Source organism: Taudactylus pleione, unplaced genomic scaffold (genome assembly GCF_031769625.1).
Source record: "Taudactylus pleione unplaced genomic scaffold, aTauple2 ptg000092l, whole genome shotgun sequence".
NCBI lineage: Eukaryota > Metazoa > Chordata > Amphibia > Anura > Myobatrachidae > Taudactylus > Taudactylus pleione.
Genome location: NW_028284494.1, coordinates 15,630,750 through 15,702,838, shown reverse-complemented (window position 1 = coordinate 15,702,838; position 72,089 = coordinate 15,630,750).

The window sequence follows — 72,089 nt, the reverse complement described above, 5'->3', positions numbered from 1 at the left end:
GTAGGAACACGTCTTTAGGACTAGGTAGTCTCTGCAAAATGAACTATACTAATAGATTGTTCTCTTTGTCCTTTATACAGTTCATCATCGGACAGTTTGTGGACATACATTGTCCTGATGAAAGAATTCACCCTATGCCCTTCAGTAGAATATTTTATATAATGGCAGAGATGATATTCCTACCTGTTATGGTTATAAAATGTTTCATTGAGTTACATTTTAATTATACTCATTGGTCATCCTTCACGTACGAGCCAGAGCATTAAGTTATATACAATGTAGCGGAGCTCCTATCAATAATCCTTGGGACGTCTAAGTTACTTGTATCTTGTCCCCTTAGTAACCAAATACAGTGTGATGCTGTAATGGCCTCATAATCTCTTTAGCATACTCCCATGTAAAAGGTAGCCAGCGGTTTCTCTGTTTCACTCAGCGGTAAGTTCAGCTACTACCTATATAAATTTATACTCCTCCCCCAACTCTTCTATTTAGGTTGTAGATTGTTATTTAGCTTATACAATCCCGATCCTCTAGCATTAACAGTTAATAACCCTCAAGATAGGAGGGGTTATATTGTGATCCTGCAGGGTATAAATATGCTACGTGCAAATGCAATGTATTCTGATCCCTCCGGACCCACTTATGCTCAATACTGAAATAGTTGCTCTATGATAGACTATGGCTTCTGGTCACGTAATAGCCCTTGATGCTGTAGAACGATCGTGCCTCTCTAGCCAGTGCCAGTGCTAAGTGTGGGTACTGAGGAGCTCTTAACCGCAGAGCTGCTGTCAGTCTAGGTGTGGGTATTCAGGAGCTCTTATATCACAGCTGCTGTCAATGGGGGTGCATGGCTGCTGTGGCTGCCATGCTAAGGCTTGCCTCTCATCTGACAGTCACCGGCTGCCCTCCTGTCCTCTCCTGATGCTCACTAAGCTTCGCCTTTCTAGCCAACTCCTACGGGCTATTGCCATGGCAACCTGGGCGGAAACCTCCAGGTCTGCAACCTCTGAGCCAGCGGAGTGCTCCGACCTTATCCGCCTCCGGAGCTCATGTTTTACACACTCATCACTGCCAGAGCCTCTGCACCGGAGACCCCTGGGCCAGCGGAGCGCTCCGAGCTCGTCCGCTCTTGACGTGCACGATGGACTCAGCCACCAGGAAGCTCTAGGTAAGCCCACACTGGCTTCAGTGCCAGAAACTCTCGGCTGCTGCCGTTAACCCTGCTACTCTAGCAGTGCCGGACAGCCTCAGCCTGAGCACTCATGGGGTAACTGCATTCTGCCTTCCAGAGCTAGCGCAGTGCCATACATACCCCTACACTGCCACTGAGTGACCATTCTTGTACTGCCCGCGGCACGAGGACCTTCCCTGCTCCAGTCTATAGTCTACAGTTAGCCTAAGCTAGTGCTATTTCTGGCACTTTCTAAAATGCGTCGTGCCGCTGCTACTGGCCTTTACCTTGAACCCATAAGTTTACATATATAGCATTACACAGAAACTACATTGTCTAATTTATAATATATATATATATATACACTATCCTACCTCTATATATATTATGTACTAATTTCACATTCCTAGCCTACATACTGAATAAGGCTACAATTTGAAAGACGGCGGGTGTGTCCTACCCCTGAGAGAGGACAGAGGGCATTTCCTTACGGAGCGTCCATACTGTGCTATAGTAAAGGGCGGTGAGTCCTACGCAGCGCAGGTTGTGCCGTTATAGAGGGGGGGGGCGTTTTAGTCGTCCCCCACTTTTTTAAGAGAGTCAATTGGCGAGAGCTGGTTCTTGGTAGCGTAATTACTTTGCCACCCTTATTGAATAAAAATTTGGTAATTACAATTAAGAGATAATGCTGAATTTTAATCCAATGCAGTGGTGTCATTGTCGTTATATTTAGTGTTACGTTAGCTTAATGGTTCGTATCCAAGGGTTAATTGCAATAAATGAATGGACGCCTTATACATTTTATAAACTCTGCTCTGGTAAAACTGTACATTTGTGCTGTAATGTATTACAGACACAGTGTAGCTCATTATTTTTGTCTCTTCATGACGAGAGGTTGATTGCTGCTTATGAGCAGAACAGTTTTTGCATCTTTGAACTGCAGTGTCTTCATTGTAAGTAACTAAGTGAATATACTGTATAAATTAGTTTCATTTTGATTTTATTAGGACTGTCTCTTTTTTTATCATATTGGATTAAATCTATTTTTCATGTAACTTTAATACAGGTTAGGTGGCTTAATTTATTTATTTTTCCCGCCATTTTTTTTCTACCAAGGTGAACCTGAGGAGTATATTTTACTAAAGTGCTGTTTTTTAGAAATGGAGTTGTTGCCCATAGCAGCCAATCAGATTCTAGTTATTATCTCCTAGAAGATGTTAGATAAATGATAATTAGAATTTGGTTGGTTGCTATGGGCAACAGCTCCATTTCTAAAAACCCACACTTTTGTAAATATACCCCTGAGACTCCATCCAGACTGCCTCATTTTCTGACTTATTCCACTGGTAAAAAAAATTGAAAAAAACACTGAAGCAAGATGGACCAAAACAAGTTAGTGTAGAGTATAACCGCTTATGTACAAGATGGGCACGCTATAATCTCTAAAGAAGCAAAATTAAATATTGTAACGAACAAAGGGGCTCTATATGTTATTCTAAAAAATAAGTGGACACAATTAGTTATAGTATTATGTAAATTAATAGGCGGGCTATCTCTATCTCATACTTACCGACATTCTTGGGCAACTTTCTGGGAGCAGCTAGAGGGGACTTGCTTCTCTCCTCTTTGGGGAGGCGGACAATAGATGTAATTAGGCCCTGCCCCTTTACAGAACCCCCCATGATTTGCTGGTCCCTTATAAGGGGGCGGGGCTAATTGATTATATTTGCGCCATTTAGCCCCGCCCCTTCCCTTTGGACCCAAAAATTCCATGTGAAATCTCCCCATTTTGCCCACTTCACTAGGAAGTGGGCGGGATGCAAGAGATATACCTACTCTTCCGGGGATGCGGGGAGTTACCCGAATAATCGGGAGCCTCCTGCAACTCCCGGGAGAGTAGGCATGTATGCTCTAACTATAATATCTGGGGGAGGGAAATTATTTACTATCTTCTCCTGAAACCCACAGGAATCCAATACTACTTGGCATTGGGCCGAGCATTCCTAGGTAGCAGGCTCCTCCTAATAGACTGGGTACCAATACTGAGTAGGGAAGCACATTAGTGAAAGGGAGACTGGGCTTTTTGATTTTAAAATTTATTTTTTATTTTTAATATATGCTGACAGGCAAGATAGCTGAAACTTCCTGCAGTTTGAACTATCTTGTTTGTCACGACCATCTTTTTTCCTGGAGGTTTTCAAGTGTGTGTTCCCGAGGTTTGTGAAACCACAGATTACTATATATCCAGTGATTTGTATTTCTTTTTTTTTTTTTTTAACATGTAAAAAAATCAGAAGGACCTGATTCATCACGGATCGCAACTGCAACAGCGTACGCAGATCGGCTGATGGTGCGTACTGCACGTGCATGAGTTAGCATTGCGATCGCACTACGATCACTTACGCGGACACAAAGCCATCGCAGACCAAGCGAAGGGACGTCAGCATTTGGGAGTGGTTGGAGAAACGCAGGCGTGCCTGTCCATTTGAATGCCGTGGCATGGCCGCGCATAAATCAGCCACTGCAATGGCATACACAGCTTGAGTACTCACTGCGTGCGATGAGCTTAGCAATTTCTGAGTAAGGTCAGGGCTGTAATGTTGTAATTGTGCGTGAGGGTCTGATGTTACTCAATGTTCCAGATGACTCCGCAGACTGCAAGGTATTACGGATGTGAGATAGCGGTAGTGGGCGTCTCTATGCTGGCTGTGCGACGGCTTTGCAATTGCATTCATTAGCATAATTTTGCAGCAGAGCTGCTTGCGTAATCGCAGCCGCAATCGCAATAGCGAACCGTGATGATTCAATCCCTATGTCTGGTTTGAAAATGGCATTTTTGCTGTGATTTTCCGTCAGTTTTGAATTTAATTGAACCATTGGCTTAAAAAAAAAATGCAGCAACGCAGCAATTTGACCAGATCTTAATAATTCTCTCCCCGAATGTTTAGACGTGTTGTATTTTGCAGTGTAATTTACATGCGTCATCGTATATAATCTTGTGCTGTCCCTGTCATAGACAATTATTTCAACCGTTATCTATCTGCCTAAAGATGTCTGAAAGAAAGAGAAACAGAATACAATATAAACCAAACAATAACTTCTTAGGTACTCACTGCAGAGGACGATCACAGCTGCATAGGTCTTGGATCTTATTAGTGTTATTTATTTTGAAATGCTTTGTGGTGTTAATATGGATTGTCCTTGATACTAAGAAAACCTGAAATGACTATTAGGAGAACACTCACTTAATAATTTCACTTTTAGTAGACTGATTTTGTCAGAGGAATGTGCTAATACCCTACATACGTCTACATTTCTGATGCCTTTAATTTTCTGATTCACTTGGTTTAAACAATACCTTACCTTATTGGACATAGGGCCTGATTCATTACCGATCGCAATGGAGATTACGCACTCCACCGACCAATTGTTGCGATCTGCGCATGCGTATCAGACGGTGATCACATTGACGGCGCAGACCCATCACAGAGTGATTGACAGGAAGTGAGCATTTGGGGGAGGTGACGGGAGGGTAGCCGGCGAAATGCAGGCGTGCCAGTGCGTTTCAACGCCGTTATAGGGGCGTGCATAAATTAGCCACTTGGGCTTTTACTGCGTGCGCTGAGGTTAGCAATTCCTGAGTAAGGTCAAACTTTGTGCAAGTGGGCGTGAGGCTCTGATTGTACTCGATGTTACCGATGGTTTTGCAGACTTTCTAAGTACTATCGATGTGTGTAAGGTGAAATGGGCGATTGCAATCATTAGCATATTTTTGCAGTGAGACTGCGTTCGATTACGTAGCTGCAATCGCAGTAGCGATCCTTACTGAATCAGGCCCATAGCCCCTACAAAGACAGCAATGCTACACTGATAAATCATTGTTCCCCGACTTTTGTACTATAGTCTTTGCTACCTGAAACATATTAACCTATTTTTCATGTGGTTACATTATTTAGCAAATGTTCCTTAGGAAGGAAGGGAAATGTAAAACTTTATATACTAATGCTGGGTACACACTAGGATGAAGGATCAGTCAGCAGACCGCTCCGCCGTCCGAGCGGCTGATTGGTAAGCTATATACACTTACCAATCGGCAGCTCGATGTGTCTGGCCTGACATCACAACTGAATAGGCATTTAAATTTGCCTGCCCAGTTGTGATTTCAGTGTCGGCGGTCCCTGCAGCCAGTGTTTAGGTGGTTGGAGGGTCGCCCATACACACATGGAACAACATATCTTTCAGATGGAATGGGATTGAAATGCCGGCGGCTGTTTAGTCGCCGGTTCAAATCCCGACAGCGGATGCCTGACAGAGGCAGGTAAGTACCCTAACCTCCACTGTCCCCCCCCCTAACCCTACCTTAGTGGTGCCTAACCCTAACCTCCCCCCTAGTGCCTAACCCTAACCTACCCCTGGGGGTGCCTAACCCTATCCCCTCCCTTACTGCTCCCTAAACCTAACCCTCCCGGGGGGTGCCTAACCCTAACATCTCCCTGGGGGTGCCCAACCCTCCCCCTAGGGATGCCTTACCCTAATCTCCCCCCCAAACCTAACCCTAACCCCGCTAGACTCCCTAATCCTAACCCTCCCCCCCGCGGCTAACGCTAAGGGCGCCCCAGACTTATTTTCGTTTGGGATGTCGTCCTCTGCATTCAAGATACGCAGCGTTATTTCTACGCTATCATAAATCCCTAGCTGGCGTTCCGCAGTTGGGATTGTGACATGACTACATGGCACTGATTTTAATTAGTATTGGTCCTTGCATTGCAGTACACACATGTAATGGGCACTATTACAGGTAAGTCCTAGATAAATTTATATAATGTGTCAGTATTAGGGATGTTAGGGACCCACCTAATGAGGTCACCGTGAAGTGGTAGGTAGGCAAACATCTTTGGCCAAACATGTACTAAGAACCTCTATATAACACCATGATAATTGATAGTTTATTATATATTTTTTATATATATATTTCTTAGTACTTAGAGTGTGCATCAGCTTCCCCCCTTTTTCCTACAATGACTACATCCCCTTTCGGATATATCAGGCCTCAGCTGTGTTTCACGGGGTGACGTCATATGTTTGTGAATTGCATCGTTCACAGACATATCGAGGATACACACTCGGCAATGTACTCGTTATATATCGTTTGTCAATCGAACAAACAATATATATCGACAAGTGTGAACCCAGCATTAGGATACAATACGCAATCTTTTGATACAGTTAGCTGCAAGTACACTATGTTATGTCTTGTAAATTTCATACACAGTATGTGAAGTAATAATTGGGTATCATTATTATCCTTTATTTATATGGCGCCACAAGGGTTCTGCAGTGCCTTACAATGTACATAAACAAATGAGCACCCAAGAAAACAGTTATTGAGAATTCAAACAATGCAGGACAGGGACATGATTAATACATTTCTGCATAACACTTAAATAAGCAGCATGGCGTCAGCAGCCAAGGGTTAGGTGCTGTTGTAAATTAAAGTATAATTAAGTGAAGGAGAAGCACATGAGAGAAGAGGGCCCTGCTCGTGAGCGCTTACATTCTAAGGGGAGGGGGCAGACCAACAGGGGTGGCACAGATGGGCTGGATACAAGGGTCACAGTAATAGAACATCCATGGAAAGGTTAGTCTAAACTTAAGAGGAAAAGACAAGGGCCCTCATTCAGAGCCGCTCGCTATTTGCGGTCATTCGTTTTCTAAAAAGGGGTGGCTATTCAAATGAACCGTTCGCACTTTGCGGTCTGTTCACGCCTCTAAGTCTGAACGAGCGAGCAAAACATGCGAATGTAAATTTGGTAAATACACCCCCTGGCCGCTCGCACCATACGTCATGTCCGCTATTTATTAGATTAATCGAGTACATCGACCAGCGTATGAACTGCTCGCTATTCTTGTGGTTGGTTTTTTCAACCACTATTTTGCGAGCAGTTCTGAGTTAAAAAAAACCCAGTGACGTGGTCAATGACGCTGCTGGATTAATTATGCACTCCCTTAAAACGCCCGTTTTGACCTTTAAGCACGCCTGCGATCTGATCTCCACTCCCCGTTTTCAAGCACCTTCCCCTGTTACCACCCACATACGCCTCATTCTGTCACTCAAATTAGCAGGCATTCGCTATTTTGCGAGCACATGAATTTCGACCGCACTGACTGGTTCGCGCATGCGTATAACGATCCGTATGCATGCGCAGTTGGGCAAACATCGCTCGGAGCAAACGAGCTGCCGCTTATGAGTGGCTCTGAATCAGGCCCAATGATTTCAGCAAAATTGCACCAAGCCTCATGATTTGGGGCCACCACCAAGGTCCATTTGAGGGGTCATTTTGCTGCGTCGTTCAGTATGGCATAGTTGGAGTGGATAAGCAGATTGCATAGGGAGAACAGGAGGGATTCGGGGAGCATTGGGGATGCAGGTTCAGTCACAATCCATAGGAATGGTGGAAATGTGGTGGTAGATAAAAAAAAGTCCTTAATAGCAGGAATTGGTGATTTGTTAATTTCTCCTTCTGTTCTCCTCCTGTATAACTCCTGAATAACTCCGGCTTCAATTTAAATATTCTATTTACACTTTAAACTAAGCACTTAAAATCTAAGCACTGTGGCTGGAGCAGCCTTGGCTATGGCAGCCTAATAGTAACAGGGTATCATGGGAGCACTATAGTTAAATATTATATTGATATTTCATGTAATAGGATAAAATATTGTAATAAAATAGGCCACATGCTCAATCCACCAATAAAGTGGAGACGTTAACCGTAGCAAACAATCAGCTTCCGCCATTTTATAGGCTGTGCTAGATAAATGATAGCTTGAAGCTGGTTGGATGATATGGCCAGCTTCTCCACTGTATATATCTCTATGCTTTGATACATCTCCCCATGACACACCGTATTTACAGAATGACTTCTGGGCTGTCACATAATAACGACTATATTGGGATTAGAGATGCACGGGTTCGGTTTTATTCGGTTCTTATCTCCAAATAATCGCAAGTTCGGATTAGTTCGGAATTCTCTTATTGGCTACCCAAAACACGTGACAGCCGGATAGCCAATATGATGCCGTTTTTAAGATCAGAATATATCAGAGTAAATCCGAGTAAAACCGAACCGCACATCTCTAATTGGGATGCATGCTGTTAGAACTCACAAGGTGTTACGGTATGCTGCTATACCTTAAGGGGTAATGTCTAAAGTCCAGAAGAGTGGAGAGATGGGGTCAGGTTGTTGCGGTAGTTAGATACCGATGGTGTGGCCAATGGTCTTAGTTGAGGTTGGTGAGCCGATGGTGTGGCTACTGTGCTGATGGTGCGGCCTTTGGGCCGATGATTTGATTAGTGGACCGATGGTAGAGTCAATAGTCTTAGCTGCGGCTGGTGAGCCGATGGTGCGGCCTCTGGGTCGATAATATAGTTAGTGGACCAATGGTATGGCCAATGGGCTGATAGTGCGGCCTCGGGACCGATGATGCGGTCAGTGGACTGATGGTGCAGCTAATTTAGCCGATGATGCAGGCTCTAGGCCAATGATGCGGCCAGTCGACCGATGGTGCGGTTAACCTAGGTGATGATGCAGCCTTTAGGCCGATGTTGTGGTCAGTGGACCGATGGTGCAGATAACTTGCCGATGATGCTGTCAAAAGGTAGTTGGAGCAGCTAACAGGCTGATGATGCTGGGGAGCGATGGGAGCTGCGGCTAGCTGACCCGAAGACAGCACAAATAATGTAGGAGTTTGTGGAATTCCCCAGCAAGCCCGGAACTAGAAGCTGAGGAGAAAGCAGTAGAGGCAGCCGATGTCCCTGTAACGTTTTGCTGCCAGCGGAATCCAGCTGGTGCTGCGAGGATGACAGGAGAATTCGAGGCAGCACGAGGATGACAGGAGCGGAGGATGACCAGGAGCAGTCGGGCGTTAGGAGAAGCCACGGAGTCCCTGTAGCAGGTAAGAAATGCTGACCATGCAGCTGCCGAAGGAGAGACAAATCCAATATAGTCGACACAGGTGCAATAGTTCAGTGAGGTTAAATAGACTGAAGCATTAATCAAGCAGCACTAGTGGAGCAACAACACTTTCTGAGGCGTGTCGATCACCTAGCAACAGGAACAACAGGAGTAACCCCGTCCTGCCTGGGAAAGCTGTCAGAATTGGTCAAGTCGTGACCTCGACTTGTAACACAAGGTTGCTCAGTAATGTATGAGAGCTATCATTCCTGTCATGTATTGGCTCATATGATGAACTCACCGCATCCGGTATACTAGGTAAGACCAGGTCTTCCCTTTATACAATCAGCTGATCAGCTCAGCCAATTACACCTTCTCACTATGGCAGATGGGCTATTTAAAATTGCTCATCTGGAAGTCCTGTGTCAGATCTTTGTCTTACCTTCCTAAGCTGCTGAGTATCTGACTACATTGGATACCTCACACTCCTGTGTGCTCTTCTCCAGTGTTCTATACCTCTCTGTGAGGGAGATGTATCAAGTCTTGGAGAGATAAAGTGGAGCAGTCGCGCATAGCAATCAATCAGTGTCTAACTGTTATCTATCTAGCATAGTCTTTGAATTCATAGATATACACTGATTGGTTGCTTTTGGCAACTACTCAACCTTATCTTTCTCCAAGGCTTGATACATCTCCCCTTGGAAGAGATGTACTAAAGAGGAAAATGCAGTTAAACCCCTGAAAAGCAGTTTTTGGGGGTTTTATCGCATTCCCCATATGTACAAAGCCCATCGCTTCGTCCTGGTGGGTAACGCCACCCTTAGGTGGCGTTAGCCAATAAAAGCCTATGGGCTTCTTATCGGGATGCTCCCCCAGTGGCCCGTATCCTTTTGCACATGCGCAGAAGGACGCCAGATGGACCTCTGAGTGTAAAACATGGAAGTTCCTCTGTCCAGAGCCATTGCAATGGACAGCTCTTATCGGGAGAGCTGTCCTTGCGATATTCTAGGTACATGCAGCAGTAATCAACCGCTGTATGTACCCGAAGGGAGGCAGGATGTACCGCATCACTAATGCGATGCTTAGTACATCCTGCTCCTTGTATGTTGTACTAAAGAGTTCTTCTCACATCCCTGTGTATCGTACTCCAGTGCTCTGTATATCACTCTGGGCCTGATTCAGAGCCGGACGCTAATCTGTGTTCGCCCGCAGTGCATGCGAGCATAAATATGGTAAACAATGCCCTCGCTCGTGACTAGGCAGCCGTCCCATATTCTCCCTACTCCTCTTCTAAATAGCGAGCGACAGAATTAGCGAGCGGACCACTCGGTTTTTTTTTTCTTTTATGGTTGCGCTCGCACATTATTTTCCTGCAGTAAACCTGACATTTTTCAATTGGCTTCTGATTTATTCCAAAGCATCCGTTAATCGATTGATGTCAATCATTTAATTCATTTGCTTTAGTGATGTCCAAATGTTGGTTCTCGCCTTTTTTTCAACTGTCAATAAACTTTATTGTTTTTATTTTATTTGTTTTTTTCAAAGTTGCAAAGGTTGAGCCGTACATTTTGTTTTTTTTCCTGTTTTGTTTATGTGCAAAGATTGTTTTCTTGTTACTAAGTGAACTTTGCAAATAGCTATGTATTTTAATCTATGGGTATTTGTTTGCCCTTAACTTTACTTTTGCACCTAACCGCATGAAGCCAATCATAACTCGCAATATTAAGAATTATTATTGACACATGACTCATGCATTAACCAATTGAAGTTAGCATATGTGTTTTATGAAAGTTAATTAGCCAATCTTATTTGTTTTTAACCTGTAATAATAGTGGTTTATGTAAAAATCTTCATTGCCATCATGAGAGCGGCTGTATTCACACGCTGTGAGTTGGCCATTTTGACCAAAACTATGGACCGCCCCTTGGGCACTCCAGCCCACCCCATCCCAAACCGCATTAAATGGCTTGCGTACGCGGAGGTGCGTCAACACCTACGGGTGTTGGGGTTCCGCCAGACCATTGGGCAATTAGAAAGGCGCTTGTCCGACTTACGCCGCCGTTCACTTGCCCTGCTGGCATATCTGCGGTTGCGTATTAGGATGCATAAGTTTTTTGTATTAATGGTTCAATGTGTCTTCAAAATGTACATTCATATTGGACTTTCATATTCTAAATATGACTTAATGTTTTTTGCATGTAGTCTACAGTATGGGCCCAATGTAAATTGCTTATTTTGTTTTTTAATTTTCATGTTTATTTTTTGGTTATTGTTGTTTATAATTGCACATTTTAAATCAAATCCGTATATTCTTTTTTTTTTATTCTAATATGATATGGATAAGTTCTTACTGCTAAATGTACAAAACAATTTTAAATGCAAAATTTAATTATAAATATGCTTCACTTAGATCAACAGCAGATACGGAGAGCAAGGAGAAGGGCTGGCCGGCCACAGCCACAGGCACCCATTCCCCAAAGCCTCTCCCCTGCCCACTCCTCCCAAATTTCCCCTCCCGCCCCTGCCCACTCCTCCCAAATCTCCCCTCCCTCCCCTGCCCACTCCTCCCAATTTACCCCTCCCATCCCTGACCAACCATCCCAAATTATCCCTCTCACCCCTGACCATCCCTCCCAAATTACCCCTCCCTCCCCTGCCCACTCCTACCAAATTTCCCCTCCCTCCCCTGCCCACTTCTCACAAATTACCCCTTCCACCCCTGACCAACCCTCCAAAATTACCCCTCCCTCCCTCCAACATTCACCAATGTACTGGCCTACACCTCCATCTGTGGAGGATTTTGGGCGGTTTGCTCCTTTTGGCTGATTTTGGAGGTATGTTTTTTTAGAATATTAAAATATATTTTTTTATTTTGGTTATTTCAGTTGGACCCTATGCCTACACTGTTTTAAACTGTAAACAAATGTAATGCAAATATAGAAGTCCCCCTTATTTTTTTGGGGTGGTTTGCCCATACTTGATTTGTAACCATGTTTTATTTAAAGTAAATATGTGTAAAATTGTTAACATGGAGCCACTTTCCCTAATGTTTGTTTTATTTTGTGGTGCCTAAACCCAAGTCATTTGTCTAGTCTTCATAATGCTTCCAATATCAGCATCCTCATTATTTGGTCTCCATGTATTTTACACTTCCATTTTTTTTTTTTGTGGATGTATTTTGTTTTTTGTTTTTCGTCTGGCCTTCACAAAATTGTCCCTTAAACATTTTTTAGGGACAAACTATATTACTTCCGTGTCCAAAGTAGACTACTTTGAGTTGGCCCATGCCACAGGCCAACACACGGCTTGTATGGCTGGGCCTGTTTGTGTCATTTTCCCAAATTGACACTTGAATTACTCTTCGTTTATAAACAACCTAGAGTGGCCTACCCACTCTTACATGGTCCTTTATCATGAGGACATGTCTTTTTAGTTAGGCTAATGGCTTAATATCATGCAATGTAATGTTTGGAAGGGATGCACCAAATGCAGAATAGTAGCCTCACCTGCAAAATTATTACACGATTGCCTAAGTATGTCAACATCTATGTACTGTTTTTTTCATTGATGTTTTTAGCCACAAACCTATTTGCATTCCTACATGTTTATGATTTTTCATTTTATTTTGGATTCTCCTGTTAATCTAAGTATATTATAATGATTGTCAACATGTTTTTTGCTTTTCACTCTATCAACAGATCCCCGGATGTTGTCTGCACAGATTGTGCAGGAGCTTCAATCTGCCCGGCCCCATTTAAGCCACATGGACGCCTGTTTGGTGAATATTGTAGCATTATTGCAGCCAAAATAGTTTTTTATTTATTTTGAATATTTAAGCATTTGTTACATTTTGCTATTAAACATTTTTGGTTTACAACTGACTCCTTCACAGATTACCACATTACAAACCAAGGTGGAACAATCTATTGGTATGTGTTACATGGTTTTAGAATACTTTAGAAAATGTTATGTGTTGAAATAGCCAAAAGTGTCATTTCAATGGGTATCATGGCCAACACATTTCTTCTGGCGTAAGAATAAAGTAAGAACTTTTAGTTTAAGCAGGTTTTTTTTTAGTGGCAAATAACATCTGTACACTACACATCAGTTTAGTTTAAAAAAAGATAATCAGCAGGTTAGCCCTACTACCCCTATGTAGTATATGTACACAGGGCTGCCATCAGTAATTGTGGGGCCCAGTACTGACAAGATGGGCAGGGCCCCACCCCCTCAACATCCCTCCAACCCTCTTCCCCAGTCCCCCCTACACAAGTCCCCTTCCTCCGCCTCCCCTCACAACCTCCCTTCCCCCACCCCAACCCCCCTATCTTCTTCCTTCCACAAACCCCTTCCTTCACAAGGGACCCTAAAGTCTAACATTAAAATCATAGTGTCATCAATCATTAGAAAATACATGTGTTAATGCAAATAATATGGGTGGAGTGCTGGTATCTTCTCCTGTGTATATCTATCTATATATATATATATATATATATATATACCTTCAAAATAATAGGACCCGGTGCTTTTCATTCATTTATTACATTTTTATTGATAACAAAAGAAGTGTACTACTGTGTGTCTTACCTTATCCACTCTGTTAAGATGATCCCTTTTGCTGGCAGACTGTGACACAGAGGAGCTGTACTGCACAGCACGTTTCTCCTCCTCAGACAATCCTCCATGTGCCCCCTCTTCCCTGCAGCGTTTGTGCTGGCTGGCCACTCACTGAAAGCCTGCAAAGCCTCAGGCTATAACCACGCATTCTATTGGATGGCCGCCGACATCCCAGCAGTGCTCTGTGGCGCCATCTGTATGACGGCAGTCAGTGCAGTGGCTGCTAGTGTAAGCTGGTGCGCTGCGGATCGTCAATAAAGATGATTTGCTCTGTGGCGGGTGGCAGGGGGCCATCTCAGAGAGGGAGGCCGGGGGGAACTTGCTCCCAGAGTACCCCCTTTATCCGGCCCTGCAGCTGGGTGATAAGTGACCCTCTAGTGGCGGGGGCCCGGCCGGGGAGACAGCACTGCCTGTGGGCGGCCGCAGTATAATGGTAGGAGTGGGCCCACTGGCTGTCAGTTGCCACTGTCTTCCACTGTGGGCCCGGGAGGTAGTGGCAGGCAGAAGGGCAGGCCCTGCAAAGTGTTCGGGCCCGGGACTGCTGATGGCGGCCCTGCATGTACATAACGCATTTGTCAAGCATTGTGTGTTTTTCCAAAAAAAAACTCAAAACCAGAGTTTTTTTTTTTTTTTTTTTTAGAACATGCTTAAAATGGATCACCTACAAAACACATTCCCACACACACACACACTAAGGAAATGTATATGTCTGTTTGTTTTTTTTCCAAGTTTTTATTGAAAATAACCAGTAATGTTCCTTGGCTTTAGCTTGCAAACAAAAACTAACACACTGCAGAATAATACAATTTATTGGGCACAACACCACAAAACACATTTTCGTATATAAAACAAAAAAAATCAGGAACTGGTAGAAGATGGAGCATGACAACATGTTGGGGCAATCCATTCCAAGAGGAGATTTTTCCATGCCCAAAACACAAGGGGCCAAATGTAGTGGGGTGAGAGTTTAGAAAATGTGAGAGTTTAGCAGTAAACTCTCACATTGGTTGAGTTTTATCTTCAAAATGGGAAAACATCCGTATGAGATTTTAAATCGTGAGAGTTTTTTAAGTCTAAAAAAACATGCAAGTTCGCTCTGTTACTTTGTTTTTGGACTCTATTACATTGGCAAAGTTTAAAAAGTTTCAGAAACTCTCACTTACATTTAGCCCCAGGTTTGAGATAATATGTGTTTTTTGTTTTTTTTTGGGTTGAAGCCAGGTTGTTGATATGTAATAATAAAAAAAAAAGATGGTAAACACCACCGCAGAAAAAAATTCAAACAAGGGCAATCTACTCAACATAAATGGCCTAAAACTGACATACATATTTAAACATATACTGCAGACCAATAAGAAATTACCTGAAATAACGCACAAGCACAGAATCACGGATGGCCCCCTGGACACTCCCACACCACCTACCTCAGGGGGGCCATCCTTCGGCAAGGCATCTCCTGGCTGCATTGGGACACGACTCGTTATGGCAATGTTATGAAAGATCCCACACAGGACCACTATTTTAGAAACCATGACCGGCGAATACATTAATTCGCCACCAGTGCGGTGGAGGCATCTAAATCTGCCTTTTAAAAGGCCAATACAGCGCTCCACCAATTGCCTGGTGGCAGTAAACGTGGCATTATATTGAGTTTGTGGCCCTGGTGTGGGGGCCAAATAAGGAGTCAGCAGCCAGGGCATGCAAGGATAACCACTGTCTCCTGCCAAAAAGAAAAGGTTATTAAAAATTAATAAACCAAACATTGTAGCAAACATGGACATCAAGCTCATTTGACCTACACCAAAAAAAAAAAAAACTTACCCAGAAGCCACACATCACCAGCTTGAAGATTGTCCAAATTTTGGCCAAAGCCCTGATTGCCGAATGTCAAAGGCATCATGTGCATTCCCCGGAAACTTGGCATTCAGGGACAGGATCTGGAGGGAGGCATCACATACCAGCATTACATTCAAAGAATGAGAGTGTTTACTTTTCCTAAAAATAGCCTCCTGCACTGCAGGAAGCTGAAGTGGTATGTGAGTACCATCCACAATCCCTATGATATGTGGAAAGCCTGCAATTTCAAGAAACTGCTGCTTTACCACAGCAAGTGAACATCCATCCAATGGCATACTGATAAAATTAGGGATTTGCTTAACAAAAAGCACCCATCAGGCGCCTCAGGATCCGGGAAAAGGAGGCCTGGGAATTTCCAGCCACAACACCCACTGTGGTCTGGAAGGACCCTGAGGTGCAGAAATGTAACACCAACAAAAACTGCGTGAGTGGTGAAATTGCTGTAGGAATGTCTATTTGACTTTCAAGATCACTCTCTATTAATGAGAGAGTGTCTAGGATAATGTTGGGTGGTAGGTGGTACCACCTTAACACCACATCATCAGGCATTCCAAAAAGGGTGACATGTGTTCTATATATCTGGGGCCTTGCATGCCTCCGATGCCTATGCCTATGCCTAGGAGGATGTACAGGTAGGTCTGGGTGTGAAAGCATGGACACTATGAGCTCACCAACAACTCTCTGAAATGTAAGCAAACAGTTGTAAATTTGAAACCAATAAACTTCACTATTTTACAGGGTTAGGAAGGGACATCTTGGGCAATTCCTACATGTTTGGCGGCAAAAAACTAAATATTAAATAAACAATCCAAAAAAATAAAAAAACCCGAACACAACAATTTGTAAATCCATTTTTAACTTTAAAACATGTCCTTTGAAATATGGTCAAATTTAACATACTTTAGTTAACTACACATGGCTGCAACCCATACAGATTGGTCAACATTAAAAAATGGACGCACAAGGCAGGCTAAAGCCACCTCAACACAAGAAAAGCATGCACTAAGATGTACTTACATGGGTAATCAAAAAGTAAAGGAGCTAAAGGGGAAGGGCTGGAAAATGAAGGTAGAAACCCAAACCACTACAAGAATGTGAAAATTAAAAACGGGGTCAACCACAGTGATCACCCATGTCTGGTAAGCTTTAGGGGTGGGCCTAGAAACCTTACCAAAATACACACATTAATTTAGGCACAAACAAGATTAAACATCTCCCCTTTATGCACATATGATTTTGATTACGGGGTAAATCAGCCATGTACGCAATACTTACCCATAACTGATAGTGCCGTTATGGGCCCATATTCAATTTGACTGTGAAAAGTCAGTGCAGGACTGCGTTCTCAAATGTATCATGCGCACATGCTTATCCCTGTATACAAATTAAAATGGTGGAAAACAAGACCCGCCGAAACTGAACGTACAAAAAATAACGCAAAATTGAATAAGGACCCATGGTGTCAAAAACAACCATATGTGTAAAGCCTGTACATTACAATACCAGGACAAATTGTCCTTAAGGAATTTTCAACACAATAACATGCATGAGACATATGTACTTACAGCGGCAAAACAAAAATCAAAAGACCAAAGGGAAAGACCCGACAAAGGTTTTAGAAATGCAAAAACCACAACTAGAATGTAAAAAACATACAAAAAAACATTAGAAAACATGGCCTGCTAATAAAGAAATATAAAAAATTTTAACAAACAAAACAAGGCAACCTAAGGCCACTTCTACACAAGAACAGCATGCACTACACAGATGTACTTACCTTCCAAAAATACTAACAATATATTGTGCTAACACGAACTCCAAAATTCTGTAACCAATCAACAAGAATAACGCACATCTAATGGGTGAAACACCAGAACCTTAAATAGGGTGTTTGGTCCCGCCAAAATCAGGAGTAAGAAAAAAAAAAACGCGCGGCTCACAGCGCATGATGCGGATGCAGGGTGCGGACGGAACTAAAAATACGGGACGACCAGCACTATTATTCATGCTTCGAGGAGTACTGACAACATGGACTCTGAGGAGCAGCCAAACGTAAACCCACCACCAAGTGAGTTAAGACGACAATGTTTGCACTTTACGCCTACAAAAAAATGATACTCTGAATTCTGCTGTGTAGCCCCTCAACCTGAACCTGAAAATGTTGAGGAGGCTGGGCCAAGCCAGCAAAGGCAATGCAGGAGGCAGCCACAATTCATAAGGAAGGAGATGGAGGTTATGTCCACATGTGCATGGACCAAATTGTACATGCACCCAGAAATATGGGGGAAGCACAGAGGGATAAGATTTGGGACGCAATAGCCAGTGCTGTAAATGTCAAGGGGGCCACCTACCGAACTATGAATGATGTTAAAAGATGGTACGTAACTGAACTAAACAATATATTTTCTTTCTGAAAAAAAAAAAACATTAATGATTTTTAAAAATTAAACAGATGGAGCGATTTCAAGAACCGGCTGAAGAGGAAGCTGGCAGATAGGGATAGGCATGCCAGGGGGACAGGTGCTGGGCCCACCCCATTGTCACTGGAATTTACTTATTTAGAAGAGCTGGCTCAGGAGTGTGTGCAGGAAGAGGAGGTGTTTGGCGTGTCCAATATGGACACAGACATGCCAGACTTTGCGGCTCCACATGCTGAAGAAGGTATGTTTTTTTATTTTTAAAACTGTAAAAAAAAAACATGACCCACACAATATAATTGTCATTTTGTTCTTTATAGATGCAGAGGAGGAAGAGCCTGCTCCTGAAGTGAGGTATGGCCGCAGCACATCTGGAGGCTCTTCAGGGGCGGAACCAATGGATCTATCTGGGACCCTGTTGAGCACACTCCTGGGGCACCTTCCTCACAGGTCGTGGCCCTCCTCACGGAGTTGATCTCCCAAACTCAGCAGAACAATAATGTCCTGCTGAGGATGGAGGCCACTCTGCTGCGGGTGGCGGAGGCCCTGGAGTCATCAGCTGTGGCCCTTACCAGGATCGCTGCTGCCCAGGAGCAGGAGCAGGCCAACCGCCTTGCAATGTTGGAGCCACCCTCCCTTCCTGTTACTCCATCTAGGCCCACCACCTCTGGCAGCCCATAAGCCAGTCGCCAAATTATGCCTATCTGTATGCTTAGGCCAGAGCCAATTCCATCTGGCTCTGGCCAGCCAGTCATCGTGTAACACGACAGTCGACTGGTGCCAAGCTTGCTCAGAGGTCGAAGCGGCCCAAAAGAAAAAAATAGCACTGGCTAACTCGTCCATAATCCATTGCTGTGCTGGCCCCATATTTCTGGCTACCCAAACCTACATCTCCTTCCTCCTGATTTTATTATTTGTAATGTTTGTACTTTGTATTTTTCTTTGGTTTTTGGAACAAAAACAAAATACCCATGTTGTGAAATTGATTTACTTTTATTTTGTAAATAAAGAAAAATATTTAATAATACAAACATGTTGGTATACATTTCATTTACAACTGTATAAATGTTAATCCAAAAAAACAGCTTTATTAATCCCAGGGAAATGGAAAATTTATTTTAAAAATATAAGCCAGAATAATTAATTAAAACAACATTGAAAAAAAGCTAAATTTTTTACACAAAACCAGCACATTCGCACATGCAAACGCACCAGAGCAATTGAACAGCCAATTAACCATGTTATTAGCAACAAGCTTGCCGATTATTAGGTGATTGTATTGTGCCTTAGAAATTGCAACATCACTAGTAACATCGAATCCCTTAGGTAGCTACAAAACCACTATCACCCTTGTGAGAGCCCATACCCTACCACAAACTGAACGAGAGGCCAACTTGAAACCTGCTCACAGAGTGACATATCACTACTTCCGCTCTTCAATGTCGCTCGCAGCAGATAACACTGCACAACAATGAAAATGTTTCCATTGTGAAAATAGTTACTTCTAATTGATTTGCGCATGCAAAGAATGAATATGACATTTAAAAGTCTCAGTTAGCTCTGAGTTCCGAGATATAGCCCATTTATGACGATGTGGGGGAATTCCTAGTGAAGTGGGCAGAATGGAGAGAATCTTACCAGCAATCTGCGTTCCACGCAGAGGGGGCAGGGCCTAATGACCCAATTAAATGAATCAGTTATTTGTCCCCTCCCCTATTCAAATATATTCGATTCACGGGATTACCCACACAAGATAACTGTGCTGCACTGAGTGACAAGCATAGTGAGCGATTCCACCAAGACATTTCAGCAATGGAACAAAGATATCAGGGTAGGTGATCACTACTGTTGGACAGTGACAAGAGATGGCCCAGAAGAGGAGTACAAGCAACAAGCAAAGAGAAAGCACCCCCATGAATAGGCCACTATATTAGATAGTACTTTCCTATGTTGTATGTTTGTTTCGTATGCTGTATGTTTGTTTCGTTTTGTGTTCTTATTTGTGATTGATTGAATTAAAACAACTGTTATTTATTTTCTATCAAGAAAATATCAGATTATTTTAAAATAGCTTTTCACTATGACTATATTACTAATGTACATACAGTATAGTGCAAGTAGTGTAGCTCAAAAAATAGAGCTAGTAAAAACATTCTGAAATCATTTTAGTTTTTCTTGACCTCAAATTGGTAATGTATGACTATTTTTAGAAAGGAAACAAATTAAAAGTATTAATTTGTTGTACAGTGTAATTGATGTACGCCCCAAAAACGCCGTGGTACACCTGCGTTTTTACATCTCCACCCCCGTCACCACCCACAAATGGACCATCCTGTCAATCAAGTTTCAGAGATCACTTCCTGTTCGCTGTCCGTACGAGTGAACGAAAAGTGAACGCAAATATACGGCCGCACGTGCGCATACCAGACCACACGCATGTGCGGTAGGAAATCATTGACAGCGTATGAGCGAACGGATGCTTGTGTCCGGCTCTGAATCAGACCCTCTGTGTCTTAAATCTCACTCCAGTGTGTTGGGTTTCAGAGTCCTATTCCACCCCACCCCCCCTTCCACCTTTCCAATTGTGGCGGTACAGTCACACTTGTCTGGCACGCGTGCATGCAGCATCTAAACAGTGTGGGGGAGAGCCTGGAATAGCCCTGCAGCTCTTGGAGCTCTGGGCAGACCCCCAGAGGGATGGGAAACGTGGGTGTGATGCGAGGCCATGCCCTGAAATTTATGCTCATATTGAGTGCACGCCTACGCATGAACAAGGTCCCGAAATGTTGGGAGGTATGCTAATCCAACACCTGTGTATTTGCTCAAGAATTCCTGCAGTACCTCCATGTATTGCTCTCCAGCATTCCAAGTTACACCAATGTGCAGTGCTCCAGTATCCTGTGCTGCTTCACCAGCCTGTCCATCCACTCCCTAGTACCTCAAACCTCTCAGTGCCTCCTTTCAAATCTCACTAAAGTCACTTATGGTGCTTGCCAGGGGTGTGTGTATGTGTGTGCCCACATATTAGGGAATATAGATTCAGGGTTATAACTAGCGCTGTGTGAGCGGTGCCACCGCATAGAGTGCTCTGTAGGCGGCACCTCTGCCCCATGGCCTGGCCTGGAATGGCACCCTGCAGCCACTATAGCTGCGGCAGTGCCTCCAAGAGCCTTCTGTAGACTCTCCAGGCATGTAACATGTCTTCTGTGCAGCAGATCGTAGAGTCCTCAGGTGCTGGCGGTCCGCCCCCGAATGAATGACGTTATGTCGTTGCACAGAAGGGCCAGAACAGGGTGCACTGCCTCCTTGCTACAGCACTGGGGCAGGGACTGAGGTGACATGGGCTGCTGACAGCTCTGTCAGGCCCAGGTAGGGAGGGGGCATGGCCAACCCGGGGAGGTGTGGGCAGACCCCCTCAATACTAAAAAACATAATAAATTTGCAAATGCCACACGGGGGGGGGGGCGCTGGTGTCCAGGAGTTGGGGCGCACATAACGCAGGAAGAGAGAGGACTGACAGCTGCTGCAGCAGCTTCTCTCCCTAGCCCAGCGCACAGTGTGACAGCAGGGTGTGTGCTGGGGAGTGAGGCAGCTGCAGCAGCAGTCAGTCCTCTCTCTCCCTGCCCAAAGTAAAGTATCAGCGGCGGGGGGCGTCTGGGCTGCAGGACCCGGGCCCCGGCTGGTCCCCACCAACAGACCCGGACACAGCTAAATAGTACCCGCTCTCCCCCCCTGGTGGAAGGGACCATGTTGGGGGGGTCTGCATTCATCCCACAGACTCAAGGATATCACTTGTATACATCTATTCAAATGAAGTTTTAAAATGGTAAAAAATCCATTCCTACCTACATTTCTGTGTCTTTAAAATGGAATAAACGTAACCCCCTTTTTTCTCTAAAGGGACACCAGGTTACTAACTCCCATGTAGTCTAATATGTACCTGCCCTTAACTCCAGTTAAGTGGTGTACAGATGTGTCCTCTTACATCCTTGCCAATCACGCTACAAACATGCGCACGCATTGCGCCCTGCAAGTACCTGCAGCAGCGTACAGTACGCGATGGAGCACACTGCGATCGCACAATGCAATCCTATAGAGTCACGGGTGCGAAAGCAGCGCGCGTATCCGATTGCAGGCGCACGCCTCATGCCATGCGTGCCGCAACTTTCCGTGTAGGCAGCAAAGGTGCAAGAGGACATACAGTATCTGTACCTGTTTATATCAGTGCCTCCATCCGAGCCAGTCTATCAATTGTACTTAGTATTATCTGGGCCTGCTTGGGTAGACCCAAACTAATTCAAATGGTAAATTATCTTCCCACAATAGTATATAAATAGGTTAGATATACCTCCTGCATTTCCTCGTAGTAACCTGTCGTAGCTGATATTTCACCCGCTCTTCTTCAGGTTAGTAATTACACAGTACAGATACAAATATAGATTTATACTTTTTTGTTCTTTATATCTTATAAGTCATAAATTGTCACATAACATTTACCCCAACAGCATTCAATGTAATAATCTAAGATACAAACAATATTTAACATACAATAAATCACTAAAGGTAAGGTTAACTATACTCTCTAATGAGGATATATACTATTTTCCTATTATGGGCCTCATTTACTAACGAGTTTTATCATCAAAACGAGTGATAAATGTCACTGCGTATGATAATGGTGCTCCAGCCAATCAGCTCTCAACTGACAACTGTTAGAAAAATGACATTTGGGAGCTGATTGGCTGGAGCACCATTATCATACACAGTGACATTTATCACTCGTTTTGGTGATCAAACTCGTTAGTAAATGGGGGCCTATGTCTTTTAACTATAATGTAATACAATTTATTGCAACAAATCCAAGGGAGCATTTAGGTGACTCATATAATTTGTGAACACTTTTCCTCCCTATAATGTAAAGTCAACTGGGTTCATTTTCCCTTTGTGGCATGCGGTGCTCCTAATTGAGGAAAATAATATTTATGTTCTCCTTATTCTCCTTTGTTGCATCTGATTTGTTATCTGAATCCCTGCTTGGCTTATGCCAGTTTTAGGAATATTTCCCTATGCAATATGGTTGCTGTTACTCCATATTTAAACACAGTAGGGGGTAAATTTACTAATATGGGAGTTCTATTTAAGAAGTGATGTTGCCCATAGCAACCAATCAGATTCTACTTCTCATTTATCTAGCACCTTCTAGAAGATAATACCTGGAATCTGATTGGTTGCTATGGGCGACATCACTTCTTAATAAAACTCCCGTCTAAGTAAATTTACCCCTAGGTCTCTATCCTTTTGTATTCCAAACTCAATGCTGATCCTCCTTTATTAGTTAACTGTGGAGTTATTAAGACAAAAATAAAGCCTGCCGGTACTTCTTTGTGGGTAAGGCTGATGTCTGTGGCTCCAAGTACAGTAGTCTATTTAGCTGGTAGGATATTAATTTCATACAATATGTCTGCACTATGTTTTGATAGCATGTCACAGTCTCTTATAGGATCAGATAACAAGATGCAAAGGTTACTTATACTTCGTTTCTGCAGTAAATATGAGAGTTACAATTTACTCAGCTATTAAGTTGCTCACTGAGGAACCGAGCTGTTGTCTAACTCCTCTCATTGACTGGCAGCTATAGGCATTGGGTGTGCAACTGACCTCTCTTTGACGGTGCTCACCACAGATGACGGTTAGTGCAGCGTCAGGCAAACCTGAACATTCAGTGTATATATGCCGACCTCCTGTCAGTGTATATGCCCGCCTCCTGTCAGTGTATATGCCCCCGCCTCCTGTCAGTGTATATATGCCCGCCTCCTGTCAGTGTATATATGCCGACCTCCTGTCAGTGTATATGCCCGCCTCCTGTCAGTGTATATGCCTGCCTCCTGTCAGTGTATATATGCCGACCTCCTGTCAGTGTATATGCCCCCGCCTCCTGTCAGTGTATATATGCCGGCCTCCTGCCAGTGTATATGCCCGCCTCCTGTCAGTGTATATATGCCCGCCTCCTGTCAGTGTATATATGCCGACCTCCTGTCAGTGTATATGCCCGCCTCCTGTCAGTGTATATGCCCGCCTCTTGTCAGTGTATATATGCCCGCCTCCTGTCAGTGTATATGCCCGCCTCCTGTCAGTGTATATATGCCCGCCTCCGGTCAGTGTATATGCCCGCCTCCTGTCAGTGTATATATGCCCGCCTCCGGTCAGTGTATATGCCCGCCTCCTGTCAGTTGCTGGGGCCCTTCTGAATAGACTCCAGTCAGCTACCCAGCACCACCGCTGACAGTCTGCTCTGCGCTGAGACAGACCTTCACTGCTGCCGCTCGCAACCCCTTCTCTGTCATGGTGAGTGCCACTGCTCAAAGCTCTAACTGTGACAGGCTCCCGGCTCTCTCTCTGGCTCCACCCCCTGCGCCTGGCAGCCTGTCCATAGTGCAGCAGCTGCACAGGATACAGGTGGTGAGCACTCGAGGAAGGGATATCCAGGGTAACTCTATTGGCAGTACCTTTTATCCCTCTGCCTGTCCCTGCCCTACTTTCCCTGACATGAACCCAATCACTCCCAGCTATATCACTCCGGCCCCTCCTCTATCCTATACACTGAGAAAGAAGTGCCTCATACATGACTTATGTAAACATATCTCACTGTACATTTTCACATATATGTAAAATATCTATAGCTGTTCCTACACATTTACCATATTATAACAGACATTTATTAGTACAATACTTTTAACCCTTAACCAGGGTTACATAAATACTGAAGATTTTCTCTTAGATCAAGCCAAGTTCTCTTCACGAAGAAATGCATATAAGCTGTTTTTAAGTTAATGCAATCCGCCCATTAGACTCCTCATTTCTGTTCCCGTTACACTTCTAGCAGCTGAAACGATTGTAATCTCAGCAACACAGTATAGACACTAATCACATGACCACTCTGCCTAAAGCTCAATTGTTAGTTCATTACCTTCACTACGCCATCCCATTCATCCTGTGCCCACTTTCTGCGATAAGATCTCAGCCGAGTGGACCAAAGATTCACCATCTTTCTCAATATATGTCCTTTGCTTTTGCTACTTGCATGGAGAGAATATATTCTTAAAAGCAACATATTTAAAGCAAGTTACTGCTGGATGAACTACGTATCCCAAAATATACCTTAGAACGGACATTGCTTGTAATGGGAATATTCAGCAATACATCTATTACAAGGAGTTTAAAATCACATAAAAACACATACCAACATTTACATAGCAGCATTATGCTAATATTCACTTAATCCATATGTTTATATTGCGATATTTGTGATATCATATGCTCTGATGCTATGGATTTTCGGTTTCAGTTTTGTTACTATTATATTCTATTCTAATAGTTTTTATGTTTCTTGTGTATTTCATTTAGTATATATATATATATATATATATATAAATATATTGGGTATATATAAATATATACAGTATATATAGTTGGGTACGGGAACCCAGCGATCGGGATGCCAGTGGTCAGAGTACCGACAGTCAGAATCCTGATGCCTGAGGGTAAGTACCCAACCCTTAACCCTCCCCCAACCTGCCTAACCCACCTTTCCCGCAGCCTAATTCTACCCTCCCCCTCTACAGCCCAACCCTAACCCTCTCCTTAACAACCCCTCTAGTGCCTAACCCTAACCCCTAAATAATGTATATATATATATACAGTGCATCCGGAAGGTATTCACTACATTTCTCTTTTTCCACATTTTATGTTACAGCCTTATTCAAAAATGGAATAAATTAATTTTTGTCCTCAAAATTCTACACACAATACCCCATAATGACAACGTGTAAAAAAATTTTTGCGATTTTAGCAAATTTAATAAGAAATAAATAAAAAATAAATCACATATACATAAGTATGCACAACCTTTGCTCAATACTTTGTTGATGCACCTTTGGCAGCAAATACAGCCTCAAGTCTTTTTGAATATGATGCCACAAGCTTGGCACACCTATCTTTGGGCAGTTTTGCCCATTCCTCTTTGCAGCACCTTTCAAGCTCCATCAGGTTGGTTGGGAAGCGTCAGTGCACATCCATTTTCAGATCTCTCCAGAGATGTTCAACCGGATTCAAGTCTGGGCTCTGGCTGGGCCACTCAAGGACATTCACAGAGTTGTCCTGAAGCCACTCCTTTGATATCTTAGCTGTGGGCTTAGTGTCGTTGTCCTGCTGAAGGATGAACTGTCACCCCAGTCTGAGGTCAAGAGCGCTCTGGAGCAGGTTTTCATCCAGGATGTCTCTGTACATTGCTGTATTCATCTTTACCTCTATCCTGACTAGTTGCCCAGTTCCTGCTGCTGAAAAACATTCCCACAACATGATGCTGCCACCACCATGCTTCACTGTAGGGATTGCATTGGCCTGGTGATGAGCTGTGCCTGGTTTCCTCCAAACATAATGCCTGGCATTCACACCAAAGAGTTCAATCTTTGTCTCATCATGGTCTGAGAGTCCTTCAGGTGCATTTTGGCAAACTCCAGGGGGGCTGCCATGTGCTTTTTACTTAGCAGTGTCTTCCATCTGGCCACTCTACCATACAGGCCTAATTGGTGGATTGCTGCAGAGATGGTTGTCCTTCTGGAAGGTTCTCCTCACTCCACAGAGGAATGCTGTAGCTCTGACAGAGTGACTATCGGGTTCTTGGTCACCTCCCTGACTAGGACCCTTCTACCCCGATTGCTCAGTTTAGACGGCCGGCCAACTCTAGAAAGAGTCCTGATGGTTCCAAACTTCTTCCATTTATGGATGATGGAGGCCACTGTGCTCATTGGGACCTTCAAAGCACCAGATATTTTTCTGTACCCTTCCCCAGATTTGTGTCTCAAGACAATCCTGTCTCGGAGGTCTACAGACAATTCCTTGGACTTCATGCTTGGTTTGTGCTCTGACATGCACTGTAAAGTGTGGGACCTTATATAGACAGGTGTATGCCTTTCAAAATCATGTCCAATCAACTGAATTTACCACAGGTGGACTCCAATTAAGCTGTAGGAACATCTCAAGGATGATCAGTGGAAACAGGATGCACCTAAGCTCACTTTTGAGCTTCATGGCAAAGGCCGTGAATACTTATGTACATGTGATTTCTTAGTGTTTCTTTTTTCATTAAATTTGCAAAAATCTCTAAAAAAAACTTTTTACACGTAGTCATTATGGCTGTGACATAACAAAATGTGGAAAAAGTTAAGCGTAGTGAATACTTTCCGGATGCACTGTGCATATATATATTATTCTCAAGATAATTACTTAATACCCCTCTTGAGGTGAGGGGGTATATTTACTAAAAGTCAATTTTATTCAATTTTATTCAAAAGTCAAATTTATTCAATTGACCTTTAGAGAACCCAATAAGGAGGTTTAATAATTTGAGTTTTCAAATTGCTGATTGTGGGATAGGATGACTACATCCATGATGCTTGGTCCTTCCCCACCCCCTCCTAGATCACCTCAAATAGTTATATCTTCATGGAATGTAAGCGGACTGAATTCACTGGTAAAAAGGAAAAAAGTCATACAACATATTAAACGTTCAGGATCTGATATTATATTCCTCCAGGAAACTTGATGGAAGCAGGGTGATAATATGACATTACGGGATAGAAGGATAGGGGACTGTCTGTTTGCATCACATCATACAAAATCAAGAGGGGTGGTCATAATTTTGGCCAAGCATATTTTCTAGACAATATTGGGCACAATTATTGATCCTCAAGGTAGATTTATCTTGTTGGATATTCAAATCTACGATACAAGATATACACTTTTTAATATTTAAGGTCCTAGTAATGCTCAAGCAATGTTCTACTCACAGATTACACAAATTATATTAGGTAAAGACACTCCTGATTTAATATTGGGTGGAGACTGTAATGCTGTGACTAATCCATATTTGGATAGATCGAACATGGCAAAACTAACCCATATAACTTTTAGGAATCAAATTCAACGATTAATGGTGGAATTAGGAGTGGTGGATATATGGAGACTTCTGCACAAAAAAAGATAGAACATATACTTTTCACTCAGGGGTTCACCATTCTTTTTCATGTATTGATTATATTTTTGTAGCAGAGCACTTGGTACCTCACGTTTTATCTAGTAGTATGCTTGACATATTAATTTCTGTTCACGCAATGGTGTCAATGTCAATATATTTTATGAGCACAGATAAAAGGGTCAGAACTTGGAGATTCCCAAAACACTTGTCAAACTCAGAAAAATGTCATCAGGATATTAGGGAGAAGTGGACAAAATATGCTGAGAATAACAATGAGCACAGGAATAACCCGGTATTATTTTGGGAAGCGCCAAAAACAGTAATGAGAGATGATTACAGCAATACAATGTAGAAGGAATAAAGAATAATATAATTCTTTGAGAGGGGGTTGTCTCCTCTTGCTAGGAATACATGATAAGGCCATGGCTGAATTATATGAATAATACTAACAAACCAATCAATTATTAGAGAGGTATTTGCTATCACAAGCCAGAAAAAATCTTGATTTTGGCAAGAACAAATTTTTTAGATGGGCAGACCACTCAGGTTCATTGCTGGCAAAAATATCTAAGCATGGTTAGGCGGAAAAATCATGTCCTTGCTATTAGAGGAGACAGCTCAGACTCACTCTTTACAAAGTCTTCAGATAGCATAAAAAATTCCAAAATAATTTTTTGGATATATATAAAGCCCAGACGGATAACCCAGACTTAATAGCAAGCCTATAAGGATGAGGCTGAAATGCCTAAACTATCTTCCCCACAACGCGAACTGTTAGAGGCATATATAACAGAGGAAGAGATTAGTCAGGCCATTACAGAGATGCCCCTACATAATCCCCAGGCCCTGACGGTTTTTCAATTGAATATTACAAGACACTCCAGAATGAGGTGGTTTTGACATTAACAGAATTGTGTCGTTTGATACACAGACAACGCCCAGTATAGCCATCATTTAATTCGGCCTATACTACCTTAATTCCTAAACAGGGAAAAGACCCCCAGATACCCTCATCCTATCACCCAATAACACAACTGAATGTAGATTTTAAAATATTAGCAAAGATAATGGCAACCCACTTACAGAGCATTATGTCAACATTGTTGTCGGAACATCAGTTAGGGTTTGTTAGGGGTCGCCACTCTGTGAAAGGTATAAGATCAGCGATAGCGGCAGTAACGGTATCATCGTTAATGCCTTCTCCAAATCAAACAAATATGTTACTTAGTTTAGACGCTCAAAAAGCATTTGATACAGTAACTTGCCAATATTTATATAAAGTTTTGAACCGACGAGGCTTTGGGGAAGATTATAGGGCAATGACGACCTTCTTTTATAACTCTCCGATTACCAAGTTAGTGGTTAATGGGCTACAAGGTGAAGCAATCGAAATGCATCGTGGAACGAGGCAGGGATGTTCTTTGTCTCCGCTTCTCTTTAACTTAGTTCTAGACCCGATGTTACGGGTTATACAATCATGGAAAGAAGTTGAAGGGATTCGTATCGGCAATCAGACCATCAAAATCTCTGCATTTGCAGATGATATATTATTATACTTATCAAATCCAAAGGATAGTTTAGGCCCTCTTATGCAAAAAATCAGACAATTTGGTAAAGCATCGGGCTTTGAAGTAAACTTTGAAAAGGCTGCTGCCCTATTACTCAAGCAGGGGTGTATAAGACCTTCATGGTCACGTGAAATGGAATTGAGGTGGGTGAAACATTCAATACCATATTCAGGTATTCAGTTACCAAAAGATAAAAAACATCTGTATAAATATAATATTTCTTCAGCAATTCAGAGCCTTAAAGTAGAATTGGAAAGCTGGAAACACCTTAAATTATCGTACATGGGTAGAGCCAATTTAATATGAATGTTGTCCTTTCCAAGACTGATTTATCCATGACAAACTCTCCCTCTGCTGCTGTCTGCTGAAGATATTTTGGAAATTAATAAGTTATTCCGAATTTTACTTTTGGCATAATAAAAAAATCTCAAATTAGCATGATTAAACTACAGCAAAAGAAGACTCATGGGGGAATTAATTACCCAAATATGGGGCCTCATTTACTAACGAGTTTTATCACCAAAACAAGTGATAAATGTCACTGTGTGTGATAAATGGTGCTCCAGCCAATCAGCTCCCAACTGTCATTATTCTAACAGTCTACAGTTGGGAGCTGATTGGCTGGAGCACCATTTATCACACACAGTGACATTTATCACTCGTTTTGGTGATAAAACTCGTTATTAAATGGGGGCCATGGTGTGGTATAACCAGGCGGCCCGCCTTAGACATTTAAGGTATTGAATTCAACATTCCCATGTTTATACAAATACAACTGTGTAAAAGGGATTTCTGGCGGAAACACATCTTGTTGCATTTTTACATCAACATGATGCAGAAATTAATTTAATCACACTTAATAACCCAATACTTAGGTCAATTAGGAAATGATGGTTCATTCTATGTAAAAGGTTTAAAATGAACCCTTATATATCTAAATTTTTGTTCTTCTTACAAAACCCAAGCTTTCAAAATGGAGTGGCAGAATACCCTTTCAATCAGTGATATACAGAAGGAATTCGAGGAGAGGGACAGCTGATGAATAAATCTATGGGTAAACCACTTAGCTATGCACAGGCTAGCATAGATTATAGAATTATCACTTCACATAATCTTGCTTTTATGCAGGCTCAACATTATGTCAGCTCAATAGCATGTCGATTAATGATGGTGGATCTGGCTAACCCGTTGAATCGGTATGCAGTTGGGAAGCCGGCGGACCTAATCCCGTCAGCCAGCTTCCCGACTGCTTAATCCCGGTGAGGGTTAAATGACAGGCATCTAAATCTAGACGCCTGTCATTTTACCGATGCCGGGAGACCGGCGCCCGGCATCCCAATCGAAAGGACGCTGGGCGCCGAGCGCAGATAGCTGCAGGGGGGGAGGGTTAGGTTTAGGGTTCCTGGGGGGGGACTTAGGGTTAGGCACCCCCTGGGAGGTTAGGTTTAGGCGGCGGGAAAGGGGAAATTAGGTTTAGGCACTTAGAGGGAGGATTAGGATTAGGCACTGAGGGGAAGGTTAGGGTTAGGCACCCCTAAGGGAGGGTTAGGGGGTAGAATTAGGTTAGACAATACTTACCTTGGACGATCGAGATTTCCTCCTCTGCCGGGATGCCGCTGTCGGGATTCCAACCACCGGGCATCGGTCCGGCTGTAAATCATACCGATTCCGTTGAATCAGCTTTTGCAGAGACCGGTCCTGCCTAGAAAGGTAATAGCCACTCACTATAATGTGTTACATTTATCACTAGATTACTCAAAGATATCTACAGGTATAATGAAGTGGCTAGAGAATTTTCCAGGACTCACAATTGAAAAATTCCTCACGCCTTATTCCGGCAATTACATATACAGAAATGTTTTATAACTTATTTCACAGAACATATATATGCCCAAAAAGGCGTTTCTTTATGGGTTTATCAGAGGATCACAAGTGGCCAAAATATAAGGCTCCTATGGCCGGTCTATATCACTGTCTGTGGCAGTGCCTTTATATTAAAAAATAATTTTATGAGGTTTGGCAATTTACAGTCCGACATTTAGTTAGCCCCTTTCCTTTATCCCCGGAATGGGCCATCCTTAGGATATTGCCGGAAGGATTTAGTATCCATAAAGGACTGAAAAAAATGATTATTAGCTGTATCCTCAGCAGCTTGTCAGAGTATGCTACAAATGTGGATACACAACTTACCCCCAATGATGCCCTTATTTAGGGCAAAAATTATTTTATATCTTCCGAATGGAATTGGTGGAGGCATCAATACAAAAAGAAAAATGAGTTTGACACATGGGAACTTTTTATTGGAATCTTGTCCAGAAATATTAAAAATACAAATTCGTAATATGCTTCGTAAAAATGCTTCCTGTCAATGCAATGGTTTGAAACTCGGATGCTTTTAAGGGAGGATCCGATAGAATTAGTTGAATGGTGGTAAATAAAGAGGGTCCTGCAAGCGCGTATCTGATGAACAAGGATTGGTAAAACTGTTTAGTAATTGATAGGTGAATACTGTACAATCATAAACGTTGTAACAAGACTGGAAAATATGAATACGAAATGTACAATAGAAATGGTAAAGACTTAAAAAAAATGAATGTATATGTTCCAATATGAGTATATATTTAAAATAAAGCATATATATAATATATATATATATATATATATATATATATTTACCTTTCAGGTGGCCACACACATGACGATCTGCACACGATCAGCCAATGTGAACAATTTGTGTACGATTTCCCTTTAAACTCTCCCCGGCAGCTCTGCACACGATCTCCACACGATCTGCACACGATTTGGTGTCCAATCTTCATACAATCTCTCCTGCATCCAGACTTTCACAGTGCATCGCCTCCTAGATTGTCAGATCTGCCCTACTGCACGGCAGATCTGACGATGCGATGTACGACCAGCGGGGACTCACGATTTACTCAGGATTTGGTAATATTTTATACAATCTGTCGTTCCGATGTGTCGGAATCGGCCAGATCGGGTAAAATATCGCTATGTGTGTGGCCAGCATTAGTAAATATATCCCCAGTACTCCTGTGTGTTAGTATGTATTATTTCCAAGTGCTGACGCTGCAGCAGCCATAGAAATTTAAATCTGGAAATAATGTGCTGTAATGTTTGCTGAAACTATTTCCTCATAGATGTACATTGGTAGGACTATAAAAAGATAACAACTCACCGTTAAGATTTATGTCATGATCACTGTGATTACTGGCCAGTCCAAAAGTGAAGACTAACATTTGTACATCAGACATGCACTATTAATTATCAGAGAACAACAATGGAATTAGTTCCAACAAAGTTTTTATGACTGTAATAAAATATTGCGCATCTTCATAGAATCTATCCCTGGCTATATACTGGGCTGGGTTTTTTTGTTGTTGTATTTGCTACAAGTTTATTTTTTAATCAAATTGTTCACATCCACCTGTTTAATGGACCGTAAAATGGAATTATAAACACTCAAAATTCTTATATTTCCATCCGCAAGAACTTAATACTATTATGTTATTTTTCTTTATTGCAAAAATAAAGGGAAATATATGAATCATCCAATTTCTGGAATGCAGTACACAGTAAATGGAAACAGACAGGAGTTAGCGAAGCCAAGTACATCAATACACAATGAGTAATGTGTTTCTTTCAGAAGTTGCTCAAACTTTCATTTGTGCAGGAAATAGTATGATAGGGATTGAGCTAAATAGGCACTTACGGGCATATGTATCAACCTGTTTTTTACATCAAATGATGCAGAAACTGCAGTTTCTGCATCATTTTATCTATTGTAGTTATGTACTAAAAGCACAATGCAGGAGATTTCACAGAAATCTCTGGCAAAGTGCTAATTATCACTTCAGGTCGTAGTCCCCATTATTATCAATCGGGACTTTGATCTGACCCTCCTATGTACTGAACTCCAAAAAGCAAAGCTTTTCGGAGTTTAGCCCCGGTAGTTTACACCCATCTTCTGATGGACTATAAACTACTCTGTGCAGCACAGTTGGTGTAATGGTTAGCATTACTGCCTCACAGCACTGAGGTCTTGGGTTCGATTCCCACTACGGCCTGAACTGTGTGGCGTTTGTATATTCTCCCTGTGTGTGGGTTTCTTCCGGGTACTCCGGTTTCCTATCACACTCCAAGAATATACTGGTAGGTTAATTGGCTCCCAACAAAATGAACCCTATTGTGTATGTGTGTGTACATCTCTCCCCGGCCAGCTCCAGAAGCTAACACTCTGCAAATGCGCAGTGTCAGCTTCCCCCGGAGAAGTCTTTTACTTCTTTGAACGACTTCTACAATTTGCTGGGGCTGTAACTCGCAGGGACAGCGGTTACTGCAACCACTGTCCGTGCAAGTTCCCCTTTGTACATATTTGGATATTTTAATTAAAAATAAAAATATTCCCGGCTATATGGATACATAATAATCATGTCTGGTCCGCGATTATTAGTACATAGAGCCCTTAAGCTGGTCGGTTCATTGAGTAATCATTAAAGCAATGGACATTGTGTAACTGAATTCTATTTTATTAGTAGATCACCATGCATGTTCCTCGTGTCATAGATTTGAAAAACATCATCTGTGTCTTTCACTTGACACAGATGATAGAGTGGGTCCCAATTGTGTACAACCTAATAACCCCTTGTTTAGTGTTATGTGCAATGGGTGATTTATCAAAATGGTTCTCCACTTTTATTCACCTGATGTTACATGCTCTGCTAAAGCTAATTCAAATTGCTCTATCTTTATTGATTCAGGCAAAATTGTTTATACTTATATAGTAAATCCTTTGATATTATTGAAATGTGGTCTGTGGATGGAGAAGCAACCAATTCAATGCCATAGCTGAACTGGGTCTTATCCAGATGTAACATCTATTGCAAAGATGATGGGAACGCGGTAATTGAATGAAGGTGCCTCGAAAAAGACTTTACAGTCGAAACGCGTTGGTGGGTGTGCCATGATAGGATCTAGCAACTTGCCTAGCAGACGGAGCGTGAGACGTGGCTTGTGTGATCCGGACTCTACCCACTTCTCATGATCTTTCTTCTGGTCGTCAGACTTCGATCTGCTCATTTAATTTTGTATATGATATGCTGACATACAGTTTTTTAAAACTTTTTTTTTAAGTTGATTTATATTTTAAAAAGTTTTGTCTATGACAATGTCATAATACTATGCCCAGGACAATAAACCTACTTCCAGAAGTCAATTTTGCTGAAACAGAAATTCTTGAAAAAGGGGATAAAAGAAGCAAAAAGAAAAGCTGACGTTTTATATACAATGCTCACAAAACGTCTGGATAATGTAAGTGCAATGCTACGAGGGGACTAAAGCTGAGCGCACACTGGTAAACATCAGAACGATGTAATGTATGATGGAAACGATTACAAGTTCCGTCCTTCATTACACTGCATGGCGCATCAAACCTGATGACGTCGCATGCAACCGTGGGAGTGCGCATATCGTGCATACACACTGCACGATATGCACGATTTGCCATTCCGTTTTGGCCAAATCGGCTAAATCAGAAAGACATCGCTCCAGTGTGTACCCAGCTTAAAATCGCCAGAAGAATACAGCTAAGAACAGCAAAGATTGTTACATTTGTTGTAAAACCAGGTGTTTGGAGGACTCTTTACAATGGTCACAAGATACTGATATGTGTATGCTAGATGTTATTAGTAGACACAATACTTTGGCAGACATGTCTGGAGGATAGACTTAACCAGGAACTACTGTTCATTGCAGTGCTCAGTGATTGTACAGATACCGGTGATGGTGCGGAGCGTACAGCGGACCAGCCGGTCATGTATGTAGGCTGGATCACAGAACAAATGCAATTATCTGCAGGGTCCCTGGGGAGATGAGTAGTACATGCGCGTGTACCACTGTGGCGTTCAAACACAGACTAACTTATGGCGGCCATCTTTGTTAGGGACAAATGCTTCAGGTATGAAACAACGTGGAGGAAGCTCAGTAGGGCAATCCGTATACCAACAGTACCAGCATTTGTTGAAAGCTTTTGAATACTTTTGTTCCTATTATTTTAGATTTAAAAGAGTTTTCTAGTATACAATCAGGTATATTAAGCACCATTAAACAATACATATTTTGCAAATGAATTTATAGCAACTAGTTATCAACGAGTTTTACCATTCACAATGAGTGCTAAAAGTAGTTGCGTATGATAATGGTGCTCCAGCCAATCAGCTCCCAACTGTCATCTGTTTGAAAAATGACAGTTGGGAGCTGATTGGCTGGAGCACCATTTGTCATACGCAATGAGTTTTATCACTCGTTGTGAATGGTAAAACTCATTGGTAAATGAGGCCCTACATGCCTCTATGACAATACTTCCTAGAGAGTAGATTGACTGCATCTTGTTATTTGCCCGAGTCCCACATCCCTGAGAATCAGAAAGAACCCCAATTCTCAGAGCCTCTGGGAGAGGAGGGGCTGCTTCTTTCAACCACTTCTTCTGTGGAAACACCAGCCTTGTCCCTATGCGTTTGTCCATCCAAAAACATGCCGTCAGGTTATTTGGCCTCTGACTATTTTGCATGCCCATTTTAGAGAATTAAATTCTAAAGGACTGGTGTTTATTACTACAGGTTGAGTCTCCCATATCCAAAAATGCTTGGGACCAGGGGTATTTTGGATAACGGAATATTCCGTATTTTGGAATATTTGCATATTTGGGAATGGGGCCCAAATATACACACAGAATGCATTTATGTATTATATACACCTTATACACACTGGGCCTGATTCAGAGGCGCTAGCAAAAGGCGAGAACTCGCTCTGAATCAGGGCAGGCGCTTGTTTTTTTAGGTGCGCCCTCATGGCCGCTAGCATAGCTGTGGGTTTCAAGACCATCGCGACCATTGGGCTTGCGACGAGACCCTTGCGGTAGGGTCTCATTGCCACAAGCCCCAGTGGACTTCCTGCTCTAATAGAGCAGGAAGTCCACCCACTGACATCACGAGTGATGTCAGTAGGGCTGCCCACAAACGGCAGGCGTTCCTGCAGGAACGCCTCCGTTTGCCAAGCCACCCCCCACCCCGCTTCCAAACGGGGCGAGCTGTCGATCAACATGGACAGCTGCCCCTTTTGGATGCAAGCTCCGGAGTGAGTGCTTCTTGCGCTCGCTTCGGGGCTCGCGCATGCGCAGTGCACACACGGCGCATGTGCACTGCCTAACAATCGACCTGCTTGCGAGCGCATAGCGCTTGCGAGTGGGTCTGAATCAGGCCCACAGCCTGCAGGTCATTTTATACAATATTTTCAATCATTTTGGTACTCAAGCAAAGTCTGTGTACAGAAATGAAATTCATTTATGTTTCATATACACCTTATACAAACAGTCTGAAGGTAATTTTATACAATATTTTTAATCATTTGTGCTTTAGACAAAGTTTGTGTACATTGAACCATCAAAAATCAAAGGTTTCATTATCTCAGTCATGCCAAAATAATTCCGTATTTCGGAATATTTGGATATGGGAGACTCAACCTGTAATTGTTTTGTGATTGTATAGAGCAGAGTTTCCCAAACTCTGTCATTAAAATCCAGGTTTTAAGGTGACTTAAATAGTACCTCAGTCATTTTGATTTAACTAATTGGTCTTAAACATGGAAACCCTTAAAACCTGTACTCTAATGGCAGAGTTTGGGAAACTCTGGTATAGAGTATAGTTCATTGGGTGGGATGTACCAAGTATCGCATTGCCAAGCGGTACATCCCGCCTGTCTTCAGGCACATACCGTGGTATGTACATAGAGTATCGCAAAGGACAGCTTTCCCGATAAGAGCTGTCCTTTGCGATGGCAGAAGGCCGCGGGCCGTGGGGGGGTGATGGAAGGGATCTGATCGGATCCCTCCCAAGGGGGAGCGTCCCGATAAGAAGCCCATAGGCTTCTATTGGGCGGCGTTACCCACCGGTATGAAGCACCGGAATGCATCACATTCCTGTGCTTTGTACATATGGGGAATGCGGTAAAAAAACAACAACTTCATTTTCGGGGGTTTTATCACATTTTCCCCGTTATAAGGTATATTTACCTCCATGGCAGCTTCCACAAAACATATGTAAACATATTGATACAAACATATTTTATCTTTGCTGCTTGTTTAAAATATTGCCTGCATTTCCCCTTAAAAGCTAATGAGTGTTAGAGCCTAATACGGCACAGATGAGAGATGTGGTAATTAATCATTACTTCTTGTAGAATGGAATATTACAGTGTATTATGAAACACAGATTTCCTTGTGCCATGTGACTTGTGTGATGACATCAATGAATGTTCTCTGAACACCCGTGGTTCAAAAGCCAAATTGGCAGTAATGTGGTATGTAGCAAATATATATGAGAGCTCTCACCACCCATTAATTATTCTATTCCATTGTCTGGGTTTTGTGCCACATGTGAAATTTCACAATACCAGGGAACATCTCTTTGCATGTTATATGATGCATTCCCGTGCAGACAATTTCTGTGTCTGCATCAAGATTATTTCGAGTATTTTTGACAAATGATTTGTACATATCACTGCTAGAAGAAAACGGGGCTAAATGGATAAAGTGGACCTGTTTAAAAAAGTGTTTGGTACCTGATTGTCCTTGTTTATAATTGGTGAATTATGTCATAATTTTAAGCCGGTATCCAATTAAATTACCTCGGCCGGGGCTATCCAATTGGCCCCGATGCTGGCCCTTATCGGGGATTTTGTTTCCCGTGATAAGAGGCTGTTTTTCTCCCGATCATGGCAGTGACTTTTTCATGGATCCTATGTGTTTTCAAGTTTTTGGATGTAAAAAACGTAGTTTAATTGGATAGCACGGAAAAACAATTGTCGAAAAAGACCCAAAAATCGATGAAAAAACCCTGTTATTTTCGGCTAATTGGATCTGAGATGATGGCAGGAGGCACCTTTTTCCTTCAGACACCTCCCGCAGGCATTAGCATATTTTTGCACAGCAGCTGCATCCAAAGACTCAGCTACTTCGCAAAAGCGTCCATTTCTGAATCAGGCCCTAAGATGGAAAGAGTGGCAAAACTGAGGAAAAAGAAGCAAAATTAAGGAAAATGTAAGCAGTACGAGAATAGCGCCAGACGTCTCGCCCCCAGGGCCGTAACTAGGGTGGTGCGACCAGTGCCAAGGCACAGGGCACCGCAGGGTAGGGGGCGCTGTTCAGGCCTGTCAATTTTCCTGTTTATTATCATTCTCACTTGTAGCTTCCTCTTCTTTTACCCCCAGCATCTCCTGGCCTCCCCTATCTCTTCCCTGGCCCTTCCCCATGACACTATGGCCCTTTTTCAGGTGCACTATCTTATGTCTCTATTTAAAAAATGGGGGGGGAGGTGCCAATGTTCTCTCTGGCACAGGGCACCAAAAAGTCTAGTTATGGCTCTGCTCGCACAATATGGTGCAAAATGGATAAGTGTATCTGTATGTCATTTCCCATCTTGTTCTATTTGCGCAACTATTATATTATTTATTACTATTAACCTAAAAAACGGTATATACTGTATGACATGAAAATAAAGCAGATTTACATCATTCTACATTATTTTCTTTACTAACTGGGAGCTGCCATGTTGACTTCTCTCCAGTGCAGTGCAACAAGAATAGATCCAGACAGGCAGCAGCAGGTTCAAAATATCAGGTCCCAGTCTTCCCTCAGGGCCCGTCAGTGGTTATTATGGTAGGAGTGGATGAAGCCCATGAAATTGGAAAGTGACTGCGCTGATCAATAACCCAAGCGGCACAGCATAAACTGTTACTTAAGCCACCCAAAGGCTGCGTGGCCAAGAAGAGGGCATACCTGGACTTTACAATAATGTCCGCAGTGTGTCATAGCAGATGGATGAACCAACCCTCCTTTTCCAAGCATACATTGCTGGTAACAGGGCAATTGATTTACAGATCAAAGTCAAAATCTATGTCTGTTGACTGGACTTCTATAGAAACATGGCAGCGTGCAGTAAGCAACTTATGAACTTTAAAAAAAAAACTAAATTAGAGCTCTTATTACAATCAAGGAAACATTAAAAAATACAGAGTAACCCCTCTACAACATATCACATTAGTTTCTGAGCACATAGTCCCACTTTAAAAGCCTCTCCTCTTGATCGTGAGATCCTTGGGAAAAAAAATCTTTTGTCATCAGACAGAAGTCACAACCACTCTACTTTGGTTCTAGATGAAACCCAAGGACAGATTTTTGGGGGGTCAAAAGGGTTACGGACCTAGCTGATAAATTCCAGATGGCTTCAGAGATCCGGTGATAAGCAACAGAGTTTGCTACAGATTATCGCTGATGTTGGAAGAATGTCACAGGAGAGTTTATTGTGAAGAGAAGCAGGAGATGGGCTTGAAATAAATCTAAAAACAAGGAAATAGACTCTTACATACAGAACTGTTCAATATACAGGGTGAGTCTCCCATATCCAAATATTCTGAAATACGGATTTTTTTTTTAGCATTACTGAGACCTTTGCTTTCTGATGGTTCAACGTACACAAACTTAGTTTAAGGCACAAAATTATTTAAAATATTGTACAAAATTACCTTCAGGCTTTGTGTATAAGGTGTATATGAAATATAAATGAATTTTGTGTATGTACACAAACTTTGTTTGAGACACAAAATTATTATCCTGAAAGCCATAGGTAAGTATCCTAGCACTAACCCTAACCCTTCCTCCCCGGTGCCTAAGCCTAACCTCCCCCTCCCCGCACCCTATACGTAACCCTCCCTCCCCGGTGCCTAACCCCCACCCTCCCCCTAGTGCCTCACCCTAATGCCCACATAACTAAAAATAAGAAATATAAAACATTTTCTATATTACTAAAGAAAACAAATTTTGAAAGGGTAAAAAATGATATTAATTTTGCAAGTACATATAATCATCACAACAATAATCTATAGAGTAGCTGCTGCTATTATTGCTATTAAAAACCAACAGGGGGTCATTAGGCAAAATATTTGTATGCGTCCCCTCCGTCCAGAAATATCCCACCTTCTCAGGAGATATAAAAGACTCCGGCAAAGCACCAGAGACATCGCTGTTTTCTGTGTAGCTGGTGCCAGTGACATATATTTGGAGCTCTTTGCGGACGCAGTCAGGGCTCTCACGGCCCCATTTAAGAATGATGCATAATACCAGCAGCATTTTTTGTTTAGTATCACTGTGATATCAATGAAAATGCCACTAGTATTTATCAATACTTACTCCCCCTCCCTGGCGAAGTCCTCCTCTTCGGCATGGTCTTCCGCTCATCTGCTGGTGCCATCGACAGGCATCTGTGTAATGCGCATGCGCGATTTTCCGTCTGCTCATGTGCATGGCACTGTAATCTAGCGGGGAACCGGCAGTGCCTGGGAAGGCTTCGCTGAAGCTGGAGAGGCTGCGCTAGGTCCCTATTGCCGGCAATGGAGACCACATCGCTCTTTTCATCTAAAGACGACGAGAGCAATGCAGTGACAGTGTTGAATACAGAATGGATGACATAACCCCTTTAGTGAGCACTAAAGGGGTTATGCTTCATTTTTAAATGGGGACCTCAGTCCTCTGGCCACCATTATTTTTGTAACCAACTCACTATAATCTTTTACTAGATTATAATGCATCTGGCATCCACACATAAGTAAGAATGGGATGATATTGTCTGAGCAAACATCACGGTATATGGATGTCCTACAGGTTAGTTTAAGCAAATTGCGAGACTTTAAATACACCAAGAACACAATTTGTCAGAGCTCCCTGCCTGTAAAGTAAGATATGCACTGACCCCCATGTTTTACTTTTGGTTATGGATCTGCAAAACTAGCCTTAAGTGTTTTGGGGGTCTATTTACTAAGCAGTGTTAGGAGACAGAGTGAAAAGTGATAAGAAAGTGATAAGGTGCCAGCCAATCAGCTCCCAACTGTCATTTTTCAAACACAGCCTGTGAGATAGCAGTTGGGAGCTGATTGGCTGGCACCTTATCACTTTCTTATCACTTTTCACTCTGTCTCCTAACACTGATTAGTAAATAGACCCCTTAGTTTTGAATCTGTTTTTTTTTTTTTTTTTTTTTTTTGAAAACTGCTAAAATCATGTAATTTATGTAATCCAAACCCAAAATTCGGATTTAAAATCCGAATTCCGAACCGCGAAAAGATCAGCACCACAACTCAGATTTATCCGGATCTCCTTAGAAGATCAGAACCGCAACTTGGTTTTATCTGGATTCAAGAAATTCGGGTGGATTCTGATTTCTGGAGAACCCAACGGCACATCTCTATTGTAAAGTTGCCCTTTTGTATTTAATAATCAACCAGTGATCTTTCTGTAATTAATTATTTTATAATAAATCCACTTGAATGAAAAACAAACTTCAAGACAAGGCAATTTAACTGCCTAAAAGTGTATCAGCAAAAACATGACATGGTCGATGCTACATAATTTGGAAAGTTTACTTTAATGTGGTAATTTTAGCAGAATATCTTCTTTTTCCCCCTTAGGAAATGCACTTCAGCTTGGATAGCAGTGTATCATTTACTAAGAAGATTAGACATGTGTACACTGTGTGTTATTTTTGCCAAAAAAATTTATTAGGACTTCAAAAAGTCATAATTTATCTGCAATGTAAACTAAATTGACTTTTATGTCCAAAATTTAAATGCTACTGCTCCGCTTTTCCATTTCTGTTCAAGCTTGTTTATCTTAACACTCTTGAGAAATACTTTTTTCAGGACTTGTAAGTTTGCTTTAGTTGAATTTGACTTTTAACACTATGTGACCTTTCAGGAGTTTGACTAGAGTAACTCGTGCTAAAGTTAATCTGAATGGTTTGGCTTTCTCTTTAGATTTTTATTGACATTACTAATCAACTATTAATAATTCACATTTATTTGTGAAGTGAAAACTGACACCAATTTCAACATTTTAATTGGTACGGATTAGGAACACCGGGCACATTACTGCATCCATTTGTAAGAGGAAACTCAGTCAGGATTGCAACACAACTTTGTCCTGAAATAGCAACATCATTGGTTTGTGATATCAACTCATATTAAGTTAAATGGCGAAATAATAGAAATGTCTTCAATGTCACAGTTCCAAACAAGTGAAAATAAGTGCATAGCCCAGCATCAATTTAAAAGATGAAAAGTTCTTAAAAGACAATCATTGTCATTTAATATTACTTTCCAACTTGTATTTGTAAAACAAACAATTAATATGTTGAATTAAGAAGTACAATATATCATAATCCTAATGTTAAAAACTGTGGACAGTCTGTCTATCTATCTATCTATCTATCTATCTATCTATCTATCTATCTATCTATCTATCTATCTATCTATCTATCTGTCCGTCCGTCCGTCCGTCCGTCCGTCCGTCCGTCCGTCCGTCCGTCCGTCCGTCCGTCCGTCCGTCTGTCTGTCTGTCTGTCTGTCTGTCTATCTCTCTGTCTGTCTATCTGATATACTGATGTGTAGAATGCCGGCTGTCAATACACTTCCGATGGCTACAATCCCGACAGGGGAAGGGTAAGTAGTGTTCCTCTGTCCTTTTTACCCTCTAACCCTAACCCTCCTTTTATGCACCCTAACACTACCCCCCCTTACCCTCCATACCCCACACCCTAACCCTAACTCTCCCAGTAAGTGCTTAAACCTAATCCTCCCCCTTTAGTGCCTAACACTAACCTCCACCCCCGGTGGTGCCTAACCCTAACCCCCTTATCTGGAGCCTAACCCTAACCTCCCCCTCCAGCAGCCTAGCCTGCCCCCCCGGGGCACCTAAACCTAACCCTCCCACCCACGACTAACAGCTACCTGGCCCCTCTGTACTTACGATCGGGATTCCGGCGTCGGCATCTCCAGCCATGTAGGGATTCCGTCACCGGTCTTCCCACACTGATTGAGATTCCGTCTGTTTATCTGTGCATCTATCTATCTATCTATCTATCTATCTATCCCTATAGTAAGCAGGCTAACCTGGTCGATGTTGACCAGGTCTGACTGCTTGCACAGACGATGGTAGTTGGTCGATTACGACCATACGTGGCCGCACATAGACCATCGTGTTGTCGTTTGCAGGGGCCAGAAACTGTCAGATTTTAACGATAACGTTTGGATTGTTATCATTAAAATCTGACAGTTTATCGTACGCAGCATTATAACCAGCACTCCAAGTAGATATACTGCATGAACACTTTGGTTTATTTGCAACAATTAAGCTACGTTTTGGTTCTAACAGATCCTTTGTCAAGTTATACAAAACCTAGACAAAAAGGATTCATTGTTGCAAATAAACCAAAGTCTTCATGCAACATGTCTACCTACAGTGCTATTTTAGTATGGTTCTAGTATCTTATGCTGGGTATACATTGTCAGACAGGTATTTTATTTGACAGCCTGACACCCATCAGATATCATGGCCAGACAGTGGGTGGGATGCCTTCCCTGAGCTAAATGACAATATCACATTTCGACTCTTGGATGGAAATTCCCCCCATCCCCTCTCTTTTCCTGGCTGGAACCCTACTCTGACACTGCCAGCATTAAATCTTTGCCTGGTTATAATTTTTCAACTTGATGACAAGAATGAGGAATTAATTTATTTATCGGCCTCAGACAAAAAAAAGAGTAAGATCAGAGGCAAAGTAATATCAGTCAGGAAAGTGTAATAAATTGAGAAAGTAATTTCCAATCATTTCAATAGTTATGAATTCCCAAATGTGCTTTTCCATAAGTCAACAAGTATATCAGATCTTTTTATGTGGAATTGGTGATACATTGCTTTAGTTATTGTGTTTATCAAGCTGTATACAGCCAAAAGAATTGGGTGGAGATGTATCGAGCCTTCTAAAGAGTGGAGCAGTGGACAACAAATCAGCCCAAGAGTGGAGAAGTGGGCAATCCATAGCAACCAATCAGCTTCAACCAATCATTTTATAGAATGTGCTTGATAAATGCTAGCTTGAAACTGATTGCTTGCTATGGGTAACTTGTCTATTTCTCTGCTCTTTCAGTTTTGATACATTCACCCCAAAATAATAGACATGTGAACTTTGTGTACTATGGGAGTGTATTTGACATTTGTGCATCACATGACTTTTTGCTTCTAGCTTTGTGGCTTTCTGCTTGTCACTATTCCTCTCCATACATCTTGCAGCCCTGTCCTTACTTGTATAAAGATACATTTTTAAACGTGCAAAAGTACAGTGCAAATCCAGTTTGATATTGGGGCAGCACAGATGGTGTAATCGTTAGCGTTACTGCCTCACAGCAATGAGGTCATGGGTTCAATTCCCACCATGGCCCTAACTGTGTGGAGTTTGTATATTCTCCCTGGGCTTGCGTAGGTTTCCTCCAGGTGCTCCGGTTTCCTCCCACACTCCAAAAATGTTCTGGTAGGGTAATTGGCTCCCAACAAAAATGAACCTGTGTGTGTGCGCATGTGGTAGGGAATATAGATTGTAAGCTCCACTGGGGCAGGGACCGATGTGAATGGCCAAAGTGCTGCGGAATATATGTGTGCGCTATATAAATAACAGGTAATAATAATAATAATAATAATAATAATAATAATAATATTGCCACTCAGCTACTTTTTTCCAATTGCACTGCTTTTGGCTTGGAAGCAGATGGATAAGGAGATGCCCTAGCCTGAGGGGATGATATGTTTGTACAACCTGATAGAAGGTATGTCTTTGGCAGTTCAGGACATACTTACTTACTCTCCCAGAAGTTGCGGGAGATTCGCGATTTTTCGTTTAGTCCCCCACATCCCCGGAAGAGTAGGCGGAACTCCTGCATCCTGCCTATTTCCTAGTGAAGTGGGCAGAATGGAGAAATTATACAGGGAATTTGTGGATCCATATGGAGGGGATGTAGTTAATAGACCAGCGGAAGTAATGCCGCCGGTCTGAATCCACGACACTACCTGTCCGACACGTGACTTAAGATAGGCGTCAAAATACCAATGCCTATCTTAATCTCGATGCCGGAAGACCGACCCCCCATCATCCCGATCGTCGTGTGCCGGGTAAGTATAATATTTAGCCTGGGAATGGGGGGGTTAGGTTTAGGGACCCCCGAGAGGGACTTAGGGTTAGGCACCCCCCCAGGGAAGGTTAGGGTTAGGCTAGGGGAAGGGGGGTTAGGGTTAGGCATCACTAGGGGGAGGTTAGGATTAGGCACCCCCCTGGGAGGGTTAGGTTTAGGCTGCGGAAAGGAGGGGGTAGGTTTAGGCACCCCTGGGGGAAGGTTAGGGTTAGGCACTAGGGGGGGAGTTTAAGGTTAGGCACCCGTAAGAGAAGGTTAGGGTTAGGGGGGGAGAGGGGAGGATTAGGATACTTACCACCGGCCGTTGGGATCTCCTACTGTCGGCCTTCCACTGTCGGGATTTGAACCGGCGGCTGTTGAGCCGTCGGTATTTCAATCCCATTCCATATGGAGGGCGGTGCTAAAATGACGCAAATTGTGTCATTTAATCCTGCCCCCTCCTCGTGGACCCGCGAATATCTGCATTTTGCCGTGATGGCGGCGTGGCCTAATTATGTCTAGAACTTGGCCCCACCTCTGAAGCTGTCAGCAGCATCTCATCTCCGGGCTTCTCCCGCAGAGGAGTTAACTAAGGTCGGCAAGTATGGATCAGGTACTTTGCACCCACAAACCAAACCGAGATTTTGCTATGCGTGATGAGATTATTCAAATAAGATAAAGTACATTAAAGGGGTCTTTACGTGATATTAGGAGGGTATAGACTATTTTTTTTCTTCAAAAGTATTTGCGGAGTTTAAATTACACCTCTTTGCGTATATTGGTGCGTGACGATGCAGGATCATACATACTTTGAAATCAACTTCACAACTGAAGAGGTGAGCGTGTCAACGGAACTGCGGGCTATGGGCGTAAGAGTAAATATGCCTGTTTCCAGTTGTATCTTCTGCGCCAAGTTTAAGGAGGTGCCAGTGTGCACTGAAGATGATGACAAGTACCATGTACACATAGGGGGAAGGCACACCGCAAGATGCACACAGCTCTGCATACTGGCGACTAGATGCGTTTTTCTTTTTCAAAGTCGCTAATGTTTTCAAATATGCAATTGACAGTTTTATCAGAAGAAATACAGTAGCATAATTATCTTTGTGCGGGATCAGTATGAAATACCGACAGTTGGGATCCTGCTGGTCAGAATCCCGATGCTGGGATCCTGACAGGGTTAGCATACCGACACTTGCTGGTCGGTATGCTAACTCTCCCCCTCTCCCTACCCTAACCTCCCCCCAGTGCCTGAACCTAACCTTCCCCTCACCGCACCCTAAACCTAACGCTCCCCCCTTAGTGCCTAAACCTAACCCTCTCCCCTTAGTGCCTAACCCTAACCCTCCCCTTAGTTACTAACCCTAACCGATAAACCTAACCCTCACCCCAACCCCGCTACTTACCTTTGGCATCCCACCGATCAGGATGTTAGGCACCAGGATTCTGACCAGCGTCAGTATTCTGGCGCCGGTAATGTCAACGTCGCCATCCTGAACACTGGGATGCCAAATGCATCCCCTTTGTGGGCAGCATCCTCACCAAATTATTTATAATAACAAAATATATTGATTGGGCCTGATTCTCAGTAGGGAGCACCCATTGCGCTTTTCCGTGTGGCCTCAGTAGGGTATTTTCTTCCTTATGTGTTTGCATGAGGAAACCTATCCTGTCCTATCCTGTCCCCCGTTATTTACGTCCACATCCGCAGCCATCGTCATTTGTATCTGCGCTTGCCAATGCTGCATGCAGAAGATCCGTCTGAAACAGACGTCCCATCTCTGTCCGCACGCTACCATTGAGTACAGAAGCCGCCATACATGGCCACAACACTCCCACAAGATGGACGTTCCGTGCTTTTGCATGGCTGCTGCCCAGTTACCGCCCATTTCACGGAAAGTGTACTTCTTGACAGATGGATCAATCCATAGGCACTAGTTATACTCAGTCCGTGTGCGTATGCCTGATCTAGCACGTTCACAGTTGCAGATTTCTTACTTTGGCGCATGCGCAGTATCAGGCCCATTGTGGCAGCCAACATAATTCATCTTATACAAAATAATTTTTATTAGCAGAGGTAAAAAATTTATACCGGGTCTCAAAAATCATGTTTGTAGCACACAATCAATTTCATAATGCAAATTTGGCAAAAAAAAACCAAAACAAAAACAAATGTAATACAAAAGAATTTTTTTAGCTACAAAATGGATTTTGACATACAACATCAATTTTGTCACTCTAATGTAATGACATAATTATATAACAACAAATTAAAAATGCAAAAAACTGATTTTGTAGCCACTAAATCAGAGGATACTGTACAAATTATGTAGAACTATTTTGTGTTACAAAATTAATTTTATAGCATAAATGAATATGTTGTGTCTACGAAATAAGGGCCTGATTCAGAGCCAGACGCAATTAGCGCTCGCTCGTCCAGAAAATAGGGGTGGCTATTCAAATGAACCGTTTGCTCTTTGCGGTCTGTTCACGCCTCTAGGTCTGAACGAGCGAACAAAACTTGCGGTCGTTTTTTTAAAAACTACGCCCCCTGGCCGCTCGCATCCTACGTCATGTCCGCTATTTATTAGATTAATCGAGTACATCGACCAGGGTATGAACTGCTCGCTATTCTTGTGGCTGGTTTTTGCTACCACAATTTTGCGAGCAGTTCTGGCTATAAAATAACCCAGTGACGTGGTCAATGACGCTACTGTTTTAATTATTCACACCCTTAAAACGCCCGTTTTGACCTTTAAGCACGCCTGCGTTCGGATCTCCACTCCCCGTTTTCAAGCACCTTCCCCCGTTACCACCCACATGTGCCTCCTCCTGTCACTCAAAATAGCAGGCATTCGCTATTTTGCGAGCACATGATTTTCGACCGCACTGACTGGTTCGCTCATGCGTATAACGATCCGTACGCATGCGCAGTTGGGCAAACATCGCTCGGAGTAAACGAGCGGCCGCTTACGAGCGGCTCTGAATCAGGCCCTAAGTTCAGACTGACCAAAAAGCTGTTTGCCATTTGCAGAACACTAGCTTACAAAATCCCTATTAGTCATTAGTTTCTGCGATACGTCATCAGAATTATTATTGTCCATCAGGTTAATCAGGTTTTCTACACGATGGGTTTCCTTCACAGATTAGCTAGAATATTACACAAAATGTCCACCAGCCTAAGAAGCAAATAAAAAATTATATTGGAAGTATGTGACATTACTATTTTAAAAAAGTGTAAAGTCTGCTACCCCCCACCTCATTTTTTATAGGTTCCTGTGATCAATCTCTCAACAACCCCTCCAGTCACTATGAAATTGCATTAGTAATCACACAACTCCCTGCTGCGCTGTTTCCTGTATGAATTGATAAAAATGAAAGTTCAAAGTGGCGATATTTGAAAATTCCAAAATCATGACTTTGTGACTTTCCCATAACTCCACTTTATACTACAGTATTCTGTATTCACTTCCACTACTTTTTACAAATAAATTTGACGGGTCAACTATTTAAAACTTAACATATAAAAAAAATACACACGCTGCCTTGCTGCACTGCAATTAGATTATACCAGTGGTTCCCAAACGACTCCCTATAGTATCAGAATTGTTTTCATGGTTACCCCTAGGCCAGTGGTTCCTAAACTGTATGACGTGGTACTCTGGGGTGCCTCGGGACACTTGCAGGGGTGCCTCAGGTTGGTGGTCCAGCACCAAATCAAATTATTTATTGTTAATGTAATGTAAATATGTGGACAAACAGAAGCGCTAACCTGTCCACCTCCACATAACTGAGCCTAAGGATGACAGGTCAGCACCATTTACTTCACTTTACTACTTTACAACATTTATTTCTGATTTTCTCAATAACAAACTTTTGGCTTAGAGGTGCCGTGAAAACAATGCTGATACTTTTGGGGTGCTGTGATTCAAAAATGTTTGGGAACCACTGCCCTAGGCCAAAAGTTTCTTATTGAGAAATTCAGCAAAAATTATTCAATTAAGTAAATTGTGCTTATATGTCATTCTTAGGCTCATTTATGTGGTGAAGGACAGGGTTGTGCTTCTGTTTGACCATTTATTCTGTCATAAATGAACAAACACAATGGTGTCACAAGGGGCCGCACCCAGGTGTCACCCGCCGAGGGGTGCAGCCCTCACAGTGAGGGAGCCGGCACTGCACACAGACTGGTCCCCAGGGTCAGTCTGCATCGCCGGGACCCCCGGATTGAAAAATATGTATTTATTTTTCTGGGCCATGAGCCCATGCCCCCTACCCATGAGCCCACGCCCCTACCCAAGAGGCCACGCCCCTGCTTTGCCACGCGCAGTACAACCTTGCCCGCATTGGTTGTCACCACGAGGAGGGATGCCACTGGACAAAAAGAAGCACAATCATTTATTTTGCCTATCACATGGACTATAAATAATATGATTTGGACCTTGACATCTAACCTGTGGGTTGATTCGAGGCACCCCAGTGTGCCACGGCACCCAGCTTGGGAACCACTGTATTATACAGTATACATGCTGCATTCCTGAAGTTTTTACTATGCAAACATGTAACAAGTGCATATTTTTGCCTACTTTTTGTACCTCCTCTACCAGAAGGTGTAGAGGGGAGGTATGGATATAATAAATGAAAGCAACTTACTCTATCAACTGGGTGGGGCATGATGTACAGAGCCCCTAGTTACATCATCACGGTCTGCGCGCTCATATTGGTATCGATCACTGAAGTTCTACGAGATTACTTAGCTGTGGCTAGTTTGTTGAGTCCACTTAGCACTTCCGTTTAATATTGGGAACATGAGGCTTGAATTACATCCTTCACTGCATGTTATTATTTATATGTTTTTTGTAATGTATGTATAATATCATATTAGTCCAATATATAATGTCAAAATGTAAGATCAATACTTGATTAATGTCAATGGTATTGAATGGCAATTCATAGCCCTGGCTTTATTAAAGTATATTCTATTTATGTGTTAAGAGTGCTCTTTAGTATAAGAGATGTACATTGATGGTCAAATAATTGTTTGTTTGTTTTCTTTTAAAAAATGAATAGTTTGAAAGTGAATCTGCATTTAATTTTAGTTAAATAAAGAAACTCTTAGGGATATACATATAAGAATCAATCACTCCTCCAAGGCTTTTAAAAAAACTACTTCTGTGTGACGAAACGCGTAAGAGTTTAGGAGTTACAAGGAGAGACTGAGGGGTCTATTTACTAAGCTGTGTTAGGAGGTAAAGTGAACAGTGATAAGGTACCAGGCAATCAGATCCTAACTGCCATGTCACAGGCTGTGTTTGAAAAATGGCAGTTAGGAACTGATTGGCTGGTATCTTATCTCTGTTCACTTTATCTCTCAACACAGCTTAGTAAATAGACCTCTCTGTTTGAAACCTTAAGTCACACTAGTTTGTTGGGAAACTTCTGTATCTGGCACCATTGTGTGAAATCTCAAACCAAACATATTATAAATAAGGTGGCCACTTACTAACATTACTATTTGGGTTTGCACTCATAATATTTTAGCATAACTTATTTGGACCTGGATGTCTGAGTAATAGACTTTCCAGAGGATCTCTAGGATGATAGGGGAACCAACAGTATCAACCATTGCTCTGCAATATTGCTACCCCTTGCCTCAAATAGATTGGGGGAGATGTATCAAAATTTGCAGAGAGATAAGTAAGGTGTTTATTTTTTTTATTTGTTTCACTCTCCATAAATTCTAAAGCAAGAGAAGTGAATATTGTCATTCTATCAATTTTATAGCTTTCATGACATGTTTGTATTAGAGACGAGCGGTTTGGTTTTGACTCACTTCTTTTCGCCAAATTAGCGCAAGTTTAGATTTATATTATTGGCTATCCAAAACACATGAGAGCAGGGTAGCCAATAAGATTTTGTTTTTGAGATCCGAACGTAACCAAATAAATTCGAACTGCTCATCTCTAGTTTGTTTTGAGTTAAGGTTACTGACTTTACACAAATCAATTTACTGTAAGATCTGCATTATTAGTAGTAGTAGTTTTTGTCACTACACAAAGAGCGCTATTCTATATTTGTTTGTTTTTTTTTAAATCCAGTTTCCAATCTTATTACTATATGTGCCAAGCAACCTCTCGCTGTTAACCATATATATGATTAAATTAATTTAATTTAAGATGGGAAGGGGTTTCCCCAGCCAGCCCTTGGTAGGGCATGCAGTTTATAGACCGGCGGACTAAATGCTGCCGGCCTATAACCCAACACGAAAAGCCCAATGTGGGACTTCAGATAGGCGTCAAAATACCAACGACTATCTGAATACCGGGACAGCCCGAACGAGGTAAGACCGGGGCGTCCTTAGCGTTAGCTGCGGGGGGGGGGGATGGTTAGGTTTAGGGAGTGTAGCGGGGTTAGGTTTTGAGGGGAAAGGTTTGGGTTAGGCACCCCTAGAGAGGAGGGTTAGGATTAGGCACCCCCGGGGATAGGTTAGGGTCAGGCACCCCACCAGGAGGGTTAGGTTTATGGTGCGGGAAGGGGGAGTTATGTGTAGGCACCCCCGGGGGAGACTTAGGGTTAGGCACCTCCTGGGAGTTTAAGGGTTAGGCACCCCTAAGGGAGAATTAGGGTTAGGGGGGGAGAGGGGAGAGCCCTCTGAACCCTCCTTCTGAAGAAAATTGGAGTGTTGTCCCGGAGAAACGTGTTAAGGCTATTGGGCTATACACTGTCGATCAATACACCTGCGTCTTCAACTGTTCACTTCTGATCTGGGGATTCCCTGATGAGAGTTTCTGACCCCATGCCGGCTCAAGCTCAGATTTGCAGCAACTGCATTCACACAGCCCCACTGATGGGAGCATGAGTCTTTACCCACCGGCTGAGCGCTTACAGTGGTGAATCCTCCACAGACAGACTACTGACCCAAGTCTGACTCCACATCGGACCATCAGTGGCTGTGAATTCCAGCCCTGTCCGCAGGAGCTGTGGTCAGCGTGCACAGACTGGGCACATACAGTGGAGACCCCGGTATTGGAAACTGATCAAGGCCAAGGCGCTGTGGTCAGCGTACACAGACCGGGTGCACACAGTGGAGTTTCCCTCATTGGATATTGACTGAGGCTAAGGTGAGCCGCAACACTTACAATACATTTCACGGCTCAACTTCATTCATTCTCCTCTGGAGAACATTTTAATCAGCCTGTCGCATGGTGTATTATTTGCACATCAGTTAATACATACTCAGTGGAATTCCTCCTTTGTTATTTGAATTAACTCTCTCTTCAATTGATTCATACCACTGGAATCTATCCATCATTCCAGAGAGACTATTCATCTCTAAAAACGTCTGATGAGCTACAGAGTCTTGTCATATTTGCACATGTTTTATTGCTTTTATTGATTGCAACATTGTCATTAAATTGTTTTGATTTTGTTCTACAAGCACTACTATCATTTCTTTTTCTCATATGTTACTGTATAGGTTACTGTAGGTTATGTGAAATAACAAATACTGTAACAGAAGAATACACACAAACACACAAAGCCTTGACAAGCCGTGGTGATTATGGTGTCAACATTCAACTCTACATTTAACTGTTTTATAAGAGAAAAGCTGATGAGTAGGAGGCATGTGAGGAAAAAGCTGTTTGGTAGATGCATATGAGAGAAAAGATGGTGGGCAGGGGGCAAGTGAGAGAAAAACTAGTGGGCACAGAAGGCCATGTGAGAAAGAAAGATGTTGGGCACCGGAGAGCATTTAAGAGAAAAGCTGGTGGGATGTGGAAGGCATGTAAAAGAAAAGCTGGCAGACATGGGGCATGTGAGAGAAAAACAGTTGGAACAACTGACATACAAGATGAAAACTGGTGGGCAGGAGGTATGTGAAAAAAAAGCTAGTGGACACAGAAGGACGAAAAAGTTGGGCACAGGAGAGCATGTGAGAGAAAAGGCTGGTGGGCAGCAAAGGACATACCAGTTTGTGCCAGGTATGTGATATCATTAACACTTATGTATAGTGATCAGTATGCATCAAGTGATATTGGTGTGATCTGTGTATTGTGATCAGTGTGATTTTGGTAATAAATATTGTGGTGTGGACCAATCAGTGGAGGGGAGATCCTAGCCTTGTACTGTAACTTGTTTAGCCTGCTTATTAGCTTCATCAATGGAGTTTTCCATTACTAGAAAATATTCAAAGTGGGTGCTGACAGACTTCTCCAATCAAGTTTTATTCATCTGCCCCAGATCAAGATTGTATATCTGACTTGTATTGCTGATTCACAGAAGACTGGGTTGAAAAAACTTCTAAGTCTGATTTCCACCAGTGATTAAACAGCTAGTGAAGGCCTCACTGCAGTCAGCTCCTTGGACATTATCTATAAGGTTATTCTATCCTGAACCGACAACCTAATTGTAGCCAGAATACTGCATCTATTACAGGCTATAGCTACTAGGAGAGTGGATCGTGAAGCAGCTCCTTAAACCGCAACCATAGCGGTGGGACACAACGCACAGTGTATTAATACACGGAACCCCCGGCAGCAGCTACAGCAGCGGGAACTTTAATCCCGAGCCACAGCAACAACAGTGAGACCTGGCATGCAGTTAAACACCATACGGACCAGGTAAGTGCACAAACTTGCCATAGCTACTCCCCACCTATGATCGGCTACGGTGGGTCCCAGAGGTATCACACAAGCCAGTCCCCCTCTCACTGACATTGGTAGAGTGGGATAACATTGTGGCAACAGCACTGGTTGATCTTATATATGCGAAAACTATTTAAAGAGCCACTATTACCAATTAAGACTTTGACACTGATATTGATAGAGGGGGGTTACATTGCGGCAACAGTATTGGTTGATTCTGTGGAACTATATTATGAGCCGCTAATACTATGGAGTCACTGAGAAGCCAGATATTGGAGTCCTAGTTGAGTATATTAGGAATCACCGTGAATGGATACTGTGTTTGCTCATTGCAATGATACAATGTTTCATGCACTTGACTTGGAAACACTTTAGAACAGGGGTCTTCAACCTTGGCCCTCTAGCTGCTGCGGAACTACACATCCCAGCATGCACTGCCATAGTTTTAGCATGCTGTTATATCAAAAAGGTGGCAGTGCATGCTGGGATGTATAGTTCCACAGCAGCCGGAGGGCCAAGGTTGAAGACCCCTACTTTAGAGGCTGGATTTTACAAAAAAAGCTGATCTGAACCAAAAACCACTATATACTAGATTTTCTCTCTTATGGCCTTTTAATATATTTGATCTTTGGAAGCATTTTCTCTGCATGCAGAATATGTTATATATAGAATTATAAGATTAGCACATTGACTTTATTATTGAAGTAATGCTTGTGATATTATAATAAATATATTGTTATATATTTTTTTACAGTTTTTGTGTGTGTCTCACGGGTCCAATACAGGCGTTTTGGCGCTACTATCTATTACTGTATATTACCTCTAGGTTCTGGGTGTTGGCTGAGAGAGCTGCCAACCTACGTCCAGCCCCTATTAGGAGGCGGCTATAGAAAATATCAATATAAATCTTTAGTTACAAACTCCTAATTGACCAATATGTCTCACAATAGTGCTGTATCTGGGATGCCTACAGAGATCTCTGGTCACAGACTATGTTTTCAATGAGCAATCAAAGCAAAGTCACACTGCACTAGTACCAGTATACTAAATACTACGATAGAAAAATTTAAAATTATAAAGTCCTCTTTCTGCCTGGAAGTTAGACTTCCAGTACGACTTATATATGACTTTGTTTGCAGATGGTAATGAGTTAATAATGCAAAAGAAAATGCAATTTTGAGACATCCACCATATACTGTAGAGGCCCAGGGTTAATTCATATGCACTAACACTTCTGAAAGTGAAGCAGGTGAATGTTAGCCAATATTATTCCCCATAGCTGGTGTAATTCTAGTATGCAAGAGAGTATGCAAGAGAGCCAATATTATTCCCCATAGCTGGTGTAATTCTAGTATGCTAGAGAGTTCAAACCTGTAAAGCTAGGTTGAGTTATGTGCTGCCTGCCCCTATCCCTCTTATAACATTGGCACAAGCAACTTGCAGCTAGTGATTGATTCAAAGCTCGATGGCTGATGCATTTCATCGCTTTTAATTGGGAAGTTTCATCAGAGGTACCGTATGCTATTACTAGCTAAATGGGACATTTAAATCTTACTAAACTCCATATGTTTTTTCTATGTGTTTAATGAAGTGGTTAATTCACTTGATAACACTTTGACTATGAAGTGTAAGCTTGCAATACTAATCATAATCAAACTATTAACAAGGCAACAACTTAATTAAACACTCCTGGGTGATAATAAACCAATGAATTAATTCTCTTTTTTAAATCAAAGGAAATGGATAACAATTCTATTTGTGAATTATAGTGAATACAAAGAATACCATTGTTTTCCCTGTGAACTATAGACATTTTTATCTATTTAAAAAGGTTTGTCAGACTTTGGTAGACAGTTTAGGGTGATGGACCATGTGAATTCCATGTGCTCTATTTTCAATTTTTTTAAATTTAATTAATGGGGGAGAAATGACTTTGTCAATGTTGATGCTGTCAACATTATTTCCATAGGATTACATAGACGAAAGACTGCCGACACTGTTCTCATGTTATTTAAAGCTTTGTAATGGTATCAGCTTTATACCTTTAAACATGATCCTTTCCGATCATGTTTAAAGTTATAATGCTGACACCGCTACAATACCAGTATTGTAGTATTACATAGAAATTATATTTCATGTGTTTGTTTGTATTATGCAATGCTGGTGAACTCCATGTGCCTCAACAAAGTGATACCTTGCCATTTCTCATGTTACATGTTGCATGCAGCCACAGGTTACATAATTGCATTCCTTCTTTTGATTAGACACTTTTAGGCACAGTATCATAAGCCCTTTCTATGATATATTTGTTCTTTTACCAAACAAAAATATAAAGGTTAACTCGAAATTAATTAATGCCTGATTTAAAAATGACACATCAAACTATAAACCCTGCAACATTCCGATATTATGTACATTAATACGAGAGTGATGTTTATAGAACATGATATGATAAAAGTGTGGAGGTCAGATTGTTCCCTAAGTAATCCATTTCTTAAACACTGCCGTTCTACTCCAGTCAGAGTGCGGTGACTAGGATTATTGTGATATGGACTAGATGGGGAATGTAGTCTGGAACCCGACGGTCTAAATGCCGACTGCCGGCTTCCAGACTGCTTTATCCCGACTGGGGACGAATGACAGGCGTCTAAATCTAGACACCTGTCATTTGCCCGACGTCTGGAGACCGGCGCCTGGCATCCCGATCGAGCGGATGCCGGGCGCCACAGCGGACAGCCGCGCGGGGGGGAGGGTTAGGTTTAGGGCCCCCGGCGGGGACTTAGGGTTAGGCACCCCCCCGGGAGGTTAGGGTTAGGCTAGGGGGAGAGAGAGTTAGGGTTAGGCACCCCCGGGTGAGGTTAGGGTTAGGTACTCCCCTGGGGGACAGGTTTAGGCAGATGGGAAGGGGGGGTTAGGTTTAGGCACTTAGAGGGGGGGTTAGGGTTAGGCACAGGGGGGGGAGGTTAGGGTTAGGCACCCCTAAGGAGGGTTAGGGTTAGGGGGGTTAGGTTAGTAAATACTTACCTTTAGGACAATCGGGATTTCCTCCTTTGTCGGGCAGCCGCTGTCGGGCTGTCGGGCAGCCATGCGGCCGGCGGTAATACATATCACACCCCTAGAAGGAGCCTCAGAGCCCCTTACTGTAAATACTGCACTAAAAAGTGTCTTATAAAACAGAAGGTATTCACAAACTCAAACTCAGTTTATATTATGTGCATACCACTGGTAATAAATCTCTTACTAGGGCTAAACATACATATAGATTGTTAAGTCATAGGATTCGAGATTACAGTGCCAGTGTGATTTTGGCGAGTTTGGTTAGTTTAGCTTTATGACTGCTTGTCGCTTTAACTTTAGTGGCGAACTCGCCAGAATCACACCGGTTCCGTAATCTCAGAACCTATTACATATCCCCCATGGAGGATGATGCAGAGTTGGACGCAAGCCCATATAACGGAACCCATCTGCATTTGTTGTGCGTATGGAAATAATGTCGGGGCCAATTTTTAGCCCCAGGCTGTCCCTGACTGGCTCCGTGGGTATCAGTTATTTAGTATCTCACAGTCTCTATAACGTTGTTCACAATTGTGTATTACATCTCCCAGTATTGCTTATCCTGCCATGGTGACCTATGCGGTATGAACAAGATGGCTACCTTTCTTGTTACTTTTTATCTCACTAAAATGTTAGTGTACTGACATCTCTACATATTGCTTTTCCCGCCCATTGACACCTATGTAGTGTGCCCAAGATGGCTGCCGCCGATAATACTTTTGTTGGTGGGATGAACAATCTGCTGAACTGATGATTCTGAGGGCATGTTTTATCATGTATTTGCATTTCATATTCTGTGTTTACCCACTGTAATTCTCCCAGTATGGCTGCCTCCTATGTAGTATGGGTTATTTCCTGCATATGTTTATTATTGCTTTGAGACCTTTTGGAGAAAAACACTCTAGTAATAAACATTATTATTATTATTATTATTATTATTATTATTATTATTATAATGTGATACCCCAATATGTGTGCAAATGGGGTACCCCACTTTTTTAGTTTTATTTATTTTACCTAGAAATCGTCCCATAGTTAGTGATGTAGTGTAGGACACAGCCCCTCCAAAAAGCCTGGACAGAGGGTTGGTCACTGCTATAGCGGGAAGCAAAGGGTACAGTACCCGCAGGGAGAAGCAAGGCTCCCTTGGCTGTAGGGAGAGAGATGGAGGCAACTGGAGCTAAACCCGGGCACCCGCCCTGAAGGAGGGATGGAACTTGTGCCTGCTGGGTACTCCGATTTTTACCCCATTAAGTACCTGGTCCAGTGAGGATTGCCGTGCCGCCTGTCTTGAGGAAAGGGAACCAGACTGCTGCAGGAGTCATCACTGCCCGGCTACTGGGTGAATAGGACCTTAAGACCCAGCGGAGGATGAGAAGCCATCTCTCAAGGACCCCTTCAGCTAAGGACTGCCTGATGAAGTGCTTGCAGATTGGAAGACCCCCGGCGAAGTGTACTGCTAGGGCCAGAAAGAAAGAAGCCTGTGCCGTGACTTGGCCATCGCCGTGGACCGGAGGGTTGCCCGCCAGGAGGAAGATCTTCGCCGAGGACAGCTTGTGAGAAGACACACGAGCAGCGGCCAAAAGAAGGGACAGCCCCTGAAGAGGTGCCTGCTGGAAAACCTGCCAGGACAGCTGTTGACGACCAGGCCGTGAGAACCCCAAGAGGACCGCTGAGCATTTGTTATCCACCTGGAGACCACGATGCGGAACTCTGGTGCAGTGCCTTACATTCCGAAGCTCCGGTGGATGTCGGAAGCCACAGCTTGCGGTGAGATCTGTCCAAAAACCTGCTCCTGCCCTAGTGCCCTACTGTCCTCCCGTGTCTTCCCTCTATTTCTAGTTAGGCCCCCATTAGTGCAGTACTCCTCTGAACTGTCCAAGGGTCAGGGTACTTAGGGGACCTCTTTCTATTACTAGCAGCCCCTCTTCTGTCAGTCAGGGGTTCGTTCAGGTGGCCGGGTTAGGTTAGGGATGTTATAACTCAGCAGTTAATTTGAGCAGGGGAAAGTGAGGGATAGGTCGCCCCTCGCCCTTTGGTTTGATTAGCTTACTTGCCCGATTACTTGCTATTATTGTGAACCTCCAGCTCATGCTGGGAGGGGACGTGGAATGTGATTTGCTGTACCAGCTCATGCCTAGTGCACTATTGTATCGTGGAATATTGCTAATGCTGGTTTTCTTCAAAAGAAATGTACTGTACATCCATTTCCTTGCTGGTACCTTACTTGAGTACCGAATTCTTTAAAAGCATTCTATGTACCTCTATTATGAAATATTGCAAATGCTGGTTTTTTTCTTCAGTGAAATGTAATTAAACTGTTGATGTCTCTTTTAAATGCTCAAGACTCTGAGGCTAATATTATGCATGATCTGTTAATTGCTATTGCATGATTTAATGTTTACTTAACCCAGTGTTACCTCAGCTGGCAATTCTTCAGGCAGTGGCAGGGGCATATCTATAATGGGTGCAGTGTGTGCGGGGAACACGGGCCCCTGGGTCCAGGGGGGCCCCGGACTGCACACCCTGCACCCATAATATTACTTACCTCTCCGGAGTCCCACGTTGGCGCTGGGGTCAGGCGCTGTAAAAATTTTCCCGTCATTTGCGCATGCAAGTACAGGGAAAATGGCCATTTTCCCAGGGGACCTGTGCATACAGTATAGACTCTGGGCACCCTCTGATGCCCAGAGTCTATAACTCCAGCACTGGCAGCGCACAGCTAAGTGCGCTGCTGGCCGCAGGGCGGAGAGGAGGGGGCCCATGTCGGAGCCTGCACACGGGCCCCCTCCTCTCTAGAAACGCCCCTGGGCAGTAGTGTGTAGTTTATGCGACTTTTTGTCAATGGAAAGCTGGATTTTTAGCATAAACTGTATTTACTGCTATAACCTGCTGGTGGACTACAAATACAAGCATGGCCTGCATGTTTTCCTCATTCTCAATGGCAGCTGGAGTGTTTGCATAAACTGTATTTATTACCTGCTGGTGCACTACGAATACAAGCACGGCCTGCATGTTTACTCCTTTGTCTCATTGGTCTCAATTGTGTTTCCTTTTAATTACCTTTACTTGCCTGCTGGGGTCACCGGTAGAGGACAGGGAGGTAGTGTTTAATTACATTTAAATCAAAAATCTGCAAGATTTATTTCTGTCTGTTGGTTAGAGTCAGTACTATTATTTACCCCATTGCTATAATACAATAGTGTTGCACCTTTTTCCCATTGTGATTACTGTGTCTGCAAAAAGGGGTTTATCACATACTTGCCTCTCTGTCACGGTGTGTCCTTGCTACTGGTGTGAAGAAACTGGTACCATGCATTTACTGTGAAGAACCTGGTCAGTACAATTATATTAATAATATATTATAGAGGGAGTTCGGAAAGTGCCTCCGCAGTGACCGTGTGCTAAGTGGGTGACTTTCTAAAATACAACTAGAGGAGCCTCACCAACTGTCACTGAGTCCCTGCCAGCGATGTTGGGCAGTGCTTGGAAGGGAAGTTGGTGAGGCTCCCCTATTTGAATTTTGGGCTGCGCTGCAGCCCCACCTCTGGAGCCGCCATTGTCTGTCATACACTTAGCACACAGTCACTGAAGAAGAACTTTACGAACTCCCTGTATTATTATTATTACATATTATCATTATTGCGCTACTTTGCACATATGCGAATTGACTTGAAAACAGCTGAAGAATTTGCAAACCTCGAACAGTGACCCTGAGGTGGCGAGTTTGTGAGCGCTCTAATATTCCTGGTAGCAACCTAGTGTAGTTTTACAATGAAACTAATACATTTGTGTAGCAGCAGATTTTATTAATTAGAACACCTTACAAAATACAAATAAGGGAATTTATAGCAGAAATCGCACCTTATACCATTCACAGCACACATAATAAAATCCATACGAGACAGTACTGTACATTGCACACATTATAATAAAACACACCTTTATTACACGCAGTCTGTATAAGCTCATGTGCTAGACAAGTGGTTGCTGGATGACTGGACACAGATATATCTCCCAAATTCCAGAAATGGGAAAGAGGAACACATCCCACCAGCCCCCATATATAATAATACAGCCTAGTATTGATTTTATCCTGTATCATGTCCGCCCTGTATCAATTCTCCCCTATATCATGGACCACTGAATTAATTCTCCCTTGTATCATGCCTCTCAAGTTACTCTGTTTAGCAGTCTGAGCTGGCTCCAAGAAAACAGGCAACAAGCTGTGGACGTATAGACAGTCTGACAGCGAATCAGAATGCAGCCTCTACTGTCCCATTCTTATTTGTTTCCGGTGTGCTCCTAACTGATTGGTGAGCACATGGTCATGGCTGGCTCATGCAATAAGGCACAGTAACACTCCAAGCACTGCTAGTCAAACTCATTTACACTATGATTATAGATATTGGAGGTGTCAACCTCCAAGCACCAAATAGTCCAACAAGGCAGTGCCTGGAACCCCTAGAAGCAACTTTAGTCAAGAGCCAGATTAACAAGAAGGCAGCTGGGTCGGTCACCCAGGGGCCCACCGTATAGCTACATCACCAGTGTGGGGGTCACTATGGTATATGTGAACTGGGGTTTCTGTGTGGCATAATTTGAACTGGTAGCGCTACAGTGTGTTTAACTCATATGTGGTGCTGGAACTATTTACATCATACTTTTTAATAACATCGCCAGCATACCATATTGACAATTTTATTGGTAGGAACCCTGCGTTAGTCATACGGCAGTGCTGCCTCTCAGTGATGGATTAAGATGATCTTGGGCCCTGGCCTGTACCTATGCTACAGGTTCAAATCTTACTGGCATATGCCAGCATGTGAGGAGGTCTGCGTGTGAAGCAGGGTGTGGGAATGTCAAGCAGGGGATTTTAATGGCATATGGGGAGGTCTGAGTGGTGTGTGCAGGTATGTAAGCAGTCGTGACCGACATGTAGGGAGCTTTAATTAAGGTCAGATTGACTTGTGAGGAACTTTGAGCAGGTCTCTGTGGCATGTTGCAGTGGGACATGGGGAAATCTGTCTGTGGCATGTTGTGTGGTGTTTGGCATATAGGGGTATGTGAGGAGGACTGAGGGCTGGATTCATTGTTGTACGCAAACCTGATGGTTTGTGTACAACTATGTTGGTGGGAGGACTACCATTCCCCTGATTGGCTAGTGGTGAGGTTTTATTTTATGGCAAGTGGAAGCCTGAGGGCATGTGGGGTTGTTTGGAGCAAGTGGGGTCTGAGGGTATTTGGGGCATTTGGGAACAAGTGGGGGACATGTGTGATGAGCGATCTGGGTGTGCCATGGTCATTTGGGGATGATTTTTTTATTCTTTAAATTAAGGGTAATATGCTGCAATTTTGAAAGCAAGTTTGCCCATCACTGAATTAGGCAGCTCTGTGAAAATGAGTCTAGAACATATTCTGGATACCATGCACTAGGGAAGAAATCCAAATTTCTGCACCAGCCAGTGAGATAATTCCCATATAATCAGGCTTATCAGAACCATTAACATGCTATCATACTGGAAGGACATTTGGACAGATATGCCGGAAAACATTCACACTTCTGGTATTAAGCTCGAAGAGGAAGAATGGGAAATGCTTATTTCCTTCATTATGGGAGAGATACATCTGTGCGGTTTCCTTTCCATTTACAGTAACACGATTTTGTAACAAAAACAGTAATGTGATATTTTTAATGAGGGTATAAAAGGGATATCTGTGAAAGTTACAAGAGCATATCGCCAGTTAATAGTGGTTAATAGGGGTTTATAACCCTGTGACAATTGTAAAAGTCCAGACTTGGTTAAATAAACTGAGGTGACATCATGTCTATCACCATGTACTCAGTGCGAAGGCCTGAACTGTAACATCAGCCCGGGGTAACCGAAACTCACTATTTTTAAAGGAAACAGTAGCATTCAACACCCGCTGTGTTATGGGAAGCAGCCGAGAAGCCTTTTGCTAATGCAGTAAACATATGCCAGTACAGCATGACTCTGTTGAAGCAAAAATAGGGACAACCTCAAAGATCAAACTGATTGAAAACACTTTTTAAAAAAAATCATACACAAAAAAACAAGATAAATTAGCAACACACCAAGGGTTATTTATACTTAGTATACAGTGTAAGTGCTCTGCAAGTACCATTGTGATGTCACACCAAGGGGTCTATTTACTAAGCTGTGTTAGGAGATAAAGTGAACAGTGATAAGGTACCAGCCAATCAGCTCCTAACTGCAATGTCACAGGCTGTGTTTGAAAAATGGCAGTTAGGAGCTGATTGGCTGGTACCTTATCGTCGTTCACTTTATCTCCTAACACAGCTTAGTAAATAGACCCCTCAGCCTGTTTGCAGATCAAAAACCTATTTATATCGAACTGCTATTAGATGATGTATGGATCAGATACTTTTATGTGTTTCTGGTTGGATGCAATGACAAGACATAGAGGCCCTCATTGAGACCTACTCGCGAGTGGCTGTCCGCTCGCAAGTGGGTCGATGGTCTGCACTGCGCATGCGCACGACGGAGGGAGCTCCGTCGTGCGCATGCGCGAGACGCGACGAGCGAAGGACTTTCCTTCGCTCGTAGTGTCTCATCAAAGGGGGCGTGCTGTCGATGTTGACTGACAGCACGCCCCCTTTGGTGGGCGTGCCTGCCAGACGGAGGCGTTCCCAAGGGAACGCCTACCGTCTGAAGCCGGCCCCACTGACATCACTAGTGATGTCAGTGGGAGTGATTTTGGCTGTGATAGAGCCAAAATCACTCCTGGCCTTGCGGTTGAAAAACTCAACCGCAGGCTGTTGCTCGCAGTGGCGATGGTCGCGATGGTCAAGACCATCGCGACCATCATCCTGCACGCTCGTATATATGCTGTGGGTGGTGACCCACAGCTATACGAGCGTCCAGGAGGACGCTCCATATTAATGGAGGTGGGCCCTGATTCAGAGCGAGCGCTCTGGTCAGAGCGTCCGGCTCTGAATCAGGGCCAGAGATTACACACATGGGAGATGCGTTCCTGATTTGTTTGGTATCACAGGGCTTTTAGGTCACATGAAAGTAAGATAAACGCGCATCACTCTGTGGGGCTTATGTATCAAGCAGTGACAAGCATGGAGAAGTGGACCAGTGGAGAAGGTAAATATAGCAACCAATCAGCTCCTACCTATTATTTTATAGACTGTACTTGATAAATGCTACTTCAAAGCTGATTGGTTGCTATGGGTAACTTCTCCCCCGGTCCATTACTCCAACCTTTTCACTGCTTGATACATAAACCCCTGTGTGTTCTGCACAAACTCTGCGCAAAGCAACACTTTTCGTGATGAGGACGTACAGAAGAACCATCTGAAAGGCATGGAAGCGTAAACCAGTGTACAGTCTTTAAGAAAAGGCCATTTAAATATTTGTTAGACTCTGTTATTTCAGTAAAATGTGGTGAATTATTTTACTCGTTTGGTAAAACAAGTACATTTACAAAAATAAATAAATTAAAATAATAAATAAAATAAATAAATAAAGATGGGGTTTGGACATGCTCAGTGTGGATCTGAAATTATATTTGTGCTATCCCATGAAAGTAGGTATATATATATATATATATATATATATATATATATGGCCAAGCCATGTTTCTGTAGAAATCCACATATAATAATTAATCAAAGGCAAAAAGTAATACTTTATATCTTGTTAATACATACGGATAAGCAATGCTCATGTGTTTATTAAATGTCCATAAAAATAATGTCAAAATAAATTAGAAGACATACAGTACATCCAGAAAGTATTCACAAGGCTTCACTTTTTCCACATGTTGTTATGTTACAGCCTTATTACAAAATGGAATAAATTATTTTTTGTTCTCAAAATTCTACACACAATATCCCATAATGACAACGTGTAAAAAGTTTTTTGAGAAATTTTAAAAATTTAATTTAATAAAAAAAACACTAAAAGTGCGTACACACGTAACGATTTTTTGAACGATTTAACTATAACTACGTCGTTATCATTCAATCATTAAAAAAATCATTCAGTTCCTGAGTTATAACAATGAACGAAAATCGTTCAAGCGCGCTCCCATTTGTAGTTTGTAGTTTCTAGTTCATTTCAGACTGACCAACATAACGATTTTCATTAAGGGAAGGAACATTTTTCGTTCATCGTTGTAAAAATCGTTCACTTTTCAAGCGAAAATCTGTCAGATAATCTGACAGATAATTTCACAGATAATCGTTGCTTACAAAATCGTTACGTGTGTATGCACCTTAAGAAATCACATGTTCATAAGTATTCACAGCCTTTGCCATGAAGCTCAAAATTGTGCTCAGGTGCATCCTGTTTCCACTGATCATCCTTGAGATGTTCCTACAGCTTAATTGGAGTCCACCTGTGGTAAATTCAGTTGACTGGACATGATTTTGAAAGGCATACACCTGTCTATATAAGGTCCCACACTTGACAGTGCATGTCAGAGCACAAACAAAGCATGAAGTCCAAGGAATTGTCTGTAGACCTCCGAGACAATCCTGTCTCGAGGCACAAATCTGTGGAAGGGTACAGAAAAATATCTGCTGCCTTGAAGGTCCCAATGAGCACAGTGGCCTCCATCATCCGTAAATGGAAGAAGTTCGGAACCACCAGGACTCTTCCTAGAGTTGGTTGGCCGTCTAACTGAGCGATCATGGGAGAAGGGTCCTAGTCAGGGAGGTGACCAAGAACCCGATGGTCACTCTGTCAGAGCTACAGAATTTCTCTGTGGAGAGAGGAGAACCTTCCAGAAGGACAACCATCTCTGCAGCAATCTACAGTACCAATCAGGCCTTTATGGTAGAGTGGCCAGATGGAAGCTACTCCTTAGTAAAAAGCACATGGCAGCCCGCCTGGAGTTTGCCAAAATACACCTGAAGGACTCTCAGACCATGAGAGACAAAGATTGAACACTTTGGCGTGAATGCCATGCATTATGTTTGGAGGAAACCAGGCACTGCTCATCACCAGGCCAATACCATCCCTACAGTGAAGCATGGTGGTGGCAGCATCATGCTGTGGGGATGTTTTTCAGTGGCAGGAACTGGGAGACTAGTCAGGATAGAGGGAAAAATGAATGCAGCAATGTACAGAGACATCATTGATGAAAACCTGCTCCAGAGCGCTGTTAACCTCAGACTGGGGTGATGGTTCATCTTTCAGCAGGACAATAACCCTAAGCACACAGCCAAGATACCAAAGGAGGGGCTTCAGGACAACTCTGTGAATATCCTTGAGTGGCCCAGCCAGAGCCCAGACTTGAATCCAAATTAACATCTCTGGAAAGATCTGAAAATGGCTGTGCACCAACGCTTCCCATCCAACCTGATGGAGCTTGAGAGGTGCTTCAAAAAGGAATGGGCGAAACTGCCCAAAGATAGGTGTGCCAAGCTTGTGGCACCATATTCAAAAAGACTTGAGGCTGTAATTGCTGCCAAAGGTTGTGAATACTTATGTACATGTGATTTCTTTTTTTTTTTTAATTAAATTTGCAGAAATCACATAAAAAAACGTTTTACACGTTGTCATTATGGGGTATTGTGTGTAGAATTTTGAGGACAAAAATGAATTTATTCCATTTTGGAATAAGGCTGTAACATAACAAAATGTGGAAAAAGTGAAGCGTTGTGAATACTTTCCGGATGCACTGTAAAAACCCATGATTAAATGTCAATGAAGAGTCAAGTGTCCCTCTTCTCTATCCAAAAAGGTGTCAAAAGAATACTGTCCTGGGGATCTGCATTCTATAGGACGAGTTTTCCCAAAGGCTCCCATGTATCCACCACTCTGCCATAGCCAGAATGTCATCACTTCTATTGACTCGTTTTTTTTTTCTTCAGACAAGCAGAGTTGTGTCCACTGACAACAAGCGAGCATTGGGAGTGAGAGAAACTGGCAATTGCCCGATACTTACTGGGGAACTACAATAGGATAAATTCAACTCAGAACTGATTCAATTTCTATGTTTCCATATTGTTTCCAATTCTATATGCCATAGCAACCAATCAGCTTCTAGCAATCATTTTATAGAATGTACTTGCTAAATGTTACCTCAAAGTTGATCAGTTGCTATGGGCAACTTCTCCACTTGTTTCACTTCTCCTCTCTTTAGAAGCTTTGATCCATCTCCCCCTTTAATTGAGTGGATTAGCGCATGGCTGGATGCAGGGCCAGACTGGCCATCAGGCACTTCTGGCAAATGCCAGAAGGGCCGATGGCCTGATGGGCCGGTTCAGACTGAACCTGGCCGAATTGGTCCACCTCCCGACTCACTGCTCGGCCGGGATACTGAGTGCCGGAGGCGTGCGGCAAGGCCACGCCCCTTGTGGAAAGCCACACCCCCATGTGGTGAGACCGTGCCCCCTTTGTGCAAGAGCACGCATCTACTGCACGCCCACAGAGATTAATGCCTGGGCTGATCTGGAGCTTAGTCCGTCCCTGGCTGGATGTATCATGGTTGAAACTAAAATGTGTTCAGTGCTTTAATATAATAGTCTTGGTAGATATCACAAATATAGTTTCCCAATAAGTAAGTAGCGTCAGCTGTGATGTCTCTGGTCTTTTGTGTTTCTGAATGTTACGCAGAATGTGGGTAGCAGTGTATCCTGTGCATTTATGTATTATTTTGCTGTCATTTTGTATTTGCCTAGAAAAAGTAGTAATATGTTGAAACCTTTTATTTTTTTAATCTCTCACACTCCTATTGAGGCCCCATTCTGAAATGTCACCTTGAATCTCATACAGACTCCCCTAACATGCATATGATTAATATCATATTGTGTCTTTTCTCTCTGATATTAGGTTCCTTTTAACGTATTCCAAAAAAGAAAAATAGAATCTGTATTTTAGACATGTTACATTCGTACCGATCTGCCCATAGGCTGCTTCCTGATTTGTGAAGATATTTCTTTATCCCAGTGTAAATCAAAGATTCCAGTACAAACCTGGCAATAATTCAGCAAATAGTATTGCCTATACCTTATATGACCCTTCGCAAATATCTGCTCAAGTCGCACATGTTGCATTAATATTTTGTTACCGTGGTTGCTTGCAGCTGTGATTCTGTGTATTATCACATACGGTACTTGTATTGCGTATAAATAGATCCCATCTTTCACTTAGAAGACATATTGTGTATAAAATCACACTTTTTTTATTATACTGTTCTGAAGTCAAAATATGTTCCACTATAAATCAGTCTGATAGCAAAGTACATACATCAAAAACATACATATCATAATAGCTGCATAAATGCTAACGTTTTCCCTTACACCTCTGTAGTTTTCCTCTTCTCAGTGGTGTTTTCTGCAGAAGAGACAGATTTAACAGTAATAGATTAAAATAGGAATAAGCCATGGTCCCAGTGGTGTAAATTCATTCCAGATGCCCGAGGGCAAGTTATAATTTGGTGCCACCCCCCCTGCCCATCACAGCCGCTGACACTGTAATGTAGCAATTCGCATGCAGACAGGCTATAGATAGACGAAGGCAGCAGCTGATGGTCTGACACGGAGCTCTCCACTAGTGTATGGTGGCTTCTCAGGTGCCGGGAAGGGGTGCCATGTATTGGGCGGCCATGATGGTACATAGTTACAGCCCTAAGTGGGGTGAATATGTTGTGGACAATGGAGAAGGTGCCCCATCAGAGCTGCAGCCCGGCGGCAGACACCTCCATTGTCTCCCATAGTTCTGCCCCTGCATGGTACCCTTTAACTCATACTCCCATAGGCCCCTCTCTAAAACTGTACCATAGGATGTACAGTACAGTATATTAAATAGGAACTACCAAACTTTCCCTAAGTGCTATTAGCAATACTTTCCTTCCCTCTAGGGATGTCAAAGTACGCACTTAGAGGCTGGAGAGTCCCTACTGTGCCCCATTTGTGGAAGGTTGGAGCACACTGGTGGTTCTGAAATCCACTTGGGAAAACTGGAGACACCTGCAGATTAAATAAATTCTTCCTGGCTAGACCCGTAAATTGTACTTGCCGATAATCTGGTTGCCTTCTCCGGGAGGGGGGTGTGACGTGTTTGGAGGCTGAGCAGGGGGGTGACTGCGCGATTGCGTCATCGCAGCCCTGTCCTGGCTGAGATTATCAGTATTGTGCTGGGATTAATGCCATTGTGCAGCAGGGGAGGGGCCACGATGACGGGATTCAGCAGCGGTAGCGTGCGGGCACGTGGTGGCCAGCTGGGAGACTTGCCCACTCTTCTGGCCGGCCGGGAGTGCCACTCGATTTTTGGGAGCCTCCTGGCCATTCCAGGGCGATAGGCAAGTATGCTGTAAATCCATTTTTGCCTGTGTCCTGGACCTTGGTGTGTGAAATATACATTATATTTCTGCAAAAGTACTTTTTGCTAATACACGCTGACCAGAGCTCACTTCGAACTTACCTAGCAAAGAAGAAGGTTTATCAAACCTTGTACAGAGGACAAGTGGAGGTTTTGTCCAGAACAAGCGATAAATTGCTAGTTATCATTTATCTAGTACATAGTTGTCCGGTCGTCTCCCAAGCTCAGCTGCGGAAGAAGAGTTGCATGCGGCTGCTCTCATGGCCCTTATGTCATCTCATGTCACCACACAGTGCGTTTTCTCAGCCTATCAGGGACTGAGAGCAACTGTATTATGGGTAGGGATGTGCTGGCTCGGATTTGTTAGGATTTTCCCGCCAAATTCGGATCTTTCCTGTCAAAAATCATGTCTCAGAAAGAGACAAACCATCATGTTTCATGGACAAACATCATCAATCCTGGACAAAAGTCCATGAAAGATGAGGTTTGTCCATGAAAGATGATGTTTTGCCTCTTTCTGAGACACGATTTTTGACGGGAAAAATCAGAATTTGGCGGGAAAATTCTAACTAATCTGAGCCCGCACATCCCTAATTATGGGACTCCATCTATTCTATGGGCAGCTGAGAGAGCCAGAGAGTACCAGATATTGCAACTAGAACCTAGAAGGTACTGTAAGTATTATTCCACTGCCCCCTGTGGCCCAATCCACAGTGTGTTTCGAATCCCATAATACCTGGGATTTAACTATTATAGTTCTGTGTATTTTTGATACTCAAAAAGATCCAGGAGCTGAAAAAAGGAATTTTGGCTTCTTCAGACTACTCTACACTTCATTTTCCTACATTTGTCCATAAACCCATCTAACACACTGCTCTGTATGCTTTGCATATATTGAGGTGATGATTAAAGCACACTAAGGGGTCTATTTACTAAGCAGTGTTAGGAGACAGAGTGAAAAGTGATAAAAAAAAGTGATAAGGTGCCAGCCAATCAGCTCCCAACTGTCATCTCACAGGATACGTTTGAAAAATGACAGTTGGGAGCTGATTGGCTGGCACCTTATCACTTTGTTATCACTTTTCACTCTGTCTCCTAACACTGCTTAGTAACTAGACCCCTCACAAACAGGGAGCCGGATTGCTATTTCATTGTTGTTTTTTTTTACAGTAATAATAATATGCTGTTAGTGCCTTGTTCCTCGGTAACTGCAGCTTTATAAACTATGGAGGAAAGTTGTTGCACAACAAACAACATTCCTGGCACTGGAGAGTGCTGGCACTGCTATGTCTATGGAGGTCAGTGAGTTAGGAACGTAATTATATTATATATTATAGATAATTGTAGATTACATAATATAGTATATTATTAGGTTATAATATTTCCATTCCACAGCAAGAAAAGTCTTTCTGCTTTGTAAATACAGTGCTGGCCCCAAGTCTACTAGGATCATGTGCGAGAAATTTTGGAGTGCCCTTCCCCACCCCTCAAACAGTGATCCAACTATATCCATAATTAATACTTTTATTAACGGAAGAAAATACAAAGAATTACCAAGAAGTCAAACTCCCACAGGGAACAAAAAACACACGCACACTGTTCCCAACAGGAAAAAAACACACATTGGCCCCCACAGGAAAAAAAATAAACACAATGACTCAATAATTGTCCCCACAAGATAAAAATAAAATAGAATAGACATTGATTTATTGTCCCCACAGTCAGAAAAAAATAAAACATTGATTATTTTTTATTGCCCCCCCCCCCCCACACACACACACACACACCCTACAGAAGACTGAATGACCTCATCTGCTAGACTGTCACAGACAGCTGCAGAACTAATTGAAGGAGACCAGACTCCAGACCAGTGGGTGCCTCCAGTAACTTCAGAAAGTCCAGACCAGTGAGTACATCCCGGAAGAAAGTCCAAGCAGTCCAGTGAGTTCCTCCATCCAGAGAGCCCAGACCAGTGGGTTGGAACTTGGTCCCATTCCCTCCCTCACCCGGGCCCTCAGCACCTAATCACTGTCCTCAGCACAGTCCTCATTCCCTCATCACCTCAGTCCCTCATGATTGTACACAGCCTCTCATCACCTCAGCCTCTCATCACCTCAGCCGCTCAGCACCTTCCTCAACCCCTCATCACCATCCTCAGACCCTCATTACCTCAGCCCCTCATCACTGTCCTCAGTCTCTCATCACCATCCTAAGTCCTTCATCACCTTCCACAGCCCCTCATCACCTAATTACTGTCCTCAGGGCCTGATTCAGCAAGGAACGCACAGGAGAGAACACACACACGCACTTGGCTGCTGTTTCCATACTGCGCATGCGCGAACTACCCGGTGTGATCTGGTAAGCGTACGCAGAATACACACAGC